The 71,294-nt window shown below is 35.5% G+C and overlaps 1 protein-coding gene and 1 long non-coding RNA gene across 3 annotated transcripts; both read right to left on the bottom strand.

The window, feature by feature from the left end:
• Positions 1 to 22,279: 22,279 nt before the first annotated feature.
• Positions 22,280 to 40,125, bottom strand: LOC129889175 (uncharacterized). 2 transcript variants are annotated; one of them, XM_055964372.1, is made up of 7 exons: positions 39,789 to 40,113; positions 39,464 to 39,503; positions 33,603 to 33,673; positions 24,417 to 24,511; positions 23,458 to 23,525; positions 22,865 to 22,975; positions 22,280 to 22,589 (listed from the first exon to the last, which is right to left on the bottom strand). In XM_055964372.1, exons 1-7 carry the CDS (start codon positions 40,000 to 40,002, stop codon positions 22,454 to 22,456), a joined length of 735 nt encoding a protein of 244 aa, XP_055820347.1. In that variant the 5' UTR covers positions 40,003 to 40,113; the 3' UTR covers positions 22,280 to 22,453. The 2 variants fall into 2 exon arrangements, with proteins under 2 accessions (XP_055820347.1, XP_055820348.1); XM_055964373.1 differs by lacking the exons at positions 22,280 to 22,589; positions 22,865 to 22,975; positions 23,458 to 23,525; positions 24,417 to 24,511; positions 33,603 to 33,673 and adding an exon at positions 33,680 to 37,908 and having other exon boundaries at positions 39,789 to 40,125.
• LOC129889176 (uncharacterized) lies at positions 26,494 to 33,596 on the bottom strand. Its single transcript, XR_008766825.1, has 2 exons — positions 30,315 to 33,596; positions 26,494 to 26,892 (listed from the first exon to the last, which is right to left on the bottom strand). It is a non-coding gene; the product is annotated as an uncharacterized LOC129889176 (long non-coding RNA).
• Positions 40,126 to 71,294: the final 31,169 nt, after the last annotated feature.

Raw genomic sequence — 71,294 nt, 5'->3', positions numbered from 1 at the left:
ATCGTCCTCAAAGAATGAGGACTCACCAAATTGGCTATAATGCTAATCAAAAGTAGTACTAGCCACAACCCGAATGTAAGGCCCTGTAAGTCAAAAAGTCAAAACGGGTAAAATATTGGGAAAGCGGGAAGGATTTGAGTTTTGCGACTTAACCTATGAGTCGTAGAAACTCCTATGTGTCGTAGAAGTGGATCATATGGCTTACGTTGAGGATGGAAATTGATCAAGTGAAGGAATGAGTCCACGAGTAAAGATTACGACTCGTAAAAGACAAGAAGAGTCATAGAAATGACTTGACAAAGAACTTCAGAGACTCAAGTTTTGCAGGTTTTCATAAGCTGCAGAATGACTCAAGCCTATGACTCGTAATCAAGTCAATGACTCGTAAGAATGAGTCGTAGAGAAACTTTAGAGAATCAGTCCTCTAGGGTTTCTCAAACCATTCCAGACGAGTCCTCTTTATGAGTCGTAGAAGGACCTGCGATTCATAAGGTTAGTTCATAGGGAATGCCCGGTTAAAATTTAAAATGGGTATTTTAGTCTTTCCCTATGTTTATTTTGTAAAGTATGATCTTTTTGGGACAAAACTACCCTATAAAATGACCCTAAAACTTCCTAAACCCCTCATTCTCAGCAACTCTCAAACTCACAAAACCCTTTCCTCCTCAAGGCTCCTTTCAAGACAACATAGAATCCTTATATCTATGCCCAACATGCCTCTACATGACTACATATGGGGGGACTAGGACATGTTCCTAGATCACCCTCAAAAAAAGTAATGACACATCGTAGTATAGTCTTAAAACACCATCATAGTATAAAACAGCAGTAAAGAAAAGAAAGACTCGGGTTTCCCTCAAAGCATGAGGACTCACCACACTAATCTTCAATGGAATACCAACTAGCCACGTTAAGCGGATGGAGCGTCCGTTTCTACATTGTGATATAATGCAGGCAAAAAGTATATTTTAGAACGTTTGAATATACTAAGTATGTAGGCAATTCAATGCATATAAAACCATGTTTGTGCAAATGACCATTTTAAGTAGCATGATAGGGGAAATTGTAAAAATCGTAAGTAATCATAAGAAGGATCAATGCATAATAAACCGTAAGAGTATCATATAAGGTAAAGGATAGGATTAGTCATTTAAAACATAAAAAGGACCATACATACGTGGGAGATAAAAGTCATTTTGAAATCCATAGTCTTAGTGAAAGATATATTAGCCATAGTAAGAAATACCTTGTACATTGAGAGAGAGACCTTTTTACCTTTGTGAGAGCGACCGTTAGCCGACATAAACCATGTGAGCTATAATATGGAGTCCCAATGTTTACCCAGACATCAGAGAAAATGAGGACACTACTTTCCAAGGTAAACTTATATATGCCTAAGTGGATCCACAAAGCTACATGAAGGATCGAGCCACAACTATGGGTAACCCTTAAGGAATTAAGCCTCTTCTACGGCTGATCCTTTAACCTACGGTGGAATGTAGTTATGGGATAATGGAATATTACTACGGGTCTCTTACATTTACTACGGGAGAGAATGCCTATCCCAAGGTCCACTTGGTGCTAGATAAGCTCTCAACGGAATACGTATCGTAACATAGTAATCATAGTTAACATACATCATAGACATGATCATAGGTTTGAAATTCATAGAGTAGCTCATTTTCATAACATGAGTGCAACGTGAGTATTGTACTTTCACATTACAAATCATACATACATAGTTCATATCATTAGGCCTTAAGCGACCACATTGGGCCCTAAGTCACCTTTTCCATAATTTGCATTAAAATCATAATTTGAAACATGCTTATAATTACTGAGCATAATTGAAATACTTAATCATAATTCATACTTGGAAATTAGGGTAAAACATGAATACATGATCAAGTGACTGGAAAATTATGAAATTGACTTGAAAAAAATATCATTTGGAAGTATAATTAAAAATTAACCATAATGATTGATGTAGGAGAATTCATGGAAAAACTCTTCAATTCAATGCAATAATCATCAATTTATATTAAAATAGACTCATAATCATAATTAGAATAATAATTCATGCAAATGGAATAGAGATCATAAAACTCATAAAATGTCATATTTGAATTTATTAGAAAACTTAAGAAATTGATTGGGCTTCATGGATGAAAGAATCTATGAATCAATACCACATACCTTGAGTGAGAAGACAACAGAATTTGAAAGAATTTGAGAGTTTTGATGGAGAGCTTGAGTGGATTTCTTGAAAGTCTTCAATGGAGTCCTTGAGAGTCTTTTGTAGAAAGAGAAATATTTGAATAGGTGAATTGTAGAAGAATGAATGAATTTAAAGGTGTAGGTTAATTTATAGAGCTGAATTAGGTCTTAAAAACGTCCAGATTAATTAACTAATAATTTGGAAAATGTCTAAAGTACCCCCACTTAAAACTTAACTTGGAAACATGTAAATCGCATCTGGAAAATGCATTTTATGAAATATAAGGTAAATCGCATTCCTTGAATGCGTTTTATGCCTAATTTTCTCGGAAGTGATTTTTGGCTAGATTTTGGGTAATTTTTCACTATAGGAGAGCAAGTCCGCGATGCGGACTCTCCGCGCATCCTCTTATTTTGTGAAATTCTTCAAAATTTTATCTTTCGATACACGAGTCCTAAATTTCACCGAGACCATTTTCCCACAGGTTTTGATCCCCTGATCTATATTTCGAACTCGGTTGCAAAAAAAATAGGATAATGTGATACGCAAGCGACCTATTCCCAAGGCATTATTAAGGTAGTTGACCATTTTTGAGGAATGTTACAATATCTCCCCCTTGGAAACATTCGTTCTCCAATGTGGAAAGACTAGCTTGAGTAGAGAGAGAGTATAACTACCAACACAATCATGAATGCAATGGTATGTATGCCTATGTCATGATACAGAGAAGTCGAAATGTAGGACTTTAGAGGATTTGAGTATAGATGTCTAAGTACCTTAGGATGGATCACAAGGAAAGAGATAGGGATATTATTTTCTCATGTCCGCTTTCGCTTCTCATGTAGTGCTGTCAACTTCTTGATTCCTCTATAAGACCTTAATTGATGCAACTTCCTTTCTTCTCAACCTTTTAACTTGGCGGTCCAAAATCTCAATTGTAACCTCCTCATAAGTCAAATTTCCTTCAACATTCATATTACCCAAAGTTAGAATGATATTAGGATTCCGACACATTTCCTCAATATTGATACATAGAATACCAGATGAACAAAGACTAACTCTAATGAAAAATCAAGTTCATAGGCCATCTTACCAATACACCTTATGTCCATCTACCTCTATAGGAAATTATATCCCAAGAGTATTACCCCTTACTACCATATTCAACAAACCTTGAGACCTAATAAAGAAACACCCAATGCATTGTACATTCACACATATGCCATCAACACTACATTCAAGCCTAGTTCTATAACCTCTCTAATACACTCACTTAAAACCCTTAACAAGAAGTCATCAATAGCCTAATACAATCACTCACATATCTACAACCACAGATTCAACCCTACCATTCTAACCACTTTATGGCTCCCTTGAAGTCAACATTACTCAAGAATTTTCATGTCTACCTTAGCATCTCTATATCCTCATTGGTATTAACTCATACCAAAGACCACACCAATATAATCTTACTTACCTATTGCACACAAAAAGTTCTCATATAGCTCTTCCTCCATGTCTATAACCTTAAATGGACCAAGCATACCACAATTATCACAATACGGAACACCCATTCTTCCCCTAATCTTCCCTAACTCATCCATCGAGAGCTATGAGTTTTGCTCAATATTGTTTCTCTTAGGCCATCAACATTTGGAAAAGGCAACCAACCTTGGTAATGAAATACTCCATCTCCCCATTGTGAGAGAACCTCAATCTTCTCATGCACTACCATTCATAATTCCGAACCATTTCAAAAAAGAACACCATCCTCATTAGAGTTACTCCATCTTACCCCCAAATGGGCCAATCGATGAAATCTTTAACTAACTCTTTCTCGTCCTCTTCCACATAAGCAACACTATTGATGGATAACTGACTAAAAGCATCGGCAATAATTTTTTCTTTACTCGGATGGTACAACACCCTCATATCGTAGTCCTTTAAGGGTTCAAGCCACCTTCTTTGCCTAAGGTTCAAATCCTTTTGGCTAAACGCACATTACAAACTCTTGTAATAGGTGAAAACATCCACATGGACACTATATAGATAGTGTCTCCTCAATTACAAAGCAAATATCACAACAAAATAACTAGGTACAGTTTGAAAATTTGATTCATAAAGTCCATAAAAATAGGGGGAGCCTTAGTCAACCCAAATGACATAACCAAAAACTCTAAATGTCTATACCTCGTTCGAAAATCCATCTTGGGAACTTCACACTCCCTAACCCTCAATTGGTGATAACCGGACCGAAGGTCAATCTTGGAGAAGTGACTTTCACATTGGAGTTAATCAAATAAATCATCTATTCTTGGAATAAGATACTTACTCTTTATTGTGACCTTATTAAATTGCAGGTAATCTATACACATGTGATGTGACCCATACTTCTTTCTAACAAACAACATGGGAGCACCCCATGGTGAAATATTTGGCCTTATGAAACCCTTATTAGTATCAATCCTTCTTTGGATTTGATCTCTTCTTGGAGGCATCTTTTGAAAATCGCAAAGGACAATCGTTAGGGGGAAAAGACATAAAGTATGCTCTATCGCATGACATGAATCATTAAAGAAGTGATGATTTCCTAAAATGCCTCATAGCTTCCTACTCAGAGATGTGGCGCTCTTTACACCCATGAATAAGTCTATACTTGACGCGGCATGTTGGACTCCCTAGAATACTTGAACCTTGTGCTCTGATACCAAGTTTGTCACCACCCGAACTAGGGCCTAGCCGTGCCACGACAATTAGGATTCCCGAAGAGACCCCAACCAAGCAACTTAGCATATCATAAGCATACATAAGGTGAAAAATAAGAGGAAACTCATAAAAGTCCAAAAGACAAAGCATAACTAGAGAGAATCAAGACAACATAGACTCCTTATACACATGCCCAACATGCCTCTACCTAACTACGTACGCGGGGACTAGGATATATTCCTAGCTCACCCTCAAATAAAGTAATGACATAATATAGAATAGTGTTTAAACATCACCATAGTCTAAAACAACGATAAAGGAAAGAATGACTCGGGTTGCCCTCAAAGCATGAGGACTTACCACACTAATCTTCAATGGAACACCAACTAGCCACAAGAAGAGGATGGAGCGTCCGTCTCTAAATTGTGATATAATGTAGGGAAAATAGATATGTTAGTACGTTTGAATGTGCTAAGTATGTAGACAATGCAATGCATATAAAACCATATTTGTACAAATGACCATTCTAAATAGCGTGATAAGAGAAGTGGTAAAAATCATAAGTAGTCTTAGGAAGGATTATGCATAATAAACCATAAGAGTATCATATAATCGAGATAAAAATTGTGAGCTACAACATGGAGTCCCAATGTTTACCCACACACCGGAGAAAAGGGGGAGACTACTTGCCAAGGTAGACTCCAATATGCCTAAGTGGACCCACTAAGCTACATAAAGGATCGAGCGTCAACTACTGGTGACCCTTAAGGAATCAAGCCTTTTCTATGGGTCACCCTTTAACCTACAGTGGCATATAGTTATGGGACAATGAGATCTTACTACGGGTCTATTTCCTTTATTACGGGAGAGAATACTTATCTCAAGGTCCACTCGGTGCTAGGTAAGCTCTCAATGGAATATCATACTATTACACCCCACACTCTGGAACTCGGAATGTCTCTTAAGACTCTTAGCAGTTACTATGTGAGCCGGATAATCTACAACGCCATTAAACAACTCCAAGGAAGGGAGAATGTGATACCCCATAGTAGGGAAGGTTGAAAATAGGGTTTTGAGGAGTCGGAAGAAGTTGAAGGCTAAGTAAGGAGTCGTAGGACTCGACTTACCTACGTAAGCTACTAACTTAGAAGTCCTACACACTTAAGATACTTGAGTACACGCCGAGCTTAAGTAGCAAAGATTGCATATGCTTTTGAAGTAAGACGGGATTACGATCTCACGAAAGAGAAATAAGGAAACGACGCACCTACTCAAAGTTAGCAGGTGATGCACCTACTTAGGGTCAAGTAGGTGATGCAGTAGCTAGGGGTTGACCCCACTACCACATGGCAGCATGTGATTGGCCACATGGGTTGAGTGGCACCCTAGGAGGCTACCACATGTCACCCTAGGGGTCTTCCATGTGGCACCTTCTAAAGAGGTGTATATATATGTATTATGTGACTCTTAACTTGTTCATTCTCCAAAAATCAGCCAAGAACTTTGAGAGAAAAACGTGAAGAAGGACAAGGAACAAGGCAACCATGGTCTTGAGAAATTAAAGGTAAGTTCTTCAATTTTTCTCCGTGAATTACTTATCTAGGGTGTTCCTCAACCACGTGGGGGTGTATATATGTACATTATGATGTCTATGGAACCATATCTTCATCTTTACACCTGGAACTAATAAGAGAAAGATGAAGGAAAACGCGAGGGGTACAAGCTAGAGGGGTTGTAGCTGCCAAGGTAAGCCTCCGAGTTTCGTTCCATTAATTAATTATTTGAGGTGTCCCACGGTTATATAATAGTGTTTGATAACCAAAAATTCCAATTTGTGGTAGCGGAGAAGGGACATAAACAGCCCGCTCAATTTTAGCACATTTGGAGAAGTTCCGAGTTGCAATTTGGCAGTTTTGGCCAATTTTGGGTAAGGTAAGGTTTCTCCTTTTAATTTGGACTTCATGGTGGAAACGTAAAATTTTTATAGGAATGCTAGGCATTGGAGACAATCCAAATTATAGTCTCTAGAGTTGAATTGTCGTCGAGATAAAGTGTTGTGCTTGTGGTGAGCTGCTGCAGGTGTGTGGGGGTGTGTTGCAGGGCCTAAATGTATTCTAAAAAGGGTGTGGGTTCTGCTGGTTGCAAAAACATGACCCTTTGTTTTTTATAATTAAAAGTGTTATAAAATAAAGGCTAGACACCCTATTTTGATATCGTAATTTTGAGCGAGTCGTTTGGAGTTTATGTTGTATATTATTCATGTGAATTGCTTAAACATATGTTGTATGTTGTTGTTGTTGGTTGGCTGTAGTGATTAGGGATGTAATTGGAAATTTGGATAGGGCATATTATAGGGGAGGTGCTGCCCCAATTTTTGTTAACGCCTTAACTAATTAAAGAACTAGTCGAGGAGACGAACAGGGAAATAGATTCCATAAATACTAAGGGTATTAGTCAGATACTTTCTGCTCTAATCTCCAGGGATGATTCACCTGATGACTTCATTGAGTCTCTGTTAATGATTTAAACTATGTTTTGTTTCTCACTACTATACTCGTGTAAACTGTAACACTTCTTTCATCATGCTCGGGCCAGGAATAGTAATCGTGCACAATTCACTGCATTTTTCACTGTTCCCTCACTAGAGGGACGGGTACGTATGTATATATATGATTATGTGTTGTAATAAGGTGGTGATGGCACTGGGGCCATGATGGTTTTACAGACATGATTCACCGGACCCCTGAAAAGGCCGGCTATATGATATGATATGAGCATGCATGCTTTTGTAATTCACATAGTATAGGTACAAGCTTCTAAATTGATAATTTGTTCCCCTGCTTCTTTATTTCGGATATACCTCCAGCTGTATTATGTTATATTTTACATACTCAGTACATATGTCGTACTGACCCCTTTTTCTCGAGGGGCTGCATTTCATGCCTGCAGGTACATAAATAGGTTTTGGGAGTCCGTCATCTTAGGATTCCGCGTAGCTCAGCTGGAAGAGGCTCTATTGTATCAGAGCTTAGTTTTTGATACTGACCACTGATGTATAAATTTTGTTTGTCTATTTAGGGGTACGGCGGGGGCCCTGTCCCGTCATATGTTGTCGTTAATATTTTAGAGGTCTGCATACATGTATATGTGGGTTGTGTATGTCAGTTTGATTCAGCTGGGTCTACATGATGTATGATATATGCTATTATGTTATGGCAGCCTTGTCAGCTTGCATGCCCTTCCATGTTGTGATACAAATGAAAGAGGCTACAGATTTATGAAAATGTTATCACCCAATAGGGTTCTATTACATGGTATTATGTTATTTATAGTTCGACCTGACCACAACTGATAGATATGTATACGGGGGGTCTAGGTCGAACCCCAGTTGCGGCCTACGGGGTTACGTCATGACAGAAGTGGTATCAGAGTGGCTCGTCCTTGGATTGTCTGCAGACCGTGTCTAGTAGAGTCTTGGTTATCGATGTGTTGCGCCACATGCATAAACAGAAAGCTATAGGACATTTAGGATGTTACATTTTTTTCACATCTGAGATCGTGCTATATATCCGAGTCATAGGAAAATTCCTTATATTATCAACTAAGGGTGGGGGAGTGTGATAGTCCAAAAATAGCATTTCGAACAAGGTATGGTAATTTTGAATAGTATTTTTAAGCCATACTTGGACATGTTTGTTATGGTGTTTATTGATGACATCTTGATTTATTTTGATAATGAGGAAGATCATGGGTCATTTGAGAATTGTGTTGCAAACATTTAGAGAGTAGCAATTATTTGCTAAATTTAGTAAGTGCGAGTTTTGGCTAAGAAAAATTGTGTTTCTTGGCCATGTGGTGTCCAGTGATGAGATTAAAGTAGATCCAAAGAAAATGAAGGCGGTTAAGAATTGACCTAGACCATTATCTCCTTTGGACATTAGCCCGATACTATAGAAGGTTTGTTGAAGGGTTTTTGTCTATTGCTTCACCTTTAACTAAGTTGACCCAAAGAAGGCAAAATTTCAATGGCCGGATGAGTGTGAGAAGAGTTTCTAAATATTGAAGGATCGTCTTACGTTAGCCCCTATTTTGACATTTTCCGAAGGTTCGAATGTTTTTTTTTATTATGATGCCTCACGTGTTGGTTTGGGTTATATCTTGATGCAACATGGTAAGGTTATATCCTATGCTTCTACGGAACTTAAAGTACATGAAAGGAACTATCCAACCCATGATCTTGAACTTGTGACAGTTGTGTTTGCATTGAAAATTTGGCGCCAACAGGTGCATATTAATGTGTTTACCGACCACAAAAGCTTGTAATATGTGTTTAGCCAAAGGGACTTGAACCTTAGGCAAAGGAGGTGGCTTGAACTTCTAAAAAACTATGACATGAGTGTATTATAACATCCGGGTGAGGCAAATGTTGTAGCTGATGCTTTAGTCGGTTGTCTATGGCTAGTGTTGCACATGTTCTCAGTATTCAATTCATCCAGGATTCACCAAAATGTATCATGATTTGAGGGAAGTGTATTGGTGGAATGGCATGAAGAAGGTTATAGCGGAATTTGTGTCTAAGTGTCCTAATTGTCAACAAGTTAAAATTGAGCATCAAAAACAGGAGGTTTAGTACAAGACATTGAGATTCCTACATGTAAATAGGAAGATGTTAATATGAACTTTGTAACGGGTTTGCCTAGTACTAGGAGACAACATGATTCTATTTGGGTCATTGTGTACCGAATGATTAAATTGACATATTTTCTACCGTTCAAGACTTCTTATAGTGCCGAAGACTATGCTAAGTTGTGCATTGCTGAACTTGTCAAACTTCATTGTGTTCCTTTGTCGATTATATCGGATAAAGGTACTCAATTGACTTCACATTTTTGAAGTCATTTCAAAAAGGTCTTGGTATTAGAGTTAAGCTAAGTACCGCTTTCCATCCTCAAACTGATGGACAAGCCAAAAGAACGATTCAAACTTTGGAGGATATGTTAAGAAAATGTGTAGTTGATCTTAAAGGAAGTTGGGATGAGCATTTTCCATTGGTTGAGTTTGCCTACAATAATAATTATCACTCTAGCATCCAAATGGCTCCTTTTAAAGCCTTTTATGGGAGAAGATGTACATCTACGGTGGGATGGTTTGAAGTTGGTGAAATGGCATTGATTGGTCAGATTTGGTAGTTGATGCAATGGAGAAAGTAAGGCTCATAAGAGAAAGGTTGAAGACGGCTCAAAGTCATCAAAAGTCCTATTAGGACACTAGGAGGAGAGAGCTTGAATTTGATATGGATGATTGGGTGTATTTAAAAGGTTTCACCTATGAAAGGTGTAATGCGATTTGGTAAGAAAGAGAGGTTGAGTCCTAGATATGTAGGACGTTATATAATAGTGAAGCGCATTGGCAAAGTGGCATATGAGTTAGACTTGCCAATTGAGTTTGCTATGGTTCATCTGGTATTTCACGTATCAATGTTGAGGAAATTTGTGGGTGATCCAAACTCCATTGTGCCATTGGAAATTGTGAACGTTGAAGAGAATTTGACTTATGAGGAAGTCCTAGTGAAAATTTTAGACAAACAAGTGAAGAGGTTAAGAAATAAAGATGTTGTGTCTTTCAAAGTGTTGTGGAGGAATCAACAAGTAGAGAGTGCTACGTGGGAAGAAGAAGCAAACATGATGAAGCGTTATCCATATCTCTTGCATTTCACTCAAGTTTAAAGGTACTAAGCTCATACGTTTCAGTTCCATATGTCATCTTTATGCATGCATGATTCATGAAAGTAATTTTTTGTTTCAAAAAGCCATGTTTTATGTTAAGTATGAAGTTTACATGTTCTATGCATTTTAAGGTATCTTCATTTTCGTCTCACTATAGGAATATTACTTTAGAATATGCTTAGCCCTGTTGGGTATTAAGCTATACACTTTATTCTACTCAAGTTAATTCTACCTCATTCGACGACGAATGTTTCCAAGAGGGAGATATTGTAACATTCCTCAAAATGCTCGTAAGTGCCTTAAAAATAGCTTGGAAATAGGCCGCTCGTGTGACGCATTATCCTTATTATTTTTGGCAAAGTCGAGTCCGAAATATCGATCAAGGGATCAAAACCTACGAGAAAATGGTCTCGGTGGATTTTTAGAATGCATATATCGAAAGATAAATTTTTCAATAAAATACGAAAAATAGTGAGGTGTGAGGCAACTCTGCGTAGCCCACTTGTTCCCATTTGGTGTAACTTTTCCTCGAGTAAAAATCAGGCAAAAAATCTTATTCGCTAAAAATTAGCCTAGATGGGAGTAGCTCTGCATCGTGAACCTGGCCAAGGATTTTTGTCCGAATTCAATTTTTAAGTAAGGGCACTTTATACATTTCCCTAATTGTTAGTTAATGAATCTAGACAGTTTTAGGGCCTAATTGATCTCTATAAACTAACCTACACCTCTAATTTCATTCATTATTTTACAATTCACCTGCTCAAATATTTCTCTCTCTACAAAAGGCTCTCAAGGACTACATTGAATACCTCCAAGAAATTACCTCAAGCTCTCCATCAAAACTCTCAAATCTTTCAGAATTCTTTTGTCTTCTCATTCAAGGTATGTGGGTAATTTATCCTAGGGTACTTTCACCCATGGAGCCCAACAAATTCCCTACGTTTTTGATCAATTAAAGTATGTATTCTTATTGTTTTGTAATCTCTATTTCAATTGCATGAATTCTAGTTCTAATTATGATCACGAGTCTATTTTAATATAAATTGATGGTTATTGCATTGAATTGAAGAGTTTTTTCATGAATTCTCCCATATTGGTCTTTAGGTTCATGCTATGAATTATGGTTATTTTCAATTATACTTCCAAATAATTTCATGTTTATGAATTATGTATGGGTTGATAGAAAGTATATGATCATGCATATCTTCAAGTCAATTTCATGATTTTCAATTCAATTGATCATGTATTCATGTTTTACCCTAATTACCAAGCATGAATTATGATTATGTATTTCAATGATGATCAAACTATGATTTTTTTATGCAGGTTATAGGAAAGGTGACTTAGGGCCCAATGTGGTGCCTTAAGGCCTAATGATATGAACTATGTATGAAAGATTTCTAATGTGGAAGGACAATAGTCACATTGCACTTATGTTATGAAATGAGCTACTTTGTGATTTTAAACCTATGATCATGTCCATGATATATGTTAACTGTGATTGCTATGTTATGATACGTATTCCGTGGGATTTGACTTAGCACCGAGTGGACTTGAGGTCCCCACCTTCCAAAAGCCTTAGTAGAAACCTCATGTCTCTTAAACTACATGCCACCATAGGTTTTCTTCGTGGCTTAGCTAGTGGATCCACATATAGCATATGTACATTACCTGCCTAGCAAGGTAGAGTCTAACTTGACAAGTAAATTCCCCTTTTTCTGGTGTAGGGGCAACATCGGGATTCCGTTATAGCTCACATGGTCTTAATGTCAGTTATGGTTCCTATCCCACATATGTATGATCTCTTAATTATTTTCACGATCTAAATTATGCTTTTCAAATGCTTTGATCATTATGATTCTCTCATGTCTTTGCTCATCTCATCTTATCATGTACTTTACTTGACCATTGCATCCCTTTTATTTATGGTACATGTCATGCCCGCATACTTAGTACATTCAAACGTACTAATGCATATTGTTGCCTAAATTATCTCATAATGTAACGGTTGAGGTTGAGGATCATATCTATTCACGTGGCTAGTAGATCTTTCCTATCCGGCGAAGTTGTGGCGAGTCCTAATTTATCGAGGAGTAGTTATTGAGTTGTTTATTGTTTCCAAAGACTTTTGTTATGCTTCATATTAAGGGTGAGCTAGGGGAATGTCTTATCCCTCGTTTATGTTCATGAGTAGAGTCATTATTGGAAAAGTGTGTAGAGTCTCATGTTGTCGGATCATATTTCCCTTATGTTTCATGATAGACTCTTCTCTACGATGTTTCCGCATTTACTTTACCTTATGTATACTTTATGATATGATAAGAGGCTTGGTTGGAGCCCTTCGAGGTTTCGATCGCCGTGTTACAACTAGGCTCTAGGTCTGGTCATGACAATGAGCATGATCGTCGATCCCTACATTATGATATAATGTAGGCAAAAAGTATGTGTTAGTACATGGATTGCACTAAGTATGTGAGAAGATGCACGAACAAAACGTAAGACATAATCAATATGAATCATTGGATGCAAGACCAATATCTTTAAAACATGAATAAAATCATGAAAATATTAAACATTTAACTCATTGGTCAATGCATGAAAATCTCATAATTATCCTAAGAAATCATAACTCAACTGAAACTGTTGTGGGATAGGACCTTTAACCGATATATAAGACCATGTGAGCTACTACATAGAATCCAATGACTCCCACATCGAGACGGGGGAGGCTCCTTGACTAGGCATACTCCATTAAGTAACTCTTGTAACTTTGCTATATGGATCAACTATTTTTGCCATATTACCATAAGTAAACCTACGCGGGCAAAGTAGTTTGGGACTACAGGTTGCTACTAGGATTCCCTTAGGTAACAAACCTTTAGTTACTGGACCGAACCCCACCGAATAGTCACCTCGGTGCTTAGTAATTTTCTCAATGAAACTCTCATAAAATATGATCTTAAACATCATAGGAAAATATAATAATAGATATCAATCCATCTTTATAAAGTAACATAAGAATAGCTCATTTAGCATCTTCATCGTAAAATCATAGGATTAGCTCATCTATCATATAACTCATGTAATGTGGGTGTAAGTCTTCCATCATTACATATATTTGATCATAAAATATCTTTAGGGACTTAACTTGCCCTATCATCAACTTGCTTAAAACATCATAGAATCATCATTCATAAACTTCTTTGCATAAAGCATCTATATACTCATTCATAAAGCTTTCATTGAAATAACTTGAAAATCATGATCATATCTCATAAATCATACTTGAAACTAGCATATAGCATGGGTCATTGAAATTCAATGTCGAATGGGTACGTTTCACTTTTACTGATGTCCATTCTTTTTTTTGGTAATTCAATGTCCATTGTTACTTGTTTAGTTTAGAAAATCAAAAAATAACTATCACATAGTTCCTAATTATCTTTGTTATTAATAGTTATTTCTCAAGGCAGTTTTCAAACATTATCATATTCAAAGAGTGTGGTAAAATTTTTATTGTATTTACAACGAATAACGTACTTGATCCGACTTCAAACTTAATTAGTGAGCCCCAAATTGAAAGAATCGATTATAACCCTAATTTATAGGTTTAATTAAAGATCAACTATAATACCAACGAATAATATATCAAAATATAGTTAAATAACACAATTAAAAATAAGTTCAATTAAACAAAGCAAGAAAAAAAGAAAAGTGATAAACCTTTGATTTTTGGGGGTAACTTCATTCGGCGACAACATGTTGTGCCGTCCAATTTTTCGATCAAAAATTTTCAACTGAAAGAAAAACACAAAAAATTATCAAAAAGAGAGAATTCATTGTCAATTGTTGATCCAATATAATTCATATATAATTTCTAAAGTTGTTAACTAAAAAACTTAAAGAATGAAGGCAAGAAACAACTCGAATCAAAATCATCAAAATAAGAACAAAAAGTAGAAGTAGAAGAAAGTATAATTCTTGTTAATTTTGATCCAAAATATTACTTAAATTGAATTATAGAAATTATTTTTTATAAGAGATAAAATTCTAATTAATATAGAAGTGTTAAATATTATGATTTCTTACCTAAATTAAATAATTTCAAGTTGAATAGTTAATTGGTGTATGACTAATAATAATAATAAATAAACAAAAAGGCTCCCAAACATAAAGGGAGCTCAAAGCACTTGAACGATTTCTAAAGTAACTTTAATGCGCTTTTTAATTTTTCTTACAAATTTGGAATATTTGATAATCCTAATAAAGAAAATACTAATAACCAAACTTTGAGCTAATTTTTAAAGTCTTAGAAATTTTTAAAATAATAAATTATTATACAATAGTAAATGAAAATTTTGTTTATTATAGAGTATTTTAATTAAGGACAAAAAGTTAGAAAAGACCTAACTATGTGACAATTCTACCTAATATAAGTTATCTTTTTGAATATGTAATTTAATTTAACAATTGTCTATCAAGAATAGATGATAATTTATTAATATAAACTTCAAGAACATACTAAAATTTTAGAATACTTACCTGAAATCACAACCAAATTTTTTTCTTTAATCATAAATACTATCAAGATTATAAACATAAAAAAAACACAAAAACTTTAGAAAACTTGCCTATAAATTTGTCTCTTCAATCATAAGATATCACAAGATTTTCACAAAAACTTCTCAATTAACAATTCTCCATCAAGAATCCATAATAATTTATTTATTAGAAACTTCAAAAATATACTAAAATCTTAAAAGACTTACTTCAAATTACAATCAAATTTATCTCTTTAAATCATTGATACTATCAAGATTTCAATTCATAAGAAAATTTTATACCTAACTTTTTTTCCATGCGTATGGTAGTTTTGGAAGAATAATTTTAACTTAAATAAGGAGAGAGACAACTATCATTAATTAATTAGTTGAAGAAATCCTAATTCTAAAGTGATTCAAAGCTAAACAAAATATCATCAATTAATTAGTTAATGAAATCCTAATTTTAAAGTGATTCAAAGCTAAAGAAAATCTATTTAAAAATTAATAGACATCTAGTCTAGGACTGATTTTTTGATTGAAAAAACATTTTTTAAAATTATATATATATATAGAGAGAGAGAGAGATTTTTTAGGACAGTTGTGGATTATTTTTTGTGGGATCTTTAGGGAATATTTTTTTGCTCAAAAAATTAAAATACGTGAAAGGTTTTTTTTTTTGGATAACTTTAGGCAATTGATTTTCTTTTTCATAAACTTAAAATTACGTGTTACTCTTTCTTTGGAACTTTAGGACAGTTGGTTTTTGTGATTTATAAAAAAAAGGTATTTTACTTAAATCTCATAAGGAAAAAGTCCAATTATAATTTATCCAGACTTTTTTGGTAATTACCCGAATTCCCTCTTTTTTCTAGATTTCTGATACATACGAATGACGCTGATACATCGCGATTTAATACATACGTCTTTTTCATGATACATCGCTAGTTGATACAAACCAAACATTGTAATATCAATAAAACTTATGAATCAACTTATAACATAACAAAAATAGTAGTAAAACATAACTTATATTTTACTGATACATTTTGTGTTTGATTTGTATCAACTAGCGATGTATCATGAAAAAAACTTATGTATCAAATCACGACGTATCAACATCATTCCTATGTATCAGAAGAGGGATTTTTAAATTTTTTACAAATGGTAGGGAATAATTTAAAATATAGGAATATAAGGTGTGTAATTTGATAATTTTTCCATATATTATAAAGCATATATATATATATATATATATATATATATATATATATATATATATATATATATATATATATATATATATATATATATGCTAACTAAAAATAAAAAAGAAAAAAGTCCATTGTTCATTAAAAATAAAAAGGAGTGAGAAAGGACAAACAAAGCTCATTGCTTATTAAAAATGAAAAAGGAGTGAGAAAGAACAAAGAAAACTACAAAATATGATGTTAGGGGGAAGCAAACACGCAACCTCAGTGACAAGTTGATCCCCTGAACCATTGAGCTACACCTTTCAATTGTGTTGAGGGATTCATTTATGGTTATATACTCATAATATTCAAATTTGATCTTATATAAACAATATGATTTTCTGATTGATGAAATTCGAATGAACTCCCTGCCTCCCATTTAAATTCGCCCTTAATTTAAGAGGTTATGGATTTTTTGAAGTCAGATAGCCCAGAAGTAGGATAGCATCCTACGTAAGGAGATTATTGTATGGTTTCCCATTGGTGGACTTCCAAGTTGTTTTGGTTATCATAGGATAGCAAGCTATCATTGAGGGTATGAATTGAAGTGTTGTTAGCCTGGATAGAACCCAGAAACTAAACGCCCTCATACATCTAAAGAAGATGTGATCGATGTCTTCTGAGGTTAGCCACAAATTTGGCACCCGAGGAACACAGCCAAGCCAATCCTATCCTATTGAGATGAAGGAAAGTGGGGAGCTTGGTATGATGCATAAGCCAAAGAAAGGTTTTTATTTTGTTTGGGCACAACATTTCCCAGATGTTCTTTATGTTTAGGTTGCAAGGGTTGTGAAGAGATTGGCTGTGAATAAGCATGTAGGCACTGCTTGTGGAGAATTCACCATTATTGGTCCCCATATAAGTTTGTCTTCACTGAGGTTTCCATGTACGAGGTATGTTGCCTCAATATTGGCTTTAATGTCATCTGGCAGTTGGAAGGAGATATTGTCAAGTCAAGCTGGTTTCACTTTCCATTACTAGTTACGCTGACCATTAGGTCCTCCCTCCAACTTTAAGAGGCCCATGGAGAATGCTCCTGATGGAGTCATGGTGATGAATCCATTTATGGTTGAAGAAGATGACTTTAGTTCCCTTGTGGACAGTCCACCTAACTCCTTCCATACTATCTTTCCATGCTTCCCTGACACACTTACAAATTCTAGAAATATGCTTATTCCTCTGGTCAGTAACATGCTTAGAGTATTTGCTGATAAGCACTTTCCCCCACAGGCTGTAGGGTTTTTTTATAGAGTCTCCATGTCAAGCTAGCATGAAGGGATCTATTCTTAAGCTCACTTTTTTGCTTGCTCAGTCCTCCATCTCTTCTTGGGTAAGTCAGAGACTAATCTTGTTTTTTTTTAATTGTAACAATATGCTTTAAAAAGCCACACGTCTTAAATTTTACTTTTAATAATTTATTTTCAGTTGATATCCATTCATCTAACCTCGACAAACAAGTAACCATACAACAACTCACTAATCTTTTGACAAATATTAATACTCCTTAATTAAGAGAAAATGACTAAAATGGTCCTTTATGTTTAGTGTAGTTTCAAATTAGTCTCTCTGCACTTTTGAACTCTCTCTTCAATTTCTCTGTGCTTGCTGCCAAAACCAACAACACCACGAGATACGGAACACTCAGGCGAGCAAACCCCAGTTAGCTCCTCTGAGATCTGCTCAGCCACGCGCTGTCACACGCCGCCAGAATCCGCAGATCTGCATCGCGACGCGCTGCACACACCGGCGCATGTGGCAGTTTCCGACCAGTTTTCGACTTCGTTTTTTCTCCCAGTGTGGTCGCCTCTATATTTCGAGGCTGGCCATATATTTGTATTCAGTGTTTCAGGCGAGTAAACAGTGCTTTCGGCAATGAACAGTGTTTCCGACAGTGAACAGTGTTTCCGGCAGTGAACAGGTTTTATTTACTTGGAGTTGGTACCTACAATAGCCCATTTCCGATATTTTAGCCTTATAAATATTGCTTGCATCGCCTAATTAAGTACCTATCTCACTGCTATTAGACTATTGCTAACTTGTGCTATACTATTGATCATTCGTTTATCTGAGAGTATCCTTTCAGTAGTGTATATCTACTTTTCTGGCTTTAGTGAGCGATGGTAGACTAGGGTCATGTTCTCGGTTGGGATCGAGGGCCAAGGTTGGGGGGGTAAGGGGGCTGAGGGAGCTTCTAGATTGAGAGTAGGGTCTTGAAATATTGGGACTTTATCGGGAAAGTCCATAGAGTTAGTTAAGATTCTTAAGAAGAGGAAGATTAATATAGCTTGCGTCCAAGAGACTAAATGGGTAGGACCTAAAGCTAAGGAGGTGGACGGGTACAAACTTTGGTTTTCGAGCAAGTCGAGGTATAGGAATGGAGTAGGGATCTTAGTAGATAGCGAGCTTAGAGATCAGGTGGTAGAGGTTAGGAGGATCAATGATAGGATGATGACGATTAAGTTAGTCGTTGGAGGGCTCACCTTGAACATTATTAGTGCCTACGCGCCGCAAGTGGGGTTGGACGAGGAGATAAAAAGGCTCTTTTGGGAGGACTTGGACGAAGTGGTGGTCAGTATACCGCCTACTGAGAAGCTATTCATAGGAGGAGATTTCAATGGGCACATTGGGTCTGTTTCGACGGGCTATGACGAGGTGCATGGAGGATTTGGCTTCGGTTGCAGGAATGGTGGAGGAGCCTCACTCCTGGATTTCGCAAAAGCTTTTGAATTAATGGTGGTCAACTCGAGTTTCCCAAAGGAGGAGCACTTGGTAACCTTTCGTAGCTCGAGGGCGATGACGCAAATAGACTTTTTGCTCCTTAGAAAAGATGATAAAAGCCTCTTTAAGGAATGCAAGGTCATACCAAGTGAGAATCTTACGACCCAACATAAGCTATTGGTCATGGACTTGGAGATAAGAAGGAAGAAGAAGAGGGTTGTGGATGACCGACCGAGGATTAGGTGGGGTCGTTTGACTCCGTCTAGTGCCCTAGAGATGGGGGAGAAGCTGATGGCTAAGGGGGCGTGGGATAGTAGGGGGGATGCGAGAAGTATTTGGGATAGGACGGCCAACTGCATTAGGAAAATAGCTAGAGCGGTGCTAGGGTCTCACGAGGCCGCCATGGTGGGCACCGAGGGGATTGGTGGTGGAATGGAGAAGTCCAGGGAAAGGTAGAAGCAAAGAAGCAGGCATATGTAAAGTTGGTAGATAGCAAGGATGATGAAGAGAAGCGAACGAACAGGTAAAAGTATAAGATGGTGAATAAGAAGGCGAAGATGGCAGTTTCAGCGGCTAAAACGGCAGCCTTTGAACGCCTTTATGCAGAACTAGAGGACAGAGGCGGGGATAAGAAGCTATTTAAGCTTGCCAAGGCGAGAGAAAGGAAGGCACGCGACTTGGATCAAGTGAAGTACATCAAGGACGAGGATGGTCAAGTACTGGTACAGGAATCCAGCATTAGACAGAGATGGCAGTCATACTTTCACGAACTCTTGAACAAAAGAGGGGACAGAGACTTTGTGTTGGGAGACTTGGAGCACTTGGATAGGCGTCGCGACTTTGGGTATTGTAGGAGAATAAAGGTTGAGGAGGTTAAGGGAGTTGTTTGTAGGATGTGCAGGGAAAAAGCGATCAAACCTGACGAGATCCTTGGGGAATTTTGGAAGAATGCAAGTAGGGTAGGATTGGAGTGGCTGACTGCATTGTTTAATGTCATTTTCAAGACATCGAAGATGCCAGAAGAATGGAGGTGGAGTACAATCATTCCCGTGTACAAGAACAAGGGAGACATTCAAAGTTGCAACAACTATAGAGGTATCAAGCTGCTAAGTCACACTATGAAAGTGTGGGAAAGGGTGATGGAAATGAGGGTGAGGAGAAGTGTGTCTATTTCAGAGAACCAGTTTAGATTCAATGCCGGGGCGCTCGACTATAGAAGCCATTCATATTGTAAGGAGATTGGTGGAGTAGTATAGGGAGCGAAAGAGGGACTTACACATGATATTCATTGACCTAGAAAAGGCCTATGACAAAGTGCCAAGAGAGGCCATATGGAGATGCTTGGAGGCGAAATGTATACATGTGGCGTACATTAGAGCGATTAAAGACATGTATGATGGAGCTAAGACCAAGGTAAAGACGGTAGGAGGGGACTCAGAGCACTTTCCTGTTACGATGGGGTTGCACCGAGGATCGGCTCTAAGCCCGTTTCTATTCGCCCTGGTGATGGATCAATTGACAAGACAAATACAAGGTGAGGTGCCTTGGTGTATGTTGTTCGCGGATGACATAGTCCTGATTGACGAGACTCGCAACGGAGTTAACGACAAGCTGGAGGGCTAGAGACAGACGTTGGAGTCTAAATGATTTAAATTGAGTAGGACCAAGACAAAATACTTGGAGTGCAGGTTCAGTGGCCTGCCGCGTGAAGCTGATGGGGAAGTGAGGCTTGGTACCCAGGCCATTCAAAAGAAAAGAAGCTTCAAGTATCTTGGGTCTATTATACAGGAAGATGGGAATATCGACGACGATGTTTCACACCGTATTGGTGCAGGGTGGATGAAATGGAGGCTCGCCTCCGGAGTGCTATGTGACAAGAAAGTGCCACCAAAACTCAAAGGCAAGTTCTACAAAGTGGTGGTTAGACCGACTCTATTGTACGGGGCGGAGTGTTGGCCAATCAAGAAACTTCATGTTCAGAAGATGAAAGTCGCGGAAATGTGAATGCTGCAGTGAATGTGTGGGCACACTAGGATGGATAGAATTAGAAATGAAGATATCCGAGACAAGGTGGGAGTGGCATCAGTGGAGTTAAAGATGCGGGAAGTGAGACTGAGATGGTTTGGGCAAGTGAAGAGGAGAGACACAGATGCTCCAGTGCGGAGATGCAAGAGGTTGGCTATGGACGGTTTCAGGTGGGGCAAAGGGAGGCCGAAAAAGTATTGGGAAAAGGTGATTAGACATGATATGGCACAGTTGCAGCTAACCGAGGACATGACCTTAGGTAGGAGGCTGTGGAGGACTCAAACTAAGATAGTGAGCTAGATGGCTTATCTTTTCTCCATAGTAGTCATAGTTTTGCTCATTTGTTTATTAACATTTGATTTCTGCATTTGATTACTGCTTATATTTGTTGGTCCGATTTACTTTGGGTATCCTATTTATCTATAGTAGTTAATGCTCCTTTCTTTCCAGTCTTTCCTACCCTGACTTTCTCGCTCTCATTATTTATATTTTTATATTGTTTTCGATATGCTTGGCTCTACTAATTTATGTCTTGTTTTCCTTGTTTCTCCTCTCTTGTTCTTCTCTCTTAAGCCGAGGATCTTTCGGAAACAGACGTCCTACCTTTCAAGATGGGGGTTAGGTCTGCATGCACTCTACCCTCCCCAGACCCCACATGGTGGGACTATACTGGGTTTGTTGTTGTTGTTGTACACAACTTGGCATACATGTACACTGAGAAACTAGTACTCATAAAAAACCTATAAATATTTTAGCATCATGTTGTTTTTTATCTTTCAAGATGTTTTCAAGAAAAAATAAATTAGACTTGAATATCCGCGCGAGGTGTGAGATGGAAATCCACAGTAAGCTAAAGAGAAAAAACAGAACTGAAATTTCAAAATAGTATGTGCTACAATTAGCATTAGGAGATTTTTAATTTTAAAAAATAAATATATTTGAGGGTAATTTTTGAATTTCTGATTGTGGCAACGATAATCTCGTTTTACGCCTGATGATTCATTTTTCCATTCAATAGAATGAATTTTCTCAACTCAACGAATGAGGATTTAATGTGCATTCGTCCATGTTTATGGGTACTCTTGCTATAAATTTAAGAGTATATTGGAAGCTATTCAATAGATATAAAACAAAACTAACTACATACTTGAAATGACTTTCACCAATTATGGGTGTAAGAGCAACCCTCTCTCTGCCCATTAACGCATGAGCAATACAAAAACTTAGATGAAACAGTCAGACCTGGTCAATTAAGAGGCTTTGTATTTACAGTATAGATTCCAGTTGCTTCAGATCAGGGTCCAGTCTCTCAGGTGCTACATCTTCCTCACCAGCAAAAAAATATGAATCAGCTACAGACTTTCCCTTTTCAAGCACATCAGCTGGGACGGTTTTAAGAAGACTGAAGGAAGAAAAGGGAAAAAAATCATATTTAACTACTAGGCAAAAGCCGTAATTATTTTAGATTAAACTAGCCAACTATGCAGGGATAATTGAGATTTAAAGAACCGCTGAGGTTGAAAGACAAATTATTTATTATTTGAATAGAGCAGAAAGAATATAGGAAATTCATATAGCTGAGCCAATTGATTTGGGAATCAATTGGGTATGACACACTATTGATTGATTGATTATCACCAAGGCAGAAAGATACTAATAAAATGGAAGAAGTCTAACCTGTCCAATGCATTTAGGGCAGTAACAATTTGTGCCTTCATCGAGTCAATTGAGGCCCCTGGATCCTTTCTTGATGCACGCAAAAGCAACGAGTCAAGTCCTTCCAATGCGCTGCACGAAAGAATAAAAACACTAGTAACATCACGTGGGAGTAAAAATACAGAGTTGCATGCAATATGATGGTCCAATTTGCATTTTGGTTAAAAATGGTTCGTTCTGTTTAGCAATGTAAAAGGATATACTAAAAGCATGTTCCTCTCGTCGTTAATTTGAAGGTGTTCCATCTCTCACTGGCAGTTCGGAATAATAATACCTGCATTTGTGCCATAATTTTGCAGCCAACCTTGCTTAAGAAGAAAAGTCAGGAAGCTTCAGGAACAAAATCAATTATGAAGCTCTCTGGGAGAAAGACCTAGAGAAATCATCAGCGTTCCAAGAACATTTTAAAATTTTCTTACATCTTCTACCCAATAGACTGATCATCCTGTGCAGGCTACTGCAAATTTTAATCACTGCAAAACTATAATGTTACTACACTACGTTGTATTTAAACAGCATTGTTCAGGTTGACAGTTGAATATATGACATAGTACCTCAGACACTGATCAACATCACTGAAAGCTGATTTACCATTGCCACCATCAGCTGCGTATTGTGCTACCTGCAATTGAATGAGAAGATACGAGAATTTTTTCAGGCATCGATCATCTTTTTGTAGTAGGAAGAAGCCTTTAGTATTTCTCTGTACAACAACCAATAGATGAATCAAGAAATTTTTTTTAAAAAATTACACAACCAAAAAAGGAGAAAAAAGAACTGCCTAGAATTAGTCGAACATGTGAACGAATATCTATCTTTAGTGCAATGCCATTTTTAAACCAAGCAAAGAGATATAACTCATTTTGGAGCTTTCTCTTTTTTATGTTAGATTTTTTCTTTTCTTGGTAACTAAAATTTGAGCGTTCGGGATATTTTTCCCTTGCTTTGATAGACAGATGATAACCTGTCAAAGAAATGCTACTTGCAATGGTATTTTGTTGTTATCCGATTCTCTAATTTGGATATTTAGCTTGGACTTCTGTAGCTGGCTTAAATGATATCAAATGTTCATATTAGCACCGTGCAGCAGATATGGCATAGCAGAGAACTTACAGATAAATGAAAATATTTGTGCCTTCTTCTCTTCAAATCTTTTCAAGCTCCTCCTATACTGCCGCCACCCCAAAAGATTACGACTAACAAGTTGACAAATATTTATATTCATGACTTGAAAATAATAATTTGATATTTACAAACTACATGAAACATCCTACGATCAAAAATTTGTCTCAAAATGTTTAAAAATCATTGGACATCCCTAATCTTTCACTCATGCTTAGGATGTATAGTGTGCTCCAAGACCAGAATGGAGCATTCACAAGTATAGACCAACTAAATCAGTTTCATACATTCCTAATTTTGAGAAAAGCTGTACAGAAACTGATAATTATCAACCGTTAGAAAATGACATTCAATGAGTTGAGGATGGGGATGTGGGAAATCCTTAACTTACTGCTCGAATATTGACACGAAGAGATGATGCAGGACCAGAACGCAATATATTCCGGCAATCTCCATATTTAGGTTGATCAACCTCTAAAGATTTCTCTATAAAATCCAAAAGAACATATAAATATCATGCTGTGAAATCTTACAATAAATTTTTTAAGTGTAACCATACTCCAATTATATAGCACTCAGTAAAATGTGACAACTTGCAGGAACCTAGAATTATGGGTCCAATGGCGTACGCATGATTTTCCATAAGCAGTGTCGACATTTTAAAAAGTGAATAAACGAATAATTAATATAACAATATCATATTTTAGAAAAATAAATTCATGTACACTACTACACCTCTCCTTGGCGAGTTCTCAATTTTTAAGACGTAACCATAATAAACTCACTAAATATTAAAAAAATACTTCCGTTTCTATAAGATACCAAACAGTTACTCAAAAGCTCATCATTGAGAAACTTGTGATTTCGAGGTTGGAAAAGATTGAATATATGCTTTTTGCATTGCATCATGATCATTCATATGATATTTTTGAATTGGTAATTTCTTTTAGGGAAAAGAGTCTGATATACCCCTCAACTTTGTCATTTAAAGCTGATATACTCCTTATTACAAAAGTGGCTCACGTATACCTTTATTATTACAAAATTGGCTCACATATACCCTTACTATTACAAAAGTGGTTCACATATATCCCTACGGTTACAAAAGTGATAAAATTAATTTTAAATTAATTTTTTTGATTTTTAATTTTTTTTAAAATCATGTATTTGATCTTTTTCATGCACAAATTATATTTTTGATTTCTTTGATCATTATTATTTGAGTTTTTTAATATTATTTTATTCTCTTTCACTCTTTAGTGTAATACTAAGAGAAATAAAAAGAAAGAAGTGTGAATTGAGAAAGAGAAAATTTTGGGGCTATATTTTAAATTTGGGGCTATATTCTTTAAAGCTAACTTTTTTTGCAGCTATATTGTATTTTAGTTTTTATATCTGTAAAAAAATTGGGGCATCTATAATAAATTTTACAAGAAAATAAGTAAACTAAATAAATTTAACCATAAAAATAATAAATTTAAATAAGCCGTTATATTAAAAAAGTTAAAACAAATAAATAAAAAATCAGCGTGATCTTCTGGCTTAGAAAGAGCAAACGGAGAGAGATGTAATTTTCTTGATATGAATAGTGTGCTTATGGAGTTAATGATGTTAACATGTTAGTGCTGCTTACTTATATTTAAAATTTATTTTTTTATATGTTTTTTATCCTGGTAGATTAAGTTAAAAAGACATAACTCATAATGTGCACACAATTTATTTAAAGTATATTTGAATATTTAAATTATTTAATTAAATTTATTATTATTGAGTAAATTAAATTATGTGAGAAGGATAAAATATAACCCTACATGAATTATTTTTTTAATAAAAAAAATTTCAAATTAATTTTTTCACTTCCGTTAGAAAAAAAAGGATATATGTGAGTCATTTGTGTAATAATAGAGGTATATATGAGCCACTTTCATAAAAAGGAAAATAACAACTCTAAATGACAAAGTTGAGGGAAATATCAAGCCATTTTTCCTTTTTTTTATAAAGGTAACAGTTATATTAATATCAACAAGTATACTACACCATAAAACTGTGTATTCCCCCACAAAAGTAGGCCAATTACAAAAGGATCCCATATGTTAAAATACTTAGGGATGGTTTGGTAGAGTAGATTAGAAGAAATAATGCATGCATTAGCTTTGTGTATTAGTAGTACCTTGTTTGGTACACTTTTTCAATCTATGCATAATTAATATATGCATTAGTTATACGCCTTATTATGTATTGAGGTATTGCTAATACCATGGATTTTTGCATAGTAATGCAATGGGGTCTAATGCATGCATTTGTATGATTAAAGACACAATTGTTCTTCAAAATCTTTTCCACCATATTTGTGGAGGGTATTTTAGTAAGCAAATATTTTTTAAAAAAAAATTATGCAATGCATGCTATATTTAATACACCAACCCAAACATTGTATAAGAAAAATCTAAGAATAACTAATACCAGCATTACTAATACACTATATTTTGCATTATACACTCTACCAAATGGCCCCTTACAAACTGTGAACATCAAAAATATCTTCAGTTTGTACTAACAATTCCTATTTACACCAAAAATAATAGAGGGCTAGGCAATTCATCTTGAACTTTTGGATGTTGCAATAATTGCCCTCAAAACATCTTTTGATTTCTCTTTTCCAAACTGATCACCAAATATATGCCGGGACAATTTCTATCTCTCCTTCCTTTAAGCTGCATTGCCATCACTGTTCCAACAGTTTAGCAGTTCCTTTATTCTTCTTGGCATCACCCACTTAATTTTCCTCAAGTTGATGAAATCTTCCATAGTTGATATTGTTGACACCCAATTTTGGCCCTCCATAACGTAATTTAAAAATTGATTTTCTTCAATTTTAAACAATTTTAAAATAATTAGCTTGCAAAAATCCAAACAATATTTTTTATTATTATTTTAAAGTAATTTTGGCACTTTTTATAATTCTTGAACAATATATATATTTTTATTTATATAACTATTACTTTTTATCATTATTCGAAAATCATCTCAAAAACATTTTTATTTTAAACTAAATGTTTTGTTAACTAGTTTGGCTGAATTAATAGACTCATATTTATTTTTAAATTAAAAAAATTCAAAAAATATTTTCGAGTTTATTTTAAAGAATTTTTTTCATTTTTATAGTTCTTAATGATTATTTATATAATTATTATATTTTATGAATATTCGAAAATAATCTCAAAAAAAAATTAATTTTATTAATCATTTTGTAAATTAGTAGCTCATATTTTTTATTAATTAATTTACAAGTAAATTAATTGCTTTATCTTGTTAGAATTAAGAAGCTTGTTAATTCATTTTATTCAAATTTTAGCCGAATTTTCTAATTAAATTCACTTTAGCTAATTTCTTAATTCAATATGGCTAATTTCTTAATTCAATTAGGTATAATTGAACTCATGTGGCCCTTTTTTTTAATTGCAATTCTAGACACTGTTGGACTCTTTTTTCTTTTAATTTTAGCCCATCCCTTATACCCAATTTTCATCTAATTTTCATATGTTGTTCCTTTCCAGCAAACCAAAGACCCAAAATTGACCAACTCAATTCCTTTACTCCAACACCAACAATACAATGCCAATATACAATACACGTGCCAACTCCACCCCATCCTAATTTCCACTAACTCAATTCTCAACTCAACATTTCATACTATCCATCATCAACATCCCCATTCCCTATGCCACCTACCCATTCCCCAATAAATATATTCCCTCAATCAATCCTTATACTACAGCAACTGACCCAACAACAAACGTACTAAATATGTCCATCCTTCGCCGTCTTCCTTTTCCGCCCATTCCCCTCTTTTTCTTTTACCCATACTTACTACACTATAATATTCTATCCGGCTACAAATTTTTGAATTTCAAAATCTCACAAAAATTCTAACTTTTGCCTATAAATACTACTTTAAATCCTTAGTTGTAGATAGACTTTGATACTCACAAAAATCATTACACTCTTACATTTGAATATTTCTTTTTAAAAAAAAAGAATTTTTGAATTATCTTTCTATTACACTAGACTTTACTGGAAGAACGAGGGTAGATTCGTGATCAAGAGGACTCCAATTTGCTGCTCCAAAACAGGTGATTGTCGCCCATTTCCTCTGTGTTTTCTGTGATAAAGTGTTATGTATAATCTTAAGAAATTTTATATGTGAGTTGATTTTTGTTTAGCTTAGCTGTAATGAAATGTAGTGTTAAAATGTATTTGTATTTCGTTGGGGATTTAAAGTCGTTTTTCCATCACGTTTTAAACACCTTGAATTTAAAGAATGATAAAAGTATTTTTTGATTCCAAGTGGGTATTGTTTGGTATCTTTATGTGATAAAAATGTTTGGTCATATATTCCTATGTAATAACTGGTTTAAGGGCCATGATATTTATTCTGTTTAATTGAAATCTTGAGCATATTATGTGTTTTCCCTACTAAAAAATATAAAGTGGATACATTGCATATAGCTTTGCTCTGTATTTCTATGTGCACTAAATACAAGTTTTTAATCTTCTTTCCCACTCACTTAGTAGATTTATATGTATACTTAATCTTCCAGAATTTAAGTAGTAGCATATATAAAATCCTGAAGGTCTTAGTTTGATGCTTTAGAAAAGATTTCTTTACTACTTGATGTGGTGAATTTTAGAATTGTTTGTCTATTAAAAGAAACTTATTATAGATAAGTTGTTCTGAGTTTTGTTTAAAGTTGGCAATCATAAAATGGGTATCTTGTCTTACACTTGCATATTTCCTATTCCGGTTAGTATATTCGTAGTATAACTTTACATGGCTCTATATCATCTTTTATTCAATATCGTTTAAAGTCGATTATTTTACTAATCTCTTCGTTCTTTCTTTATTTGTATGAACACTTGGGAGCAAATGGAGTCTCAATTCGGGACTCTCACAAATTTGAGTCTCATGACTCGACACCTTTATACCGGCACACGGAGTCTCCACAATATTTTAGACTACCCAAAAGCAAAACAAGCAAATCTGCTTGGGATCATCTTCTACAACTTACATTTTAGCATTATTTGTTTACGGTTTTTTTTTCTTTTTCTTTTTCTTTTTACATGTTAAACTTGTTTGTGTGATTTAGATATATTCTAGTTTGAAATCATAATATTTGACATGAGATAGATGGTTAGGTTTGGGGACCTTGAGCCCGTTTGGATGGGCTTAAAAAAAGTAACTTTTATGTATGAAGTGCTTTTAGAACTTTAAAGTGCTGAAAGTTATTTTTATAAATAAGCAGTTGAGTGTTTGGATAAAAGTGCTTAAATGAGGAAAATTATGTGAATTTTAAGGTTAAAAGAATAAAAAGGGTAGTTTGGGAATTTAGTTAAAATATAAGGGATATAAAAGTAATTTCCATAGTCAAAGAAAATGACTTTAAGCACTTAGAAAAAAAAAGTTAGGAATCCTAACTTTTCATTTTTGACTGACTTTAAGAACTTTCTGGCTTAAAGTTAGCATTAGACAAACACGTCCAAAAGCTGAAAAGGGGCTTTAAGTTGGTTTTGACCAACTTAAAGCCAATCCAAACGGGCTCCTTATTTAGTTACTAATAAATTTCTTCCAATGCAGTAGCTTTATTTTTTTTTGAAAGATCTTTTTAAAAAAAAAAAATCAACCTTTTCTTTTTAGCTCAAATTTGTATTGAAATGTTTTTTTTTAAAACTATGTTTAATCCATGAGAAAAATTTTGATGTTAAATTACTTTTAAATATGGATCTTAGATTTTTTCAAAATTGTTTCAATTAAGTGATCATTTTCAAGTCCCACTTCTAAAGTAAAACAAGTCTTACATTAGCTACAGTAAAATGCTCATTTTATTTTCAAGTATGCCAACGATTCCAAAATTGAATGTTTTTCGGACTTATCTCTTCAAATTTTTTAATTCCTTAACACATTTTAGCTTTAATTAATTAACCTAAGTTTGGGCGGTAATCGTTTTTTAACGAATCTTTAAGAATGCTTAATACCTTCCCTTTAAGATAACTAGAACTCTAACCTAGAATCACATAAGTTAGTAGACCTTTATTTGTTTTTAATTTAGCTTTCCTTTAGTTAACGACTTGGTATCCTAATTTACCTTAAAAATAATTAGGTGGCGACTCCTTAAGTTAAATAATCTAGGAATCACCAATATGTTGTACACCGTTTGACCGTGAGTTAAAATGGGGTATAACAGGTATGTCCATTTATAGTGCAAAAAAACGATGGTTTAATTGTCTCTACCTGTTCATTACAAAGATAGCATATGGTGCATAGTTGCATTTCTCTCTTGCTCATATATTCATGAGTCAGAACCTTTTCTTTGGTCAACAGCCATGTGAAACAAGCTACCTTGTAAGGAATTTTCACTTTCCAGATCATCTTCCATGGCCAACAACCCACTTGATTGTTGGAGGCAGTGAAATCTCTGCAAACAGACTTTACAGAAAACTTCCCTTTTGCTGTGACATTGGCAAATCAAGCTATCCGCCTCTTCTGAAAAACCATTGAACTGAGATAGAATGTGAAGGAAATCTACTATCTTTTCCATCTCCCAATCATGCAAAAATCTTCTAAAACTGAGATTCCATACTTGCCCTGTCCACATGTCAGCGACTGATGCTTCTTGTTGTTGGCATATGCTGTATAATTATGGAAAGAGATGTTTGGGTGTGTTTTCTCCAATCCAGATGTCATTTTCATTCCTTTCCCAATTTTGAAGCCTCTTCTTTGTTGGAAAATTGGCCAAAGGTTTCTGACAGATCTCCAGATTTTGCATCCATAGGGAGTAGTCACTTCCTTTGTTGTCCATTACCCCTCCTCTCCATATTTAGCTTTAATAACTTGTTTCCAAAGCTGGTTGTCATCTGGGTTAAATCGGTACAACCACTTCATCATCAGACTTCTATTGTTCTCCCTCGAAACGTTACCAAGGTGGATTTTCTTCTTGTCATCATTGTCTTGCCAGAAGAAATTCCTCCTTAAGTCATCTATCTTTTCTATCACATTAACAGGGGCAGGAAAGATAAGCATCATATATGTGGATAAAGCATCAAGCATGCTGTTGATCAAAGTCAATTTCCCACCCATAGAAATGTATTGACTTTTCCAGTTGGTTAGTCTTCTTTCACTTTTTTTTTTAATCCCATTGGATTTGCTCTTTGCACCCAGAGACATACCTAGGTATTTAGTAGGAAGAGCTCCTATCTCTCCTCCTAAAATATCAGCCAAGGATTGAATATCAGTCACTGCATTGATACGATAAATGCAACTCTTTTTCCAATTAATGTGCAAATCTATGTGGATTCAAAAAGGATGAAAATCACTCTCAATAATAGAATTTGTTCTTTGGAAGCCTCACAGAAAATCAGGGAGTCATCAGCATACTGCAGGTGGATGATTTCTAAGTCATTCATTGTCCTGGGATTTGCTTGGGAACCTTTTACCCATCCATTTACTTTTGCAGTCTATATCATATTGCTCATGCCTTCCATAGCTAGGATGAAGAGGAAAGGATATCCTTGTCTCAAGCCTCTGCACGAGGAGAAGAAACCAGTAGGCTGTGTTGACCAATACTGAGAATTTGACTGTGTTGATTCAATGCTTGATCCACCTTATCCACTTGGAACAAAACACATCTTCTACAATAGTTCAAGAAGGTAGTTCCAAATGTACAAGAAGGAATTTCTCAACCTTACATCCCATAATTCCAGCCAACTCTTCAATGTTACTATCAACTTCAACACTAAACAGGTGGCTCTTAGCGAGGTAAGCTATCAAACCTGTGACAGCTTTAATGGTTAACAAAATCCCTCTGACAAGAGGAAATTGTTCCTTCTTTGCCGTACACAATAACGGTGTTTCATCAGCATGCAAAATATGAGAGACGGACACCTTTTTGTCACCATTTCCTTCTACCTTAAAAGCCAGCGATCCACCCCAATCTTTCTGCTCTCTTTTTTATTTTTGATAACGGTGGTGTCCAGGTCAGCTTGCGCGCACCTCGACTAATTTCATGAAATAATTGTCACCTCTCATCAGCAATTCTTTTGTGATAACCGAGGTGTCCGGATCAGCTTGAGCGCACCTCAACTAATTCCATGGGAAATTTGTCACCTCCCACCATCAACAGGTATCAGATAACTCTGTTTACTGAGGCTAGGACAAATTTGAAGAAATCACCTAATGCTTTTGTCTCTGCTAAGATTCGAACATGAGACCTCATGTTTCTCGACCCACTTCATTGACTACTAGGCCACACCAATCTTTTAGCTCTTTTGAGCATCAAGAAATAAAATTTCCATAATCATAATAAATAAGGGGATAAGAGGAGTCTCCATAATCAACATTCCCTTTGATTCATAGGTGCTCATGATCCAATTTGGTCAATATTAGAGGATGGCTATTGTTTTTGGGTTTTCTATTTTATTTTTTTTGGCCGAAGGGGGTAAGGGGACAGGATAGCAATGTTATTGCAACCACAGACACAAATCTTGAAAGAAGAATAGTTTAAATCAATAAGGTTTCAGGGTATCAGAAAAGAGGCAAGACATTGTGGAAGTATCCCCACCTTATTCTCACTCGTTTAATTTTTTCCACCACAACCAACTGAAAAATACAAAATGATACGACACATCTTGAATAATTGGAGTAAATTTCCCTGACATTGCAAAATACTGAAGCAGTAGAAAGCACAGGACGGACTTCAATCCTAATGACTCAAAAGCCAACTAATTTCACATAAAGTACAACTTAACCTCTATAACTTATTTTAAAAGTGCATAATGTTTCCCATATCAAAATTCAGGAAGAAAAACTGAACGCTCAATTAACTCTGAGGAGATTTGATAATTCTATCATTCAAATAAAAAAAAATTCAGAATTCTGAGAGATGGATTCCGATCCCAACAGTTCTGAGAGATTTTCTTTAGGAGGGGGAAGGGGAAAGGTGGCAGGTGGGGAGGAGAAAGGATGGGGAAGAATAAGAGGAGGAAGGGGAAGGGTTTTGAAGAAAAAGAGGGAGAGGGGAAGGGGGACAAGTGGTTGAAGAAAAAGGGGAGGGGGAGGTTCAGTTCTGAAACATTTTGACGAAGGAATTGAGTAGAGGGAGGGGGTATGTTTTTTTTATATTATTTATAGCTGGTTTTTGTTTTTTTATAAGTTATTATATTTCTATTTTATAATAAAATTTACACGTCATCATTTCATTTAACCATCTGATACGTCAGCAAAGAGTGAGTCCCAAGCAGGTGATCTCACAAACACAGGTGTTCATGATACAGATTTCTGCCAAGAAAAGGTGTCTAATGATCACTGGCACATTTAAGGTATCTATCTGACCGTGGTGCCAACTTCAGGCGTCTATCTATTATTACTCCTTTTAAGTCTAATATTTCTTTTGTATTGCTTTAAAGATCATTGAAATACACAATCAATCTAAATAAACACATGGATTGCAGCATGAATGGAGGATATTTACTATGCTTTTCACACTAGGAAACGAAAATAGTAAAAGTTGGAAACAAGTGTCACCTAATTCCTTGATCTGCACCCCAGCTAGCAGCACAGCTGGTACATAAGACTCCAGTGGATCAAGCTGTTTCCTAATTATCAAATCAAAAATTGAAATAACAAAATGAACACAACAACTCAATTCAAGCCTAAACGAAATCACAAAGTATCACAGCCTTATAAAACTAATTGAAAGCACATAGGACAATTACTTCAGCAAAAGCTAATCTTACCAATCACAGTAGCTAAGTAAAGCAGGTTGGCAGATGTGAAGCTAGACGCACAACAACAACAACATACCCAGTGAAATCCCACAAGTGGGGTCTGGAGAGGGTAGAATGTACGCATACCTTATCACTACCTCATAGAGATAGAGAGATTGTTTCCAAAAGACCATCGGCTCAAAAGTCTCAGCTCCAAGTAAGAGAGGAAAAAGAAAATATATATAGCATAATGGCAAAAAAAATGAAAAGCGAAGCAAATTTTACAAGACAAGATCAATAACGATAGCAAAGTAAAGTGATAATTAAAGGCAATAACAACACAACTATAATGACAAGCCTAGACCTACGACCAACCCTAAACCGACACAAGGCAAAACACTATTCTATCCCTACTAGCCTTCTACCCTAATCCGCGACCTCCATTCCTTTCTATCTAAGGTCACGTCCTCGGTGATATGAAATAGCGTCATATCTTGTCTAATCACCTCTCCCCAATACTTTTTCGGTCTACCCCTACTACTTCGCATAACCCCCAAATCCAACTGCTCTCACCTCCTAACTGGGGCGTCCCTCCTTTGCACATGCCCAAACCACCTCAGTCTCGCTTCTCTCATCTTGTCTACCACAGAGGCCACTATCACCTTCTCCCGAATGACCTCATTCCTAATCTTATCACTCCTAGTGTGACCACACATCCATCTCAACATCCTCATCTCTGCAACATGCATCTTCTAAACATAAGAATTCTTTACTGGTCAACACTCCACTCTGTATAACAACACCGGTCTAATCACCATCCTGTAGAACTTACTTTTAAGTTTCGATGGTATCTTCTTATATAAAAGGACTCTAGAGGCAAGCCTCCATTTCATCCACACTGCCCCAATGTGATGCGTGACATCCTCTTCGATGTCCCTACTACTCAAGATGATGGATCCAAGATATCTAAAGCTTTCAGTCTTGGGGACAAGTTGAGTGGCAAGCCTCACTTTCATGCCCTCTTCATCCACCGCACCACTGAATTAGCACTCCAAGTATTCAATTTTGGTCCTACTCAATCTGAACCCTTTGGACTCCAGAGTGTCTCCATTAACTTTGTCCGGAGTCTCATCAATCAAAAATATGTCATCCACAAATAGCATACACCATGGAACCTCCTCTTGAATAGACCGTGCTAGCTCATCCATTATCAAGGCAAACAGAAAAGGGCTCCGTACAGATCTTTGGTGTAGTCTCATCTCAACAGGAAAATGATCTGAGTTACCTCCCACCGTTCTAACTTGAGTCTTGGCTCCATCGTACATGTCTTTTATCGCTCTAATATACATCATCGGGACACATTTAGCCTCTAGGCACCTCCAGAGAACATCCCTCGGAACTTTATCATAAGCCTTTTCAAGATCAATGAACACCATATGAAGATCTCTTTTTCTTTCTCTAAATTTCTCCGTTAATCCCCGCATAAGATGAATTGTTTTAGTAGTCGACCGCCCCAGCATGAATCCGAACTAATTCTCTAAGATTGACACTCCTCTCCTCACCCTTAACTCCACCGCTCTCTCCCATGTCTTCATAGTGTGGCTTAGCAATTTGATACTCCTGTAATTATTACAATTTTAGATATCACCCTTGTTCTTGTACAATGGGACCATAGTACTCCACCCCCATTCATCGAGCGTCTTAGCTATCTTTAAAATAACATTAAACAACTTAGTCAACCACTCCAAACCTGCCTTGTCAATGCTCTTCCAAAAGTCTACCAAAATCTCATCAGGCCCGGCTGCTCTCCCCTTCATCATCCTGCTAATAAAACGTCTAACCTCCTCAACCCTAAAACACCTGCAGTACCCAAAGTCTCGAAGACTATGAGAGTGCGCCAAATCACCCAGTACAATGCCCACGTCTCTTTTTTTATTTAAGAGTTTGTGGAACCAAAATCTCATCGGGTCCGGTCGCTCTCCCCTTCCTCATCCTGCTAATAAAACGTCTAACCTCCTCAATCCTAAAACACCTGCAGTATCCAAAGTCCCGAAGACTATGAGAGTACGCCAAATCACCCAGTACAATGTTTCCATTTTCTTTTTCATTTAAGAGTTTGTGGAAGTAAGCTTGCCACCTTTGCTTGATAGAGGTCTCATCCACTAACACTTTACCTTCCTCGTCCTTAATGCACTTTACCAGATCCAAGTCGCAGGCTCTTTTCTCTCTCTCTTTGGCAAACCTATACAATCTCTTATCCCCACCTTTTTCCCCTAACTCGGCATTTAGGCGTTCAAAAGTTGTCGTCTTAACACTGGTGACCGCCGACTTCACTTTCGTCTTCGCCTTCTTATAGATATCATTAAGCCTACTCTTTTCATCCTTATCCACGCACTCCAACCACTCCATATAGGCAACCTTTCTAGCTTTCACTTTGCCTTGTACTTCTCCATTCCACCACCAATCTCCTTAACGACCACCAAAGATTCCTCTTGATACCCATAGAACCTCGAAAGCTGCTTTTCTAATACAACCAACAGTCATATCCCACATGTTGTTTGCATCCCCACTACTATTCCAGGCCCCTAAACCAACCAACTTCTCCCCAAACTCTAGAGAGAGGGTGGGAGTTAGCCCCCCCCAATCTAATCATCGGTCGGTCATAAAGGGTCTTCTTTCTCCTATCCCGCTCAATCTCCAAGTCCATCACCAAAAGCTTATGTTGGATAGTACAATTCTCACTTGGAATAACCTTACAGTCCTTGCAAAGGCCTCTATCACCCTTCCGGAGGAGTAAGTAGTTAATTTGAGTCCTAGCTACCGTGCTACTAAAGGTAACCAATCAATATCCGTCTTCAGAAAACACGAGTTAGCAATAACCAACTCAAAAGCTTTAGCAAACTCCAAGAGAGATGTCCCGCCACCATTCCTTTTCCCAAAACCAAAGCCTTCATGGACATCATCAAAACCATTAGAAGTTGTCCCGATATGACCATTGAAATCTCCCCCAATGAAAATCATTTCGATACTCGATATACCTCTCACTAACTCACCCAAATCCTCCCAAAAAGAGCCTTTTAACTTCCTCATCCAGGCCCACATGGGGTGCATACGCACTAACAACGTTCACAAAAAGTTTGCCTATAACTAGCTTAATAAATATCATTCTATCACTAATCCTCTTTACCTCCACCACACACTCACTAAGATCCGCGTCAACTAGAATACCTACTCCATTTCTATCTCTAGAGCCTCATGAATACCATAATTTAAATCCATCCACATTTCGAGCTTTGGTACCTACCCATCTAGTCTCCTGAAGACAAGCTATATTATTTTTTCTCCTCTTAAGACTCTTCACTAGCTCTATGGACTTCCCTGTAAGCGACCCTATGTACCACGATCCTACTCTCAACTTAAGAAAACATGTCCCCTTCTTACCACTATTTCCCCACGCCTTCAACCCCAATTGAGGACATGATCCTAGTCCACCATCAGTAACCAAAGTCACTAAAACGATATGACCTACAAAGTGATAAACTGATAACAGATAAATCCAAAGAGTACAAGCAACGAGCTAATAATTGACAATATAAAGTATATAATAGAGAGACAACACACACTAGGTAATAAACACTAATGGTAGGAACTAGGAAAGAAGAACACTAAGCAAACTGATCAGAAAGTGATACTAAAATAAAATATAAACAGGAGCACAAATAATCAATTGAGGGAAGGAAAGATAGAACCTGGCCCGGAGCGAATATGACAAAGATACTGACCGGAATCCTAAATGTCGTCGGAAAAGTTGGGTGTAGCCGGTATTTGCTTGTACCCGCCAGAAAATGCAAGAGGAGACCAAACGCTTCGCCGGAAAAGCCTTTCCAGTCTGATCTAATCCTCTCCGGACATATCTAAGCCTTTTAGATCTCGTCGGAGTTGTGGCTGGAGCAGATCTTAACTGTTGAAAAAAAAAGAGAGAAGAAAGAAAGAGAGAGGAAGATCTGCCGAAATAGTGCTCCGCCGGAGAAGCGACGGCGGAGTCGGGCAGTGGGTCTGCCGGGACAGTGATCCGGTGAGTGAGAGAGAACCGAAACAGTGGTCGATTTTTACCTGCAGTTTCGCTGACCAGCATTCACTGATCGGAAGCGCTAGAAGAGAGAAAAAATAGAAATAGAGGAAGAAGAAGAAGATCCTGCAAGTGTCGGAGAGAGAAAAAAAGAGACTACCAAAATTTTCAATTAAACTAAATTCATCAAACTATTCCTTCCCCAGTAAGGCGTTTCCTAGATTTTCTTCTGTACACTCAGCAAAATGAATCCAAAAAACAAAAACAAACAATAGAAAAACTAGTAAAAGAACATCAAAGTTTTAATCTTGAGAAGAGAGAAAGCAATAAGGATTAGAAAAGGGGTGACCTTAAGCTAAAATCTGCAGAGAACAAATCAGGATGATCTTGGAAAGACGCACCTTCCTGTGGAGCTTTAAAATCTCCACAGGAAATTCTTGGTATCACAGAAAAGTTACTGTTTTTCAAGAATCTTCAATACAAGAAGACCCAAAAATGAATCTTTAAAAGCCCTTAATTGCACAGAGAGAGAAAAAGATGAATGAAGCAAAATGGCAGGTAAATAGTGAGAATGAAGCTAGGCGCACAGATGATGGAAATTAATGAAGATTGGGGAGCCATATCGAACAGAGTCTCCTGACATCACTAAGCTATACAAGCTATTTGATCTTTTGTTCTGACATGAATATCAATATTTGTGAAAACTTTTGTTCTGACATGAATATCAATATTTGTGAAAACACAAAAGTAGGCAAATCCTGTAATTCACTCGAGGAAAGAATGGAAAGTGGTTTTTTCTGACATGGGGACGAAATTTAGCCTTAAATACAAGTTTCATCCAAGGAAGTAGACAACAGCACTTCGAACCCAAAACTTAGCACATTTTGAATAGTCAAAACCACTTGGGGAAATTAGTTTTGCAAACTTCATGAAGCAGATTGCGCAAGATTTCAAAATTTGACTTGAGAATTGAGAGGGGCATGGAAGAAAGAAAATGCTATAACTTCATTCAAATTGCCAGGCTAGATGAAATCATGGAAACTTGCTTGAACGAAACAAAATCACTATCGATGCTTTGCCTCCTTCATTATCATACTAAAAAAAAATCCTTCTTTTTTTTTTTCATTTTCACTAAAAAACTTCCAAGTGCAAGCTACTGATTCAAAAAAAAAAGGACCAAGTGCAAACTCAAGTCATTAAATACATCATCAAATTTACTTAAAGAAAAACACATAATCAAGGGAAATTAATGGAGCTAAACATGCTACAATATCTGCCCCATTCAACTACATAGATGTGGCAATCAAAACTAACTCTGCCTCTTGATATAGTTTAATGGTCACAACTCACAACTTACAAGCTATAAGAACGCACAATAGTATAGGGGGAACAAGGATTTAAATGCTTCGGGTGCACCTTTTAATATATATTACATATTTTTATGATCTTTCTTTAAATTTCATACAGATTATATACTTCGATCAGTGAGTGTATCATGCACTTCACTGCTTATATGCTGAATCCACTTTTGTAAATTAGCCATATTTTCATCAACTAAATAAAAATTATATATGTAACCTATTCCAAATGTCCACAACTTTTGTGCTCACCTTTTAACATACTTGTCAAAAGGGCTACCTCCTACTGCATCTGCAAATCAAAAAGTTCCAACACAACTTTCTTAGGTCGCTTGTAATATTTTCCATAAATCCAAAACAAATTTTCAGAAGGAAAAGAGCACACACAGAGCAATGGATATAAATGAAAATTTCATTTTTGCATATATATTACCAATTTCGATCACTATCTCACTTGTTAATAACCTATGCAGCCAAAAATGGCCTTATACATGACCAGATGATTACGAATGTAATTAGCAAGGCGCACTGCTCTGAAAGTGGCGCACGTTAGCATTGCTAGATTGAAGGGAATCACCTTTAGGTAGGGCGAGCCATTGAAGCAAGACTCCGAGGGCTATGTTGACCAATCGTCTGCTTTGCCGCCTTTTCTCCGGTAATAACGCGCAAGTCAAGCTAAAATTGCGGTGACATCTCGATGGCAGCAAGCTTCGTCGCAGCGGAGGGCGAAGGAACCGGGAATTTAAGACGCTGGAGCTAACATGCGCAGGGGTGTACATGGCAATTGTCATCGAGTCGGAATGTTTGGCAACGGAGAAGGGCAGTCTTATGATAAGACTTATCCAGTTCAGCCTTCGAATCGAATTTACAACTCTACCCTATTTAACTACACATTGGTCTACTTTCGTATCTTTCATGTTATACTAGTCTTGGTGTATGCAGTCCCTCGTATTAATAACATAATAAGACTTGATAATGGGCGCCCAGCCAATTCTTAGTAAGCGTATGATGCCAATTAGTTTTTGAAAAAAAAAACAAATTAAGATTTAGAGTCTGTTTGAATGACTTATTTTAAATAACTTATAAATTGAAAATTGCTTATAAGTTTAAAAAAAAATAGGTGCAGTCTATCTTATTTTTTTTATTTATAAGTTGTTTTCAACTTATAAACTGCTTAAAAATAAGTTCATTCAAACAAACTAAATTATTTATTGGGACTTATTTTAAATACAAAATGACTTTAAGTAGGCTAGCGAAACACTCAAAAAAATTAAAAACAGCTTATAAGTAACTTATAAGTCAATCTAAACGGGCTCTTAGTGTTTGTCCATATTATTTGTCACTATCTGGTAAATATATTTGGAAAAAATTCCAAGTTCTCAAGTTCTAGAAAAAACTAGAAATTGGGAACTTGAAAAGTTTTAAAAATTCAAAAACTACTCCAAACTTTTATATTATATAAAAACACTTATCCTTTATTAATTATAACTAAATATTTATCTACCAACTTACTCCATCACTTTGTCTTCTCGGTCATCTGATCTAAAAATAAAAGCTTGTCAAGAAAAGATTGTTCGTACAATGTGGAAAGATTTTATAAAAGAATATTTTTTTTATTACCTCCTCCGAAAAAGAATATTTTGAGTGACAAAATTAGAAAAAAAAATTATTTTTAATTCAATTAATGTATTACTCTTGCCCATATTGTTATTTTGTTGTTGTTGATTGTTATCAATTATATTATAAGATTTTTTTTTAACGGAACCTGTTCATTATAAAATGATAACACAAACTTATGGGTATTTTTAATATTTTTTAGAAGGCAGAAGTCATAAATGGCCCCATAAACTTGCACATACTTTCCGCTTAGACGCCTAAACAAGGTTGTTTTCCTATTGAACACTTGTTTCATTCAAAAAATGTACCTATCAGACATACATGACTAACTTGGCACTTAACTTGAGCATTAAGTGGAGTGCGTGTAATACACATGCACATGATGTGGAAAAATAACAAATCAATTGAAGACACGTGGTATTTTAATTTAAAATAATTATAATAATAATTTGAATATAAAAAAGTCTAAATCTAAAAGAAAAGAATTTCAACTAAAAAAAAGAAGAAAAAATCCACTTACACACCCTTAATCCACCCCCCGCACCCCCACCCTCCTCTCCCTTTCTTTTCTTTCCTCTAAAAGTCAGCTCTTGTCCACAATTGTTATTCTCCATTTCAAAAATGGAGGTTTTAACATATACTAAGTATAAATTCACCATTTCTATTTATGTCTTCTTTCTTATTCCCATTTTAAATTGATAGTTTTTTTTTAAAAAAAATTAATTGTTCTTTTTTTTTAATACTGATATCAATTACTTTTTTTTTCAGGTTCTGCTTCATTTTATGGGGGAAGAAGGGGTGTGGGTTGGGGGCAGGGTGTGTGGGGGAGAGGTGAAGAGGGAGAGAGAAAATATATAATTTGAATAGTGGTCTCCATTTTTTCCGGCGAAGAAGACATAGATGGTGGTCTCCATTTTTATCGGCAATGATGATGTTGCTGATGGTCTCCATTTTTTCCGGCAAAAAAGATGACGGAAGGTAATTTTACATCTAAAAAATTAATACAATAGATAATAAGAAGATTAAAAAAAAGAAGGATAAAGTAATTTGTAAAGAAAAATTGATGGTGGATCGTGGTGAAAATATGGTGACAGCAAGGTCTGCAATTTTGAGAGAGAGGAAAGAGAAATTTTGATCTCCACGGATAGTAATGGCAATTTTTTATTGTGGAGAAGACGAATGAAGAATTTTTTTATCTCCACTGATAGCAATGGCTAAATAAAGAGAAGAGAATGAGGGAGATGAGAAATAAAAAAGGGGGAAGCAACTAGGGTTTAATAAGTGGAAAGGATAAAAAGAAATTACCATTATAAAATACACACCAACATGTATTTCTCCTTTTCAAACGCTCACAAAAAGTGAAACACACGTTAAGTGTCAAGTTAGTCAGGTATGTCTGATAGTTACACTTTTTGAATGGAACATGTATTCAATAGGAAGACAACCTTGTTTTGGTGTCTAAGCAGAAAATGCGTGCAAGTTTAAGGGGCTGTTTATGACTTTTGCCTTTTTAGAACTCATAGGTACAAAATAATATTTTTTGAAACTTCATCAAAATATGGAAATATTTGTAGCCAAACACATGGTGAAATTTCACCAAAACTTCACCCAAGAATAACTTGTCAAGAATATTTGAGAACTTGGGGCTAAATGGCTGGTTTAAGACGCAAATAAAGAAGAAATAATTAAACTTAATATCAACATAATATGTTTCATAGTATGTTATATTTAGTTTGCAGAAAATTATACACGGAGCTTGATAGAAAAGTTAAATAATTTGTTTCTTTGAACATACTACTAAAACATATCATTTTTCTTATCTTTCGGCTAACTCAAGGTAGTAAAAGCAGCAGCACAAACTTCTTTCCCGAAGGTCCACCCATAGTTCAATATAATTATTGCAATAAGTGTTACGAAATGATTAAAAAAAATAACAAATAGTTAGAGCCACCATAATGCACCCCGAGAAGTTAGCATTGTGTTCATCAAATCTTTTACGACATACCTATTATGAAAGTAAAATTCAAAGATATTGGATGTCTATCTTGCGTCTTGCATCAGTGGCGATACTAAAATGCAACAAAAGAAAGGCAAAAGCTTGGACAAATGCATAGAAATGCTGAATCTTATAACCATGGAGAATATTTATATCTGCATATTAGTTGTTACATAACAAAATCATTGAGACCGTGCAAAATTAAACTCCATTCAATAACAATTATAGAAGTGAAAAAATAGCATGTAAGGGAACTGGAAATAGTCATATTGTTGTGAACTCTTCAGTAATCTTTATCTATTAATCAAAAAAATTAGAATAATGAGTTGAACTTTTACTTGATCTTATTAAAAATAAATAAATTATGTTAGATGGTTTTATCAATTTGGCCTTACTGTATGGATTCTTAAATGAAGAAAGTGAATCACTTAAGTTTGAGCTACACCACACATAGTGTGTGTAAATATCAAATTACCATATATTCACAAAAAATTTATTCATCTCTGCACAGTCAAAAAAACAAACAAAAGTGGCAATGCAAAACAAATTTGAACAAATAAAGATTATAGTATTTAAGCGAATATTGATGAAAGTAATAGTTCACCTTCTTTAAATATGTATCAACTGACAGTTATTAAGGAATATCACAATCTGAATGGTCATGAATGATATCTACACTAACCCTCCGAACCATTCTAATCCACACTCAGCCAATTAAAATTAATCCATCAATAAAATGGTAATTAAATCCAATTAAATTTTATAAATAAAATAACTCCAAAAACTACGTCAAGACATAATGTAACAACTCTCCAAGAATTGAAAGTCCTCGCACAGAACTTCTAACTAAATTAATACTACTAGAGTGTCTAATAACTGAAATTAAGATAGAATATCCCGGAGTTCAAAAGATGGACAAAGACTACAAGATGAACATCGATAGCCTGAACACAAAGCACTCTGAAACACCCTAGAAGTTGGAAGGGGAAAAATTGCAAAAAATATTTTGGAGCCAATTCATACGAGCGTACCTATGGTTTTACAAGAACCTATGGTCCGTAGGAGGAAGTCGTAGGTGAGAGTTCGTAGAGTTGGAAAAATGTTGATTTACAGAAATGGGTCTAAGAGTGGGATGTACGGACCGTATAAGGTCTTATGGTCCATAGACAGGGATCATAGGAAAGGTTTTGTACTTGGGAAAATATCAGAGATTCAGAACATTTTTTTACAGACCAACAAGATGGTCCGTAGATGGACCTATGGCTCATAAGTGAAGTCGTATTTGGAGATTCAGAAACTTGGAAATTGGGGTTGGCAGGACGAGTAGGGCTACGACCCCTAGAGTAACCTATAGACCATAAGAGAGGTTCGTGGTTTTTTACAAGGGTTTTTGACTTTCTAAATTTGACCCATGGACGACCCGAATGATCCATTTGTAAGGTCACATCAACAGTTAAATTCTAAAGGATATTTTCAATCATTTTCTGCTCATTTAATGTCTAAGCTATGTCATTTTGATCCTATTCCTAAGTCCTACAACTACCTATATCCTTTAAAATTTCCCCATTCCCTCTATATTCACTCAAAACCCTAAGGCTCTCGAGAATTTTTGTTAGAGCCCGGAAGTAGGAAAGTTGAAACCAAGGAGAAATTTCTCAAAATTTGGATTGACTGCAAGTTGATGAGTCACTCTACGACTCGTAGGACCTCTTACAACTCGTAAGAATGAGTCGTAGAGGGAGACCTTCAACTTGTTCAGGACCAATCTCTGAAGAAGCCCCTACGACTCAACATGATGAGTCGTCGTCTAGTTGACGAGTCGTAACAACAACATAACAGGAGTTGATGAGTCATAACAATGACTCATTACAAATCTTCAGAGACTCAGAAATTACAGGTTTTCAGGCCTATCACGATCCGATCTAGGTCCTAGTTGTAACACAACGATCGAAACCTCGAAGGGCTCCAACCAAGCCTCTTGTACATATCATAAGCATACATAAGGAGCACCCACATGGTGAAATACCTGGCCTTATAAAACCCTTATTAGCATCAATCCTCCTTTGGATTTGAGATCTTCTTGGAGGCATCTTCTGAAAATCACAAAGAACAATTATTAGGGGAAAAAGACCTAGAGTACGCTTTATCGTACGACGTGGATCATGAAAGAAGTAATGATTTTCTAAAACGCCTCATAACCTCCTACTCATAGATGTGGCGTGCTTTACAATCATGAATAAGACTCTACTTGACGCGGCATATTGAACTCCGTAGGACACTTGAAAATCTTATGCTCTAGTACCAAATTTGTCAAATCCCATGAAATATATAAATAGCATAGAAATCATAAGTACATATATCATAGTCATGATCATAGGTTTGAAATCATAGAGTAGCTCATTTTATAACATACTTGTAATGTGAGAATTGTCCTTTCATCATTATAATCATATTTGCATAATTCATATAGTTAGGTCCTAGGTCACCACATAGGGCCCTAAAGTCACCTTACTTCATAATTTGCATGAAATTCATACCTTGAACTTAGAGTAGAGTTCAAATGCATAACAAATTGACTTGACAATCATGAAATTGACTTGAAAATCATGAAATTGACTTGAAAACATGCATAATCATATATTGTCTATCAGCCCATACATAATTCATAAAGGTAATATCATTGGAAAGTATAATTGAAAATATCCATAATAAATATCATGAACCCTAGAGATCAATGTATGAGAATTCTTGGGAAAACTCTTCAATTCAATGCAATAACGATCAATTTATATTAAAATAGACTCATAATCATAATTTGAATCATAATTCATGCAATTGGAATAGAGATCATTAAATCCATAAAATACCATACTTTAATTTGATAGAAAACTTGAGAAATTGATTAGGCTTCATGGATGAAAGAATCCATGAATCAATACCCGCATACATTAAGTGAGAAAAGCAAATAATTTGAAAAAACTTGAGAGTTTTAATGAAGAGCTTGAATGAATTTATTTTAAGTCTTCAATGAAATTCTTAAGAGGTTTTTGTAGAGAGAGAAATATTTGAGTAGGTAAATTGTAGAAGAATGAATAAAATTAGATTTTTAGGTTAATTTATAGAGCTATATTAAGTCTTAAAAACGTCTAGGTTCATTAATTAACAATTAGGGAAAAGTCTAAAGTGCCCTTACTTTAAAAAACTAAATTCGGACAAAAACCATCGTCAGGTCCACGATGCGAAATTGGCGCGCACTTTACTGTTTTGCGTAGTTTCTTCAAAAAATCTATCTTTTGATATACGGGTCTTAAAAATCCATCGAGACCATTTTCCCACAGGTTTTGACCCCTGATCAATATTCTGAACTCAGATTTGCCAAAAAGATTAAGGATAATGCATTACATAAGTGGCCTATTCCCAAGGCATTCTTAAGGCACTTGTGAGAATTTTGAGAAATGTTACAATATCTCCCCCTTGGGAACATTCGTCTTCGAATGAGATTCACTAATATCGGCAAGACATGGAAAAAGGACTAGCAACCCAACATGAACATAAGGCCACTTTAAAAATGCATATAACATGTAAACTTCATACTTAACATAAGACATAGTCCTTGAAAAAATTCATTTTCATGAATCATCCATGCATATAAATGACATATGGAACTGAAATATAGGAGTTTAATCAATTTGATAATGAATAAATTGGTACCTTTAGGCTTGAGTGGAAAGAAAGAGATACGGATAATGCTTCATCATGTCTGATCCCGCTTCCCACGTAGCACTGTCTACTTGTTGATTCCTCCATAACACGTTGATAGATGCAAACGTCTTTATTTCTTAACCTCTAGACTTGCCGGTCTAAAATCTCAATAGGGACCTCCTTATAAGTCAAATTCTCTTCAATACTTACATTCTCCATTGCCACAATAGAATTTGGATCACTCACAAACTTTCTCAACATTGATACATGAAATATCGGATGAACCAAAGCCAACTCAAGTGGAAAGTCTAACTCATATGCTACTTTTTCAATGCGCTTCAATATTCTATAGGGTCCTATATATCTAGGACTAAACTTCCCTTTCTTACCAAACTGCATTATCCCTTTCATAGGTGAAATCTTCAAATACACCATATAATCCACATCAAATTCAATCTCTCTCCTCCTAGTGTCATATTAAGACTTTTGACGACTTTGAGTTATTTTCAATCTTTCTCTTATGAGCCTTACTTTCTCCATTGCAGTAACTACCAAATTTGGACCAATCAATACCATCTCACCCACTTCAAACCACCCCACCAGAGACCTACATCTTCTCTCATACAAGGCTTCAAAAGGATTCATTTGGATGTTAGAGTGATAACTATTATTATAGATAAACTCAATCAATGGAAAATGCTCATCCCAACTTCCTCTAAGATCAATCACACATGCCCTTAACATGTCCTTCAAGGTTTGGATTGTTCTTTCGGCTCGTCCATTGGTTTGAGGATGGAAGACGGTACTTAGCTTGACTTTATTACCAAGACCTTTCTAAAATGACTTCCAAAAATATGAATTGAATTGTGTACCTCTATCCGATATGGCATAGTCTTCAACACCATAAGAAGTCTTGATCGGTAGAAAATGTGCCGATTTGGTCATTTGGTTCACAATAACCCAAATAGAATCTTGTTGTCTTCTAGTACGAGGAAAACCTGTGACAAAGTCCATATTCACATCTTTCCACTTCCATATAGGAATTTCGATTTCTTTAGCTAGACCTCCCGGTCTTTGATGTTCAACTTTCACTTGTTGACAATTAGGACACTTAGCCACTAACTCCGCTATATCCTTCTTTATGCCATTCCACCAATACACCTTAGGGCCCTCTATCTCTATAGGAAATTCTATCCCAAGAGTACTACCCCTTACTACCATATTCAACAAACCTCGAAACCCAATAAAGAAACACCCAATACATCGTACATTCACCCCAATGTCATCAGCACTACATTCAAGCCTAGTTTTATAACCACTCTAATACACTCACTTGAAACCCTTAACAAGAAGTCATCAATAGCCTGCTACAATCACTCACATATCTACAACCACACATTCAAGCTCACCATTCTAACCACTTTATAGCTCTCTTAAAGTCAATATCACTTAATAATTTCCGTGTCTACCTTAGCATATCTATATCCTCATTGGTATTCACTCCTACCAAAAGTCACACCAATATACTCTTACCTATCTATTTCACACAACAAGGTGCTTCCTCCATGTCTATAACCTTTAATGGACCAAGCATACGGAATACCCACTCTTCCCCCAATCTTCCCTAACTCATCCATCGAGAGCTATGAACTTTACTCAATATTATTTTTCTTAGGCCATTAACATTAGGACACACAACTAACCTTGGTAACGAAATACTCCATCTCCCCCTTGTGAAAGGACCTTGATCTTCTCATCAACCATAAATTTCTCATGCACTACCAATCATAATTCTAGATCATTTCAAATGAAAACACCACACTCATTAAAATCACTCAATCTTACCCCAAATGGGCCAATCAGTGAACATCTTTAACTAATTCCTTCTTGTTATCTTCCACATGAGCAACACTATCCATAGACAACCGACTAAGAGCATTGTCTACAATATTTTTCTTACCTGGATGGTACAATACACTTATGTCATAGTCTTTTAGAAGTTCAAGCCACCTCCTTTGACTAAGGTTCAAGTCCCTTTGGCTAAATACATATTGCAAGCTTTTGTGGTTGGTAAATATATCAACATGCATCCCATAAAGATAATGGCACCAAATTTTCAAAGCAAACACAACCACCGCAAGTTCAAGATCATGGGTTGGATAGTTTCTTTCATATAATTTAAGTTGCGTGGAGGCATAAGCTATAACCTTACCATATTGCATCAAGACACAACCCAACCCAAACCAACACGCGAAGCATCACGATAAAAAACAAACCCATCCAAACCTTCGAGCAATGTCAAAATAGGAGCCGACATAAGACGATCCTTCAATATTTAGAAACTTTTCTCACATTCGTCCGACCATTGGAATTTTGCCTTCTTTTGTGTCAACTTACTTAAAGGCGAAGCAATAGACGAAAACCACTTCAACAAATCTTCTATAGTATCCGGCTAAGCCCAAAAAGCTTCTAATGTCTGAAGGAGATAATGGTCTAGGCCAATTCTTAACTGCCTCTGTTTTTTTGGATCTACTTTAATCCCATCACCGGACACCACATGGCTAAGAAATGCAACTTCCCTTAGCCAGAACTCGCACTTACTAAATTTAGCAAATAATTGGTTCTCTCTCAATGATTGCAATATAATCCTCAAGTGACCCATATGATCTTCCTCATTTCAAGAATAAATCAAGATGTCATCAATGAACACCATTACAAATATGTCCAAATATGACTTAAAAATACGATTCATCAAATTCATGAATATCGCGGGAGCATTATTCAAACCAAACGACATTACTAAAACTTTAAAATAATCATACCTTGTCCAAAATACTATTTTTGGAATATTGCACTCCCTTACCCTCAATTGATGATAACTGAAACGGAGGTCAATCTTAAAAAAGTAGCTTGCTCCTTGAATTTGATCAAATAAGTCATCTATCTTTGGCATGGGATACTAATTCTTTATTGTGACCTTATTTAATCATAGGTAGTTCATACACATGCGAAGTGGCCCATCCTTCTTTCTAACAACAACACAGGAGCACCGTATGGTGAAATACTTAGCCTTATTAAACCCTTATTAGCATCAATCCTCCTTTGGATTTGAGATCTTCTTGGAGGCATCTTCTAAAATTCGTAGAGAACAATTGTTAGGGGAAAAAGACCTAGAGTACATTCTATCGCACAACATGGATCAACAAAGAAGTGAAAATCTTCTTAAATGCCTCATAGCCTCCTACTCATAGATGTAACATCTCAAAAATTTCTATGCCAATATTCGAACCATTCTTTTTAGGCGTATAGGGTTGAACTCATCGAATTTTCATTGTATATATGAGTTAGGATCAATTCCTAAGTATTTTAAGAGTATTAGATGTGTTTTAGGGTCATAAGGGATCTCTAACACCAAGACGATTCCAAAGAAATTTTATCGGCTAAGTTTCTAAATGAGTTTGTATAAGAGTCAACTTAAAATGACCATATCTAATAAAATATAATAAATTGGGTGGCCCACAACCTATCAAATTAAAGGTCTTTGAGTCTTTTTTCTAACGCCACCAAGATTGCATTTTTCTAAGTTTAAAGTCAAGAGTTATGCTTGGTTAAACAGAGAGGTCCGCGATAAGTCTGCGTCGCGGACCTACAGCGAACTTTGACAATTTTTCCAGCTTTTATTTTTTTTGTCCACCAAAAAGGTGCACGACACGTCCGCATCGTGGACCTTTCGCGGACTTATCCAGTTTTCCAGATTTTATAGGGATATTTAGGAAAAATTACCTAATATCTATATATACGAACTTGGAACGTTTTGGGGTCAAATTTTGCAGTCTTTCACCTCCAAAGAACCCTAAACTTCATCCTCCTCTCTCTCACATCATCCTCTCTAATTTTTCTCTCAAACTCAAAGGATTCAAGGATCCTCATAGAAGACCAAGAATCAAACTTTCTTAAAAGCTTCAATCTAAAGTATGTGGGTTTTCATTCATGGGTTCTGCCACCCATGGAGCCTAAATATTTTCTCAACTTAGTATATCAATTTTAAATAATGAAATCTTATGAATTTCACATGATGGTTCCAAATGCATAGATTATGATATATTTTAAGTTTATTTACTCCTATTGATTTATATGTATATTGACTCTTAATTTCAAGTAATGAGTTTTTATGGATTTTCATACTACGATTCCAAATGCATAGATTCTTGAATATTTGAAGTTTATTTACTTATATTGACTTATGTTGATTCTTATTTACATGAAATGGATGGATTATCTATGTTCTTATATGAAGGTTTGAAAGGTAGTTTTAAAGTGCATATGGTGGATTGTTTTAAGATATTTGATTGGATGCATTCATATCACTCTCATGCATACAAGTATCCTTTAAATGTATTTGAAAGTCATTTTGAAATGAACCCACCTGGTTTCCTATGATAAAGTAAAGTTGAAATGAAGTTTGACTCCAATGAATGTTATAAAGTAAATGCTTAAGAAGGGGAGTCTTTATGAAATGATTGATTAATGAAAGGGCTTCTTAAACAAATTAAGGTTTCAATGTGAAAGGACAATTCTCACATTGAATCAAATGAAATGTTTAACATTATGATATGACATGTTTGACCTCCCTATAGGCCGTCAATGCTTTTGAACATTTTTCCAAAATAGAAGGTTCAATTAGCATGGTATCCGGACTGCCATCACTGATTGTAGACTTAATTTTCTTATAAATCAAGGTTCATTAGTAGAACGGTAAATAGGGCATGATAGTCATGATGATATTATAAACTAAAGGTTTTAACGAGCTATTCCACTGATAATGATTTGATGTCTAAAGTTATACAATGCTTATGTTATTATGATATATAAATGTTATTTTGTGGGATTTGACCTAGCACCGAATATAGCATGTAGATGGGGACTCAACCTAAGGGGTTCTTAAGTAAAGTCTCATGGTGCATTAACTATGTGACACCATAGGAGCCCTTGTAGGCTATTTAGGCTAGTGTATCCACAATTAGCCAATAAAGTTAAAGTTAAAGAATGTTGAAGTTGACGGAGTTCTACCCGATAAGTAGTCTCCCCGTGCCAACGTAGGGGCTTATGTTGGATTCCATGTAATAGCTTGCATGGTCTTAAATGTCGGCTATGCTCACTTTCCCACAAAGTGAATATTTTAGGGTTTCATATGATGATATCTAATTCATGCATTCACTTATGCATATTGCTTACTCATAACTCCCTTAGGTTATTCATTTCATAGCATACTCACATACTTAGTACATTCAAAGTACTAACGCATACTTTTGCCTACATGATATCACCATGTAGGAACTGACGTTGTTCCCCGACATCTTCCATGTGACTAGCTCGAATTAGTTTGAAGATTTCTTGTGGTGAGTTTCCATGGTTCGGGAACAACATTTTTTTATTTTAAGCTTATGTTATATAGAACATTAAGACTTTTATTAAGACATTTTTTGACACTTATTTTGAGGGTGAGCTAGGAACATGTCTTAGCCCCTGCCAAGTCTTTAATGTAGAAGGTATGGTTGGACATAGAAAAAGATATTATGTTATCTTTGACTCTTATTAAATGTGAAGCCCCTTAGTCCCTACATCCCTTTTGTTTTCTGCTTAATTTTTTTTATCATTACTAATGAAATGCTTAATGAATGCTAAGAGGCTTGAGTTAGGTACCTCCGGGTGTCTCATTCGCTGTGTCACGTCTATGCCCTAGGCTTGGGTCGTGACAACAAATATGGTGCACTTCACAATCATGAATAGAACTCTACTTGATGTGGCATGTTGGACTCCCTAGGATATTAAAAATCTTGTGCTCTAATACCAAGTTTGTCACGACCCAACCTAGGACCTAATCGTAACACGGCAGTCGAAACCCCGAAGGGCTCCAACCAAGCCTCTTGTACATATCATAAGCATACATAAGGTAAAATAAAAGAGGAAAAATCATAAGAGAGTCTAAACCATGAATAGTAAATGGAGAATCTCACGTGACAATAGAGACTCGAAATATTTGTCCAACTAGATGCCTCTACTTATGAGCATGGGCAGGGTCTAAGATATGTCCCTAGCTCACCCTCAATATGAAACATAACAAAAGTCTTTGAAAATAATAACCAACGCGATGACTAGTCCCCTATAAATGATGACTTACCACATACACCGCTGGATAAGAAAGCTTAACTAGCCACGTAGATGAATATGATGTTCAACCTCAACCCCTACATTATGAGACAATATAGGCAAAAAGTATGCATTAGTACATTAGAATGAACTAATATCAGGGCATGCCATGCAACGAAAATCATAAGATGCAATGGTCAAGTAAAACACATTATAAGATGAGATAAGTAATGTCATGAAAAAAATCATAATGAGCAAAGCATTTACAAAGCATAATTTAAATCATAGCATACATAAAAGATCATACATATGTGGGGTAGGAACCATAACCGACAATAAGACCATGCGAGCTATAATATGGAATCCTGTTGTCTCCCCATACAATGAAGAAAAAGGGAAATCTACTTGTCAAGGTAGACTCTACCCCGTTAGGCGGGTCATACATATGCTATATGTGGATCCAATAGCTAAGTCATGAAGGCAACCTATGGTGGCACATAGTTTAAGAGATATGAGGTTACTACTAAGGATTTTGGTAGGGCCCTCACCTCAAGTCCACTCGGTGCTATGTCAAATCCCATGAAATATCTACATAGCATAGAAATCATAAGTACATATATCATAGTCATGATCATAAGTTTGAAATCATAAAGTAACTTATTTTCATAACATACTTGTAATATGAGAATTGTCCTTTCATCATTATAATCATATTTTCATAATTCATATAGTTAGATCCTCCCCAAACCCCACATTATGGGATTATACTGGGTTTGTTATTGTTGTATATAGTTAGATCCTAGGTCACCACATAGATCCCTAAGTCACCTTACTTCATAACTTGCATGAAATTCATATCTTGAACTTAGAGTAGAACTCAAATGCATAACAAATTGACTTGACAATCATGAAATTGACTTGAAAATCATGAAATTGACTTGAAAACATGCATGATCATATACTGTCTATCAGCCCATACATAATTCATAAAGATAATATCACTAGAAAGTATAATTGAAGATATCCATAATTAATATCATGAACCCTACAGATCAATGTAGAAGAATTCATGAAAAACTCTTCAATTCAATGCAATAACAATCAATTTATATTAAAATAGACTCATAATCATAATTTGAATCATAATTCATGCAATTAGAATAGAGATCATAAAACCCATAAAATACCATACTTTAATTTGATAGAAAATTTGAGAAATTGATTGGGCTTCATGGATGAAAGAATCAATGAATCAATACCCGCATACCTTAAGTGAGAAAACCAAATAATTTGAAAGAACTTGAGAGTTTTGATGGAGAGATTGAGTGAATTTATTTAAAGTCTTCAGTGGAGTCCTTGAGAGTCTTTTTGTCATGATCTGGGCCTAGGGCCTAGACGTGACACGATGAATAAGACACCTGGAGGTACCTCACTCAAGCCTCTTAGCATTCATTTAGATTTTCATAAGTAATGACATACCATAACAAGCGGAAATAATTTTTTTTCCCATTTGTGTCCAAACATACCTCTATTAATAGACTTGGCAGGGGCTAAGACATGTCTCTAACTCATCCTCAAAATAAGTTTCAAGAAAAGCCTTAACAAAAGTCTTCATGTTCTACATAACATAAACTTAGAATAAAAGGGATGTTGTTCCCGAACTATGGGAACTCACCGCAAGCAATCTTCAAATTAACTCGATCTAGCCATATGGAGAAGGTCGAGGAGCGACGTCAGTTCCTACATGGTAATATCATGTAGGCAAAAGTATATGTTAGTACTTTAAATGTACTAAGTATGTGAGCATGCTATGCAATATGTCACTATACAATAAGGTGATACAATGGACCATGCTAGAACCTTGTGTTCATTTGAAATACCATTTGAAATTATGAAGCTTAGTCAATAAAATATAGAAATCATCATGAATCATAAAAGAAACTTAAACATTATAGAGGTAATCATGAGTCATTATAAGAAACCATATACTTTTAAAATACCATAAATCGTAAATAAATATACCATAAACCTTCTGAAAGGAATCTATAGCTTTGTGAGAACATATACTTTGCTTTGTGATAAACACAGTAGATATCATATGATATATCTTAAACATTGGAAGAGGTACCTTGTACCTTTGTCAGAGCGACCATTAACCGACATAAACTATGTGAGCTATAACATGGAGTCCCGATGTTACCCCTACACCAAAGAAAAAGAAGGAGACTACTTGCCAAGGTAGACTCCATCATGTCTTAGTAGATCCACTAAGCTATTGTGTAAACCGGATACTCACCCCTAGTTCTTAGACTCAGGTACTCCCCACTAAGCCTTGATATTTCGGGTACTCACCTCTTAGAGATTGGGTATTCACCTCTATCTCCTTTATACCTACGGTGGCACATAGTTCTAGGATGTGGATATTCGCCTCTAGTCCAACTCGGTGCTAGGTAAACTCTCAGCAGAATAACATTTAAGTATCATAATAACATAAGCATTTATATAACTTTAACATAAAATCATCATTCCATAGAATAGCTCATTAAAACCTTTGATTTATAATATCATCATGACTACCATGTCCTATTTACCATTTTACTAATGAACCTTTATTTATAAGAAAATTAGGTCTACAATTAGTGATGGGCCCTTCCTTTTTGGAAAAATATTCAAAAGCGTTGACGGCCTATAGGATGTCATACATGTCATATCATAACCTTAAATATTTTATTTGATTCAATGTGAGAATTGTCCTTTTACATTGAAACCTTACTTTGGCTAAGAAGCCCTTTCATCAATCAATCATTTCATAAAGACTCCCTTTCATAAGCATTTACTTTATAATATTCATTGGAGTCAAACTATATTTCAACTTTACTTTATCATAGGAAACCAGGTGGGTTCATTTCAAAAAGACTTTCAAATACATTTAAAGGATACTTGTATGCATGAGAGTGATGTGAATGCATTCAATCAAATATCTTAAAAATAACCCACCATATGCACTTTAAAACTACCTTTCAAACCTTTATATAAGAACATTGATAATCCATCTATTTCATATAAATAAGAATCAACATAAGTCAATATAAGTAAATAAATTTCAAATATTCAAGAATTTATGCATTTGGAATCGTAGTATGAAAATCCATAGAAACTCATCACTTGAAATTAAGAATCAATATACATATATATCAATAGGAGTAAATAAACTTAAAATATACCATAATCTATGCATTTGGAACCATCATATAAAATCCCATAAGATTTTATCATTTAAAATTGATATAGTAAGTTGAGAAAACATTTAGGCTCCATGGGTCGAAGAACCCATGAATGAAAACCCACATACCTTAGACTGAAGCTTTTAAGAAAGTTTGATTCTTGGTCTTTTATGAGGAGCCTTGAATCCTTTGAGTTTGAGAGAAAAATTAGAGGGGATGATTTGAGGTAGAGGAGGATGAAGTTTAGGATTTTGGGAAGGTGAAAGACTAAAAAAAATGACCCAAAATGCGTCCAAGTTTGTAAATATAGATATTAGGTAATTTTTCCAAAATGTCCTTACAAAATATGGAAAACTGGACAAGTCCACGACAGGTCCGCGACACGAATATGTCGCGCACCTTTTTGGTCAACAAAAAATAAAATCCGAAAAAATTATCCCAAGTTCGTTGCAGGTCCGCGACATGGACTTATTGCGGACATCTCTGGTCAACCAATCATAATTTTTGACTCAAAAATCAGAAAAATGCAATCTTGGTGGCGTTGGAAAGAAAACTCAAAGAAATTTAATTCGATAGGTTATGGGCCACCCAACTTATTATATTTTAGGAGATATGGGCATTTGAAGTTGACCCTTATATGAACTCATTCGGAATTTAGTCGATAAAAATTCTTTGGAATCGGCTTGGTGTTAGAGATCTCCTATGACCCTAAAACACATCTAATACTCTTAAAATACTTAAAAATTGATCCTAACTCATATACACAACTAAAATTCACTGAGTTCGATCCTATACGCCTAAAAAGAATGGTTCGAGTCTTGGCATAGAAATTTTCGAGATGTTACATTTTTGTAGAGAGAAAAATATTTGAGTAGGTGAATTATAGAAGAATGAATAGAATTAGAGGTTTAGATTAATTTATATAACTGAATTAGATCCTAAAAATGTCTAGGTTCATTAACTAACAGTTAGAGAAAAGTCTATAGATTTATTTATATTGTTGCCTACATTGTCTCATAATGTAGGAGTTAAGGATGACATTCCTACACGTGGCTAGTGGAGCTTCTCTCCGGATGAGTTGTGGTGAGTCCTCTTCTATCAAGGACTAGTTTTGAATTGATCCTTTCTTTTGAAGACTTGTTATATTTGTATTGAGGATGAGCTAGGAACATGTCTTAGACCCTACCCGTCATGATTTGTAGAGGCATTCATTGGACAAATATTGTAGGGTCTATGTAGTCAAGTTTACATTTCTTTTATGATTCACGATTTAGACTATTGATATGTTATTTCCGCTTTACTTTACCTTATGCATGCTTATGATATTTCAAAGGCTTGGTTGGATCCCTTCAGAGTTTTGATCATCGTATTATGACTAGGCCCTAGTTCGGGTCGTGCCAATTTTTCTCTCAAGTCTTCTTCTCCAATCAAGCTAGGGTTTCAAGGTTTGAATTTTCCTCTTCAAATTTCAAGGATAAATTTTATTGAGGTATGTGGTAATTTCATCCATGGATCCTTTTCCATCCATGGAGTCCCAAAGAATCTCTAATTTTACTTTATGATTTCTTCCTAAAAACCTAGTGTCATGACCCAAGCTAGACCTTAAATATGTCACAATGATTAGAATACCAAAAGACAATAATCAAGTCTCTTAGCATACATAGTATAACATAAGACAACATGAAATCAAGAGTAATCTTAAATGTGGAAGATAATCCTCAAAAAGTAGAAATTTTAATAAAAAAGAATCCCCAAACATAACATATGAAATAAACAAAATCATACGAGTCTAGTGTGATAATGCCTATACTAACATAGATGGGGGGGGGGGCATAGGACAAGCCCTAGCATACCCAAAATATATGAATGTGAAGAAAGTCTCAAAATAAAAGGCGTCATAGCAGTTGCGGCCTCGAATAATAAGGACTCACCAAAATGAGCAACACCAACTAGAACTTATACTATCCAAAAGAATGGGCAAGAGCGTTGTGACCTATATTGTCTAGGAAAAAGAGTATACGTTAGTACATGGAATATACTAAATATGAGTAATATAAAATTCATAACGTAAATCAGAATAATGCAATGACCAAGCTAAACATAGTTAAAAGCATCATTTAAATCTGTAACACCTCAAAAATTTATATGCCAAGACCCGAACCATTCTTCAAAGGCGTATAGGCTTGAACTCATCGAATTCTAATTTTACATATGAGTTAAGATCAATTTCTAAGTATTTCAAGTGTATTATATGTGTTTTAGGGTCATAAGGGATCTCTAACCTAAGCCAAGTCCAAAGAATTTCCATCGGCTAAGTTTTCATATGAGTCCAGAATAAGGTCAACTTCAAATGCCCATATCTGCTATTATATAAGTAATTAGGTATTCCATAACTTATCAAATTAAAGGTATTTGAGTCTTCTTTCCAACTCCACCAAGTTTTCTTCATTCCGAGTTTGGAGTCAAAAGTTATGATCATTTTACCAAAGATAACTGTTGCAGCAATTTACGGTCTTGGCGCGATGCACCAATAGAACGCCTAAAACTAGCTGCAGTAGTTTGGCCTTTGGTGAGGTGCGCCACTATAGCGCCAGCAGGGTTTTAGGTCCATTTTTTAGATTTTATTTTATGAAAGGCACTTTAGACTTTTTCCTAATTGATAGTTAATAAACCTACACATTTTTAGGACCTAATTCAACTCTATAAATTGACCTAAACCTCTAACTCTATTCATTCTTCTACAATTCACTACTCAAATATTTCTCTCTCTATAAAAGAACCTCAAGGGCTCCGTTGAAGACTTCAAGTAATTCACTCAAGCTTTCCATCAAAACTCTCAAGTTCTTCCAAATTATTTGGTATTCTTACTTAAGGTATGTGGGTGTTGATTCATAGATTCTTTTATCCATGACGCCCAATCAATTTCTCAAGGTTTTCTATTAAATTAAATTATGATATTTTATGAATTTTATGATCTCTATTCCTATTGCATGAATTATGATTCAAAGTATGATCATGAGTCTATTTTGATATAAATTGATGGTTATTTTATTGAATTGAAGAGTTTTCCAATGAATTCTCTTATTTTGATCACTAGAGTTCATTATGTAAATTATGAGTATTTTGAATTATACTTCCAAGGAATATTATCTATATGAATCATGTATGGGATGATATAAAGTTTATGATTATGCATGTTTTTAAGTCAATTACATGATTTTCAAAGTCAATTGATTATGCAATTGAGTTCTACTCTAAGTTCAAGGTATGAATTTTATGCAAGTTATGAAGTAAGGTGACTTAGGTCCCTATGTGATGACCTAAGACATAAAAGGTGACTTAGGGCCCTATGTGGTGACCTAGGACCTAACTATATGAATTATGCAAATATGATTGTAATGATGAAAGGACAATTCTCACATTACAAGTATGTTATGAAAATGAGTTACTCTATGATTTCAAACCTATGATCATGACTATGATATATGTACTTATGATTTCTATGTTATGTAGATATTTCATAGGATTTGACATAGCACCGAGTGGACTTGAGGTGGGGGCCCTACCAAAATCCCTAGTAGTAACCTCGCATCTCTTAAACTACATGCCACTATAGGTTTCCTTCATGACCTAGCTATTGGATCCACATATAGCGTATGTATGACCCGCCTAGTGGGGTAGAGTCTACCTTGGCAAGTAGATTTCCCTTTTTTTCATTGTATGGGGAGACAACGGGATTGCATATTATAACTCGCATGGTCTTATTGTTGGTTATGGTTCCTATCCCACATATGTATGATCTTTTATGTATGCTATGATTTAAATTATGCATTTTAAATGCTTTGGTCAATATAATTTTCTCATGACTTTACTTATCTCATCTTATAATGTGATTTACTTGACCATTGCATTTCATGATTTATGTTGCATGTCATGCCTTGATACTTAGGGGTTGAGGTTGAAGATCATACTCATCTATGTGTCTAGTTAAGCTTTCCTATTCAGTGGTATTTGTGGTGAGTTATCATTTATCGGGGACTAGTTATCGAGTTAGTTATTATTTTTTAATACTTTTGCTTTGTTCATAGTAAGGGTGAGCTAGAGACATGTCTTAACCCCCGCCCATATTCACGAGTAGAGGCATCTAGTTGGACAAATGTTTTGACTTTATGTTGTCGTGTGACGTTCTTAAATTTCTATTCATAGTTTAGACTCTCTTATGATGTTTCCACTTTTGCTTTACCTTATATATGCTTATGATATGTACAAGAGGCTTGGTTGGATCCTTTCGGGGTTTCAATATCCGTGTTATGACTAGGCCCTAGGTCGGGTTGTGATAGAATCATAAGACCCATCAATGCCAAATTTGTAAGAAATTCCATCAAGTAAATATAGCATAGAGGAGTCGTAAAACTTCGTGAGAGATATTGTTAACGTACATAAACCAAGAGAGGTATATCATGGAGTCCAGTGTCTTCCCCACACTGCAAAAGAGGTTGTCCCACTTGCAAAGGTGAGGACCATTTACATGAGCTATATGTGGATCCACTAGCTTAAGCTTAGACTTATCCATTTAGGGCATCCTACGGTGGTACGTAGTTATGAGGTTTAGGTGATTTCTCCTACTTCATTCGATTCTAAGTAAACCCCCAACAAGAATATCAATCATAATGATAGCATAGCCATGTAAAATGGTAAAAATATAATAAACCAAATTTATCATAGATATTTTGAAAATCATAAGAATAGCTTCTTAAACTATATCTTGAACCTCGACCCAATCAAGCCATAAGACATACTTAAAAGCATCTAGATCATGATAAGTTTTGCATATAAAATCACACTTACCATAAAGTGGCTAGATCGTGGAAAACCTTCATGATGAGATTATTTTCCTTCCAAAGAAAATCTTAGTTTCATAAAATCATATTGATACTTTATCTAAAAGCATCCTTGAAATCATAATTCATAAATTCATGATGAATGTAAATTCTCAAATCATGGTTCATAGTCATAAAATAGACATAATGCATGGGTTCATGGAAAACTTCTTGAATCCATGCAATTAACAATTCATGCATAATAAGATCATTGAAAATGAGTAAAAACATAATTAAATAAACTCAATACTAAATCATCAAAACCCTAGAATCATTTGATTGAAATTTATAGGAAAAGGAGAGAAATCCTTGGGACTCTATGAATGAAAGAGGACCCTGTAAGACTCCGAAAGTTGGAAAGATGGAAATCGAGGAACAAAAGATGAATCTCTAGAACATTTCAATTTTTGGCACCAAGTGAAGATCACGAAGGCCATCACGAGCCGTAGTCCTCACCATGCTTCATGGTGTGCCACTGTGGTAGTGATTCAGAAACCAAAAATCTGCAAGGTTAGGTTCACAACAGAGACCAAGGGACGTGGTGCTCTCCGTGGTGACCCTTCCCATAAGACCCTCAGAAAATTCTTTAAGGAAGGGACCACGCTTGACCACTATGGTCGTGTTGCTCTTCACGGACTGTGGTGTATTCCATGGTGAGCACTCCTGCATACCTGTATGTCAGATTCCCTACCAAGACCCTGACCACGGGTCGTGGTGACCTTCATGGGCCATCATGGTTTCTGTGAAGGAGGTCCTGATTATTTTACTTTTTCCCAAGTTCAAGGTAGTTACCACGGACACCACCATGGGCCGTGGTGAAGTTCACGGACCGTGGTGGGTCCTCCATGAACCCCAATTTCTAGTTTTAAGTGAAGGTTATTTTAGTTTTTTTCCTATATTTTTTTAATGAATGAAGACGGCTTGTAAGGATAGATTGATAACTATTAACTACTCTAAAGTCTTCTAACCCTCTCATTCTCTCTATAATCCCTAAATAAAAAAATCTTCTCTCCCAAGTTTTCTTTCTAAGGTCTCCTTCTTCCACAAGCATTTCAAGGAAATTTCTTCAAGGTCAAGCTTTTAATCTCTACAATTTAGGGCTCATCAAGGTGAAGGTATGTGGGACTTCATCCATGGGAACCTTTCACCCATGGAATACCAAAGAACTCTTCTCAATTCTCTTATGATTTCTTCAATTTAAAGCCCTAATTGCATATTTTTCATTGGGTCTTCTCAATTATGATATTCTTCAATGTTATTAGTCTAATTATGGATAATTCACATAATATTGAATGATTTCAAGTTGAATTTCAATGACCCATGATATATGATAGTTTTAAGTATGATTTTGAGATATGATCAAAATTTTCAAATTATATTCTATGAAAGCTTTATGCTATGAATTAAAGATGCTTTATGCAAATAAGTTCATGTATGATGATTTTATGAGGTTTCAAGCAAAGTTAAAGATAGGGATTGTTAATTCCCTAAATATGTGCATGTTCAAAGATATGTAATGATGGAAGGCCTACACCCACATTTCATGAGTTATATGATAGATAAGCTAATCCTATGATTTTACTATGATGATGTTGGATAAGATATTTTTATGATGTTTTGTAAAGATGGATTGATAGCTAGTTACTATCTTTCCCTATGATGTCTATGAACATATTTTATGAGTTTTGTTGGGATATTGACTAAGAACCGAAAGGAATCTTAGGTGGGGTTCGGTCCGATAACATAATTATTTACTCAAGGAAATCCTAGTATGAACCTTTAGTCCCAAACTACATTGCCCGCATAGGTTTACATATGCTAATATGGCGAAGCTAGTGGATCCACATAGCCTATTTAAAGAGTTACTTAATGGAGTATTCCATAAAAAGGTAGCCTCCCCTGTCTTGATGTAGAAGTCATCGGATTCCATGTCTTAACTAGCATGGTCTTATATATCGGTTAAAGGTCCTATCACACACAGTTTCAGTTGAGTTATGAGATTTTTTTGATGCATTGACCAATGAGATAAAAATTTTAATATTTTTATGACTTTAGACATGTTTTAAAGATATTGGTCTTTCATCCCATGATTTATCTTAATTATGTCCTGTGTTTATTATTCATGCCTGTTCAGCTTTTTCCCGCTCATGGTTAAAGTTAGCACTTTCATACAGTTGGTGAGTGCTCATATTTTGTCACGACCCAACCTAGGGCCTAGTCATAACACGGCGATCAAAACCTCTAAGGGCTCCAACCAAGCCTCTTGTACATATCATAAGCATACATAAGGTGAAATATAAAACGGAAACATCATAAGAGAGTCTAAAACTATGAATAAAAATCTGAAAATGTGTTATGACAACATAGACTCAACATACATCCAACTAGAAGCCTATAAACATGAGTCTGAGCAGGAACTAAGATATTTCTGTAGCTCACCCTCAACATACAACGCAAACAAAATTCTTTTGAAAAGAAAACAGTAACCAACTTGAAACTAGTCCCCGATCAATGAGGACTCACCACAACACCTTCAGATAGGAACACCTACTAGTTACGTGGACGATAAAGATATTCAACCTCAACCCCTACATTATGAGATATTGTAGGCAAAAAGTATGCATTATTACGTTGAAATATACTAAGTATGAGGCGTGACATGCAACGTAAATCTTGGAATACAAAGGTCAAGTAAAACACATGATAAGGTGGAATATGTAAAGTCATGAAAAAAAATCATATTAACTAAAGCATTTAAAAGAATAAATTCAAAATTATAACATTCTTAAAAGATCATACATATATGGGATAGGAACCATAACCGACAATAAAACCATGCGAGCTATAACACGGAGTCCGATGATACCCACATAGAGAAGGAGGAGGCTACTTTTCCAAGGTGGACTCCTACATGCCTAAGTGGATCCACCAAGCGGTCGTGTGAACCAGTTACTCACCCCTAGTTCTTAGACTCGGGTACTCACCTCCAAGCATTGATATTTTGGGTACTCACCTTTTAGAGATTTGGGTATTCGCCTCTAATCTATTTGTTCCTAGGGTGGCATGTAGTTATGAGACAAGAGACTTTATATAAGGACCCCTTAATTCGAGCCCCCACCTCAAGTCCACATTCAGTACTAAGTCAAATCCCATGGAATACATACATAACATAAGATCATAATTTCATATATTATAGTCATGATCATAAGTTTAAAATTATAGAGTAGCTCATTTTCATAACATACTTGTAATGTGAGAATTTTTCCTTTCATCATTACAATCATATTTGCATAATTCATATTGTTAGGCCTTAGGTCTCCTTACATCATAACTTGCATGAAGAAACATAATTTGAGACATACTTATAATTCATAATCATAATGGAAATATATAGTCATAATTCATACTTTGAAAATTCATAACCATAGCTTGAATTTGAAATTAGGGTAGGACATGAATGCATGATCAATTGACTTGAAAATCATGAAATTGACTTGAAAACATGCATGATCATAAACTTTATATTAGCCCATACATAATTCAAATAGAGAATATCATTAGGAAGTATAATTGAAAATACTCATAATTTTCATCATAAACCCAAAAAATTAAAATAAGAGAATTTATGGAAAAACTCTTCAATTTAATTCAATAACTATCAATTTATATCAAAATAGACTCGTGATCATACTTTAAATCAAAATTCATGCAATTGGAATAGAGATCACAAAACCCATAAAATACAATACTTTAATTTGATAGAAAACTTGAGAAATTGATTGGGCTTCATGGATAAAAGGATTCATGAATCAATATCCACATACCTTGAGTGAGAATACCAATTAATTTGGAAGAACTTGAGAGTTTTGATGGAGAGCTTGAGTGAATTTACTTGAAGTCTTCCATGGAAACCCTTGAGAGACTTTTTGTAGAGAGAGAAATATTTGATAGATGAATTATAGAAGAATGAACAAAATTAGAGGTTTAGGTTAATTTATAGAGTTGAATTAGGTCCTAAAAACGTCTAAGTTCATTAACTAATAATTTAGGAAAAGTCTAAAATGCCCCTTAAAAAAACTCAATTCGGCCAGAAGGCCTTCACAAGTCCGCAAAGCGGACCTATCGCGATCACTTAGCCGGAAAACTATCCCTAGGTCCGTGACGCATTCCTGTCATAGACCACACTGTTTTGTGATTTCTTCAAAAATCCTTGTTCCGATCTACGTGTCCTAAAAATCTACGAAGACTATTTTTCTACAGGTTTTGACCCCCTGATCAATATTCCAAACTCAGATTTTCCAAAAATATTAAGGATAATGTGTTACATGAGCGGCCTATTTTCAAGGCATTCTTAAGGCACTTATAAGCATTTTGTGAGCATTTTTTTTAGGGATGTTATATGTTTCGAGGATGAGACATTTTATTTTTTATGGGTTTACAACTTCTTTTACCATTTATATATTGGGTGACCTAGGAAATTATCTTACGCCCCTATCTAGACTAGTAAAGGCATGTTAGATGTTCAATGGAGTCCATGTTGTCTCTTATTCCACACTTTTTGAGACTTATGTTCTATTTGAGATTTTTCTTCCATATTTTGATTTAGCTTTATTTCTTATTTACCTTATGTTTGCTCATGAATGTTATTCTAAGAGGCTTGATTGAATTCCTTCGAGATTCTAATCATCGTGTTACAACTAGGCCCTATATCGGATCATGACAAACTTGGTATCAAAGCATAAGGTTCAAGTGTCCTAGGGAGTCTAACATACCGCATAAAGTAGAGTCTTATTCATCGGTATGAAGCGCACCAAATATATGAATAAGAGGCTATAGGAATCTTAGGAAATACTTTACTTCTTTTATGATCTCATCGTGCTATAAAGTTGAACTCTAAGATATTTTTCTCTAATGTTTTTTCTTTGCGATTATAGAATCATGCCTCTACGAAGAGCTTCCGTCCGAAGGAATGTTGAAGAGGAGCCACAAGCTCCAAATTCTCCTTTGAGTGATCAAGTGACTAATGCAGAGTTCTGAGCCGCTTTTCAAATACTATCCTAAGGCATGACTACTCAAGTAAATCGAGGGGTAGATGCTCCTCAAGTGAGTGATCAAGTGACTAATGCAGAGTTCTGAGCCGCTTTTCAAATACTATCCTAAGTCATGACTACTCAAGTAAATCAAGGGGTAGATGCTCCTCAAGTGACTACTCTAGTTTCAAGGGTTAGAGGATTTACGAGGATGAACCCTCTCGAGTTTTATGAGTCTAAGGTTGATTAGGATCCCAAAGACTTTTTCGATGAGTTGTATAAGATTGTGAAGATTATGAGAGTTTCTTCAGAAAAAAAGTCAAAATTGGCGGCCTACCAACTCAAGGGTGTCGCTCAAGTTTGGTATAACCAATGAAAAACTGCAAGGGTGGAAAATGGTCCCATAGGTTGGGAAAAGTTCAAGGTTTCTTTTCTTGATCACTTCTTCCCACTTGAGTTAAGGGTGGTGAAAATGTTAGAATTCATAAACCTCCAGCAAAGAAACATGAGTGTGAGAAAGTATGCCCTCAAGTTCATAAAGCAGTCTAAATATGTTGCATCATTGGTAGCCCACACTCGTGCCCAAGTGAGTAAGTTTATTTCAGGAGTGTTAGACTTGGTTATGAAAGGGTGTCGAACCACTATGCTCATCAAGGATATGGACATCTCTAGGCTTATGACCTATACTGAGCAAATTGAAGGAGAAAAGCTTAATAAGAGGAATGCAAGGGAGTCCAAGAGGGCTCATTTTGAAGGTGGATTTTCTCACAGCAAGTCCAGTGGTGGAAATGGGCATTTCTGACAAGGCCCAAAGTTTCAAGGTCAAGGTTCTTCAAACACTTGGGCTCCTAAATTTTAGAAGGACAAGGTGCCAAATCTTAAGGCACAAGGTGGAGCTTCGGGTGGTCAAGTTGTCCCTCCATGTAAGAAGTGTGGGAAAAACTATAAGGGAGAGTGCTTAGCGGTATTGGATATTTTTTTCAAGTATGGAAAGCCCGATCATCATGCTAGGGAATTTAGGGGTTTGGCTAGGCCCCAAGATCAAACTAAGGCTACCGGTCATCCGGATTAGCATGCTACTACTTTGGGTGGCAATAAACACCAAAACAAATTTATGCCCTTCAAACTCATCAAGAGTTAGAGGATTCTCTTGATGTTTGACTGGTATGTTGAAAGTATTTCATGTTTATGCTTTATTAGATTTGGGTGCTACTCTATCATTTGTTACTACTTATCTGCTATGAGATTCATTGTTGGTCCCGAGGTCTTGTTAAAGCCTTTTTCGGTGTATACTCTGATTGATGATTCAGCTAAAAGAGTCTATAGAAATTGTCCAATTTTAATTTTTCATAAAGCCACCTCCGTTGACCAGGTAGAGATTGATATGATCGATTTTGATGTTATTCTTGGTTTGGATCTAGAAGCGAGTAAGAGACATGAATCACATTCAGAGCTAAAGAATAGAATTACTTTAGAGCTCGTGCCATATATCATCTATCCTTAATCCAGGTCAAAAGAAGAAAGGGATAGGCTTGACATATTTATCACTTCCCACCCTATAAGAGTTTGAGAGGTAATAACTCAACTATTGTGGGAGTTCTAGTATCCAGAAGTGGATAGGAATCAAGAAGTATGCTCGGGGATTTATGCATGGGATCATCCCCAACTTGGACACTCATATATACACCCTGCACTTCTATCAAGGATATGCCAAGAAAAAGGAGATATCTTTACATACCCTCTATGTATGCATATTATTATCATGACCCAAGTCTAGGGCCTAGACATGACATGGCGAATGAGGAACCTGAAAGTACCTCAAACAAGCCTCTTAACATTCTTTTAGCCTATTCATAGGTAATGACAATAAATAAACAAGCAGAAATCATAATAGTAAATCTTCATCTTACATATGTCCAACAATACCTCTAACTTTTAGATTTAGCATGGCTAAGACAAGTACCTAGCTCACCTTCAATCATAATAGAAAGAAATGTCATAGTAAGTGTCTAAAACTCTCAACATATCATAAGCTAGAAGGATAAAGGAGTATTATTTCCAGAACATGGGTACTCACCAAAAATAGTCTTCAAATGAAATCTCATCTGGCCATGTGGAGGCGAATGAGGAGGAGCACCGATCCCTACATGGTGATATCATGTAGGCAAAATAGTATGCATTAGTACTTTGAATGTACTAAGTATGTAAGCATGCATGAACATGAACATTGAGAAAACATTAAAACATTTATGTAATATGAAATATAGTGCAAGGCATGCATAATCAATCATATAGATATCCTTTAAAACATTTATTTTATGGGAAAATGACCATAACCGACATATAAGACCATGCGAGCTATTATACGGAATCCAATATAACCTCCTACATTGGCCGGAAAGACTACTTGCCGGATAGAATTTTGTCAACTTCATTCATTTCTTTAACTTTAACTTTAAGGGCTATTTGTGGATCCATTAGCCTATGCCTACAAGGGCTCCTATGTTGGCACATAGTTAATGAGACAAAGGGTTGCTACTAGGATTCCCTTATCGACTCCCACCTCAATGACTCATTCGGTGCTAAGTCAATTCTGTAAAATAGTTTAATAATTTAAAATTATCATAGCATATAGCTTGAGAATTCAAAATATCACATTCGGTGGAATAACTCATTAAAACCTTTAATGATTCAAATATGTAAGAATTGTCCTTATAGCATAAAGAATCCATCATTTATAGAATTTCATCATTTTTTTATTTCGTAGGTCTCCCTTTTGATCATAGACATTGCTTTCATAAATATTTATTTAGAGTCAAAGGTTTTAAGTCAAACTTCATTGAAACCATAGCAAAACTAGGTAGGTTCAAATCACTTCAACTTGCAAACATGTATGTAAATAAATATGCATAAATACTTTGAAATCCATTAATTAAACATCATGCTTTAAACAACCACCATGAATTTCAAGAACCTTTAAAGAGATAAATAGAGAAATTACTTGCAAACCATCAATTTATACATATAAAATCATGTTGCATCAAAATAGACCAATAATCGTTAGTTTAATCATTATTCAAGCTATTAAGTAAAAATAAGAATTACCCACAAAAAAATATTACTTGAAATCAAGAGATTTTATTGAAAGAGTTTTGGACTACATGGGTGGAAGAACCTATGGATAAACACCCACATAACTTAGAGTAAAACTTAAAGAAAATAAAAATAATTTATCATATAATCAAAATACTTTAGGCATGAGAGTGGAAGGAATACTCTCATTGAAGCCTTACATACCTGGAATCCGAAGCGTTATTCCAAATTGAAGGACTTAATAAACACTATTGAATTCTAGCATTTTCTCCTCGCTGGAGTGTTTTGTGTACTATCCAGAGTATATAAATCACCAAAATAATATGTCTACACTACGAAGAACTAAAACTATATTTTGAGAATGAGTAAAGGAGTGTATAGAGAGAAAAGTGGGTATTTATAGTGTGTATGATGAACAAAATGATGAAATAAGGTAGGTATTTATAGGTTTGAAAGAGGGACCTAACAATAATTAAAATAATTATAAAGAAAAATCTAAAAATTTAATGAAAGATTGTGATATCATGGGTGATATCAAATGGATGACTATTGATGTCATGGGTGATGTCAAATGGATCTAGATCTTTCTATGGTTGGTGAGTCTTTTAACGGAATACCCTTTTTCGAAGCTGCGTTTGAAAAAGATAAATTCCTTATTAGGATTTGGTGTCTCATATGAATTGTTTATCTAGAAGTCTACTTCATGTCGTTCAAGAATCAACTAATTTAGAATATTCTACAGTGAGATGTGATTTTTCTTATTAAAATACTCTATTTCATCACAGCACCATGTCTTGCAATAATTAATTTATTTGACCTACTTAATTTCCGAAACTTAAAATATGGTCTTCACAAAAGTTTTAGGTAATGATGTTCGGGTTATTTAAAAATTTAAATCACTTAATTTAGATTATCATATTAAATGTTATTCCTAAAATACATAAGCAATATCATTTTTATCGAGAATTGGAACATCATATACAACGTTTTTAGGGTGTGTTACAATTATACTTCTATATGTTGTAGAATATATGTGTATTTATGGTCTGAATTAGTGTTAACCTAGGTTTACCTGATTAATAGGGATGCTTTCCGTGGTATTGAAAGAGACCTGTACAAGTTAAGTGCGAGTGTACTAATAAGCCAGTCTTAGAATGGAAATATAGTAATTTCGTGTTTAAGGGTAAATTCATCTCATGCCTTGCATCTATCATCTAGTTCAGGTTAGAGATACTAACTCTGAGACTCCTACTCTTGAGTCAGTTTCAGTTGTTAATGAGTTATAGGAAGTTTTCCCTGATGATCTTCTAGGTATTCCTCCCAAAAGGCAAATAGACTTCAGTATCGATCTTCTTCTTTTTACTCAACCTATCTCTATCCCTCCTTACCTCATGGCTCTGGAAGAATTAAAAAGTTAAAGTATTAGTTGAAAGATTTTCTAGATAAGGTCTTTATTAGACCGAGTATCTCTCTATGGGGTGCTCCAGTTCTCTTTGTCAGAAAGAAAGATGGTTCTCTTCGTATATGTATTGATTATCCGCAGTTGAAGAAGGTCACAATCAAGAATAAGTATCCCATTCCAAGGATTGATTATTTATTTGATCAACTTCAAGGAGCAAGTTACTTTTCATAGATTGATCTTCGATCGGGTTATCATCAACTTCGAGTAAGGCAGTATGACATTCAGAAGACAACCTTTAGAACTCGGTATGGTCACTTTGAATTCTTGGTTATGTATTTTGGACTAACAAATGCCCCTGCAACTTTTATGGATTTGATGAACAGGGTGTTTAAGCAATACTTGGATATTTTTATAATTATCATCATTGATGATATTTTGATCTACCCTCGGAGTGAGGAAGAGCATACCGATCATTTGAGGATTGTGTTGCAATTCTTATGGACTGTCAGTTGTATACAAAGTTTATTAAATGTGAATTTTTGTTAAGGTTAGTTGCATTCCTTGGTCATATTATTTTCAGATAAGGAATTATGGTTGATCCAAAAAAGACCAAGGCGGTTAAGAATTGGCCTAGACTATTGACTCCTTCTGATATTCATAGTTTCTTTGGCTTAGCCTGTTATTATTGACAATTTATGGAAGGTTTCCCTTCCATTGCATCGCCCTTGACTACTTTCACTCAAAAAAAGGTGAAATTTCAATGGTTAGAGGCATGTGAGAAAAGTTTCCAAGAGTTAAAGGATAGGCTTACCTCCGGTCCGGTGTTAATTTTAATGGAAGGTTCCGATGGGTTCATTGTGTATTGTGATGCTTCACGAGTTGGTCTTGGTGTCACGACTCGACCTAGAGCTTAGTTGTAACACAGCGATCCAAACCCCGAAGGGATCCAACCAAGCCTCTTGTACATATCATAAGTATACATAAAATAA

Source organism: Solanum dulcamara, chromosome 5 (genome assembly GCF_947179165.1).
Source record: "Solanum dulcamara chromosome 5, daSolDulc1.2, whole genome shotgun sequence".
NCBI classification, from domain to species: domain Eukaryota; kingdom Viridiplantae; phylum Streptophyta; class Magnoliopsida; order Solanales; family Solanaceae; genus Solanum; species Solanum dulcamara.
Note: the sequence above shows the minus strand (reverse complement) of the source record. Positions and strands in the feature narration are given on the sequence as shown.

What these genes read in the sequence shown, in the direction of transcription:
- LOC129889175 (XM_055964372.1), bottom strand. Translation starts at nt 40,002, where the DNA reads ATGACAATTGCCATGTACACCCCTGCGCATGTTAGCTCCAGCGTCTTA. An exon ending in TTTGACAAGTATGTTAAAAG is followed by an intron (nt 33,674 to 39,463) that starts GTGAGCACAAAA and finishes TTTGATAATTAG; the next exon opens with GAAACAGCTTGATCCACTGG. An exon ending in GGTGCAGATCAAGGAATTAG is followed by an intron (nt 24,512 to 33,602) that starts GTGACACTTGTT and finishes TGGATTTTATAG; the next exon opens with AGAAATCTTTAGAGGTTGAT.